This window comes from Pongo abelii, chromosome 20, assembly GCF_028885655.2.
Source record: "Pongo abelii isolate AG06213 chromosome 20, NHGRI_mPonAbe1-v2.0_pri, whole genome shotgun sequence".
NCBI lineage: Eukaryota > Metazoa > Chordata > Mammalia > Primates > Hominidae > Pongo > Pongo abelii.
Window position 1 is genome coordinate 54,036,345 of NC_072005.2, and position 72,089 is coordinate 54,108,433.

The 72,089-nt window shown below is 44.0% G+C and overlaps 2 protein-coding genes and 1 long non-coding RNA gene across 3 annotated transcripts in view; 1 reads left to right on the forward strand and 2 right to left on the reverse strand.

Annotated features, from left to right (window-relative positions):
* Positions 1-10,786: 10,786 nt before the first annotated feature.
* Positions 10,787-21,283, reverse strand: LOC129052006 (uncharacterized). Its single transcript, XR_008516655.1, has 4 exons — positions 21,246-21,283; positions 17,116-17,256; positions 14,485-14,632; positions 10,787-10,920 (listed from the first exon to the last, which is right to left on the reverse strand). It is a non-coding gene; the product is annotated as an uncharacterized LOC129052006 (long non-coding RNA).
* A 29,728-nt stretch (positions 21,284-51,011) lies between these two features.
* BSPH1 (binder of sperm protein homolog 1) lies at positions 51,012-67,255 on the reverse strand. The gene is given in 6 exon segments (XM_003779214.2): positions 51,012-51,154; positions 51,673-51,804; positions 53,882-53,911; positions 55,238-55,258; positions 64,078-64,083; positions 67,189-67,255. Coding segments are annotated over 6 exon segments (399 nt in total).
* Positions 67,256-71,081: 3,826 nt separating this feature from the next.
* ELSPBP1 (epididymal sperm binding protein 1) overlaps positions 71,082-72,089 on the forward strand; it is a 30,755-nt gene continuing 29,747 nt past the window's right edge. The window contains exon 1 of the mRNA XM_024237606.3: positions 71,082-71,261. The gene's annotated coding sequence lies outside the window, so the exon portion shown is untranslated. The remainder of the gene's footprint in view (positions 71,262-72,089) is intronic.

Below are 72,089 nucleotides of genomic sequence, written 5' to 3' on the forward strand. Positions count from 1 at the left end.
TTCCAGGAAAGAATGTTAGCGAAGGAACAAGTGATCCTGGCAACATTTTATAGTACTTAGTTTAGAAATCAATTTTTCAGTATCCTTCAGTTGCAAAATACAGATTGTGAAATTATCAATGTTCTGTTTTCTTTACTGTGCCTAACAAACCACCCCCAAACTTAGTGGCTTAAAATAGAGATTTGGCAAACTTTTTTTTGTTTGTTTGTTTTTGGTGGAGGTAGGGAGTGAGGCGGCTCCCTGACCCAAGGTCTTCCATGGTCCAACCTCCCTCACTGCCATCCCACCTGCAAAGGGAGAGCACAGAACTGTTCTCTGTTCTGTGACTCCATAGGGCAGACTTTTTTTTTTTGAGAAGGGCTAGAGAATGAATATTTTCAGCTGTGAAGATCATATTTCTACTACTCTGTCATTACAGCATGAAAACATTATAGACAATACATCGATGAATGAGTGTGGCCGTGTGCCAATAAAACTTTGCTTACCAAACGAGGTAGTGGGCCCGATTTGGTTTGTATATGGTAGTTTGCTTACTCCTGGCTTAAAACACAATTCGGTGGTTCTAGGACTTTACTGGGCTCAGCTGAGTGGTTCTAATTTGGAGTCCGTCATGACACTGCAGCCAGATAATATCTAGGGCTGGGATTGTTTGAAGACCTCTTCACTCACAGGGCTTGCACCTGGGCTCTGAAGGTTGGAACAGCTTGGGGCTGGTTGGACATCTGTATCTTAAAGATGCCTCTCATACTCCTATTCCAATTTCTTTTATTCCCCACATTCCGATTTCTAAAAATAAAACAAAAAAATTAAAAGATGCCTCTCCATGTGACTAGCTTGGGCTTCCTTACAGCATGGCTGTCTCCCAGTGAGGATGCTCCAAGAGACTTAAGGTGATACTTTCAATGTTTCTTAGGATCTGACTTTAGGAGTCACAGGCATCACTTCTGCTTTCTTCTATTGGTTAAAACCTAGTCATAGGTCCAGTCCTGATTCACAGAGAAGGAATGACACAGGGAATAAATACTGGCTAGATCACTCTTTGGGTACCATCTTTGGCAACAAGCCACTAGTTTGATTTTTCAGAGAACTTGCTGACTTCCAGATGCTAATATTCTTGTGGCCCAATAAAGATCACACAAACCCAAATAACATGGCCAGGATGGAAATACATACCTTTATGTGATAACTGTTCATAGCAGAAGGTTTTATACCCTCCGTCTGGTAGACAGTTTACTGGAGAAATCTGAAAAGAATGCTATTGATAAAAATTCACTTTGTAAGAATAGTGGTTATTTGATAGACTTTTGGATGCTCACTGTTGAAAACCACACAGAGTGGAGAGTTGATATGTAGGTTGAGAAATAAACATTTAGTCTGGACAATGTGTGTGCATTATGGGAGGATGTGTTAAGCCCTGGCCAGGCCTGCTGGCTTCGGACAGCTCATGGGTCAACTTCAGACTCTGGAAGAAGGACTTTCACCCCACTTTCCATCTGTATGCTATGTCAAGTCAGGGGTCCCTGATATCTGTGGTCCAAGCTCTACAAATGCATGTGTTTGCTGTACAGCAAGGGAAGTGTGCCTTTGAGTTTCTGCTAAATAGGGTTAATTCCACCTGCCACAAGCTGACAAAGACCTGGGATCAGGGCTTCATGCTATCTAGTTATCTCCCTGTGTACCTCTGCCCTTTCCGTTTACATATAAATGGCATGCCTTGGCAAGGCACCAGGATCTACTTCCATTAGGTTGATGGAAAAGTAATTGTGGTTTTTGCCATTACATTTATGACGTTGCAATTACTTTTTTTTCTTTTTTTTTTTCTTTTTTTTTGAGATAGAGTCTCACTCTGTTGCCCAGGCTGGAGTGCAGTGGCACGATTTCGGCTCACTGCAACCTCTGCCTCCTGGGTTCAAGCGATTCTCCTGCCTCAACCTCCCGAGTAGCTGGGACTTTGGGCATATGCCACCATGCCCGGGTAATTTTTTTTTTTTTGTATATTTAGTAGAGAGGGGGTTTCACCATGTTGGCCAGGCTCGTCTTGAACTCCTGACCTCAAATGATCTGCCTGCCTCGGCCTCCCAAAATGCTGAGGTTATAGGCATGAGCCACCGCGCCCAGCCATATACTCTTAAGTTTGGTTGAAGTTTGTTTATATATTGTTAAGTTACAGTTTGCCACATAAGGAGGCGGCTTCAGGACAAATTTCACTTAATTTAAACAAATGGTTTTCTCAATGCTGCAGTGAGGTGAGGGCAGAAAGGCCTGAGTGCTTGATGTGTCAGGAGGGAAATGTCTTCACTAACGTAGAACAACCTGAAATTTCAATGGATCACATCTGAGAAATGAATTTGAGGATGAGTTGAAATCAAATATATAAAGTCAGGTAGCAGTGAGGACAAAATGCTGATCCTTGATGTTTCATAAATGCTTTCATACATACCAGGGAACTATTATTATCTCTATTTTAGAGTTAAAAAAGTGGGTGTTCAGAGTGGTTAATCGTTTTACGAAGTCATGTAGCTCCTAAGTGGCAGAGCTGGGATTTGATCCCAGACAGTTTCATTCCAAGTCTATGTTTGTTATCGGTGACTTATGGTCCCCAAAAGATATGTTCACGTCCCAACCTCTGGAACCTACCAATATGACCTTATTTGGAAAAAGAGTCTTTGCAGATGTCATCAAGTGAAGAATCTCAAGATGAGAGTATCATTAATTACCTGGTGGGCCTTAAATCCAATAACAAGTATCCTTATGAGATAAAAAAGAGGAGAAGACACAGACACACAGAGTAGAACGCCACATGAAGATGGAGGCAGAGATTGGAGTGTTGCAGCCATAAGCCACCGAAGGCCTGCAGCCACCAGGCGCTGGAAGAGACCAGGAAGGATCCTTCCCCAGAGCCTCCAGAGGGAATGTGGCCCGACCGATACCTTGATTTTGGACTTCTGGCCTCCAGCACTGTGAGAGAATAACCCAGGAGTGTGTGGTGGTTTGTTCTGGCAGGCACAGGAAGCTAATACAGTGCTCTTTAGTTCTATGTGGCCCCGCTTCCTCCAGAGCTACGTGCGCCTTCCCTATTAGATGATGTTCATCAGTTCTATTGCACAAAGCTGAAGTTGTCCAACAACAGTACTCAAATCCCACACATCCTCAGGGGACCTTGAGGGTTCTAGGCTCTCTAAGGTAAGGTGCCAGTTAGGGAGGACAGAATCCAGAAACAGTGAGTTCGTTTTTTTTCTTTTCTTTTTCTTTTTTTTTTGAGAGGGAGTATCACTCTTATTGCCTGGCTGGAGTGCAATGGCAAGATCTTGGCTCACTGCAACCTCCGCCTCCCGGGTTCAAGCGATTCTCCTGCCTCAGCCTCCCGAGTAGCTGGGATTACAGGCATGTGTCACCACTCCAGGCTAATTTTGGGTTTTTAGTAGAGATGGGGTTTCACCATGTTGGCCAGGATGGTCTCCAACTCCTGACCTCAGGTGATCCGCCTGCCTCGGCCTCCCAAAGTGCTGGGATTACAGGCTTGAGTCACTGCGCCCAGCCAACAATGAATTTTTAATACAGAACCCAGAACTTCTCTCCCATTCTGTACTCTTCTCTAACCATATAAACAAAAATTAATATGCAAAACGTTTGTGGTGGGGCACGGTAGCTCACGCCTGTAATCCCAGCACTTTGGGAGGCCGAGGCAGGTGGATCACGAGGTCAGGAGTTCAAGACCAGCCTGGCCAAGATGGTGAAACCCTGTCTCTACTAAAAATACAAAAAATTAGCAGGGCGTGGTGGCAGGCTCCTGTAATCCAGAGGCTGAGGCTACTCCAGAGGCTACTCCAGAGGCTGAGGCAGGAGAATTGCTTGAACTTGGAGGGCGGAGGTTGAAGTGAGCCGAGATTGCGCCACTGCAATCCATCCTGGGTGACAGAGTGAGACTCTGTTACATACAAAAAAACAAAAAACAAAACAACAAACAAACATTTGCATCTGAAAGAAATCTGCAGACTTTTGTGTCATTTTCATTGATATTTCTCTCAGGTTCATCAATCTTGCCAGAAAATCTGCAGAATCTGCAGATATTCTTACTAGAGAAGCCGCAGTGAGTGTGAACATTTCAGCCAGGGATGGGAGGAAGGAAAAATAGTCCTGGGGACATTCTTCGCCCCAGGGGACCGGTGATGCTCCATTAAGTGGCACTTGCAGATCAAGTTCTGTTTCTGCTTCGAACAGAACGTTCAGGCACCCGAGAGATAGCACAAAGTGCTGAACTCTGTTCTTCACATCATTAACCTTAATGACCTTCAGACAGTTCCCATCCACACACAGAGTCCTACGGATTTCTGAGATCCAAAAGGTTATTTTACTATTGTCTTACCAAATTTATAGGGGTCTTGTCTTCAGCATTAGGTAGCAGCTATGTGAATCTTCCAGGGGTAAAGGTCCTTGCTTCCTCACACAGATTCTCCCACAATCCCTTCCTGGATGCCACAAACACAGCATGTCCCTCTCCCCCTAATCCCTGCACCTTCCAGGCAACATTTAATGCACCTTTTTTTTTTTTGAGACAGAGTCTCACTCAGGCTGGAGTGCAGTGGTGCGATCTCGGCTCACTGCAACCTCCGCCTCCTGGGTACAAGTGATTCTTCTGCCTCAGCCTCTTGAGTAGCTGGGACTATAGGCACATGCCACCACGCCTGGCTAATTTTTGTATTTTTAGTAGAGACGGGGTTTCACCATATTGGCCAGGCTGGTCTTCAACTCCTGACCTCATGATCTGCCCACCTTGGCCTCCCAAAGTGCTGGGATTACAGGCATGAGCCACCGCGCCTGGCCTTTTTTTTGGGGGGGGGACAGAGTGTCACCCAGGCTGGAGTGCAGTGGCATGATCTTGGTTCACTGCAACGTCTGCCTCCCAGGTTCAAGTGATTCTCCCACCTCAGCCTCCTGAGTAGCTGGGACTACAGGCGCCCACCACCATGCCCAGCTAATCTTTGTATTTTTAGTAGAGACGGGGTTTCACCATGTTGTCCAGGCTGGTCTCTAACTCCTGGACTCAAGTGATCCACCTGCCTCGGCCTCCCAACGTGCTGGGATTACAGGTGTGAGCCACCGCGCCTGGCCTAATATTACCACTATCTAATTAATTCCAGAACATTTTCATCATCTCCCCCGAAAAACTCCCCACCCATTAGCAGTCACTCTTCATCTCCCCAGGCCCTGGCAGCCGCGAGTCTCCTTTCTGTCTTTGTAGATGTGTCTGTTCTGGACACTGCATGTGAGCGGAATCATGCACTCTGTGGCTTTCGTATCTGGCTTCCTTCACTCAGCGTGACGTTTTCCAGGCTCATCCATCCAGTGGCAAGCGGCAGAGCTGCATTCCTTTTCATGGCTGAGTGATCCTCTGTTGGATGGATAAGGCCGCACTTTGTTTGGACATCTAGGTTGTTTCTGCTTTGGGGCTGTTATGAATAATACTGCTATGAACATTCATGTACAGATTTTTGTGTGGATGTATCATTTCTCTTGGGTATATACCTAGGAATGGGATAGCTGGGTTATAGAGTAATGCTATGTTTAACTTTCTCAGGAATTGCTGACCTGTTTTCCAAAACATCTGACACTTTTATGACTTAACTGCTTGGTGGCTGAATTTACTGTGATGGGTAAAGAATATTCCTGGCCAGGCATGGTGGCTCATGCCTATAATCCCAGCACTTCGGGAGGCCGAGGCAAGTGGATCACTTGAGGTCAGGAGTTCGAGACCAGCCTGGCCAACATGGTGAAACCCCATCTTTACTAAAAATACAAAAATTAGCTGGGCGGGGTGGTGCGCACCTGTAGTCTCAGCTACTCGGGAGGCTGAGGCAGGAGAATCGCTTGAACCCAGGAGGCAGAGGCTGCAGTGAGCTGAGGGCAATGGAGTGAGACTCTGTCTCAAAAAAGAAAAAAAAAAGAATATTCATGAGAAGGACACTTGGAGAAGTACCCAGCACTGTGTCTGGCTCACATTATGTGCTCTACATTAGCTATGATTATCATCAGTTAGGGCTAGAAAAATTATTATTATGAGTCTGAAAAGCCAGATCAACCATCAAGGGGTACTGTGAAAACTGAATGAGTTGGCTGGGCACAGTGGATTACACACCTGTAATCCCAGAACTTTGGGAGGCCAAGGTGAGAGGACTGCTTGAGCCCAGGAGTTGGAGACGAGACTGGGCAACATAGTGAGACCCCATCTCATTTAAAAAAAATTTTTATATAAAAAAATTAAATTAAAAAAAAACTGAATGAGTTAATGCCAGGAGTTATTAGCATAGTACCTGTTACGCACTGAGCACTTAATAAAATTAGCTGTCATGACTGACAGGCATTTGACCAGCTAAGAGCATACAGTCAAGAGACAGAATGAACCCTGGTACTGCCAGTTACTGGCTGTGTGTCCATGGGCAGGTCACATAACATCTCTGGGCCTCAGCTTCCCTTTCTGTATGATGGTCATAATGACAGTACCTCCCTCACAGGACGACTGCACCAGTTAATAAACATAGACATGTAGGCCAGGCACAGTGGCTCATGCCTGTGATCCCAGCACTTTGGGAGGCCGAGGTAGGCAGATTACTTGAGATCAGGAGTTCGTGTCCAGCCTGGCCAACGTAGAGAAACCCTATCTCTACTAAAAATACCAAAATTAGCTGGGGTTGATTGGCGGTGCCTGTAATCCCAGCTACTTGGGAGGCTGAGGCACAAGAATCACTTGAACCTGGGAGGCAGAGGTTGCAGTAAGCTGAGATTGCGCCACTGCACTCCAGCCTGGGCGACAGCGACTCCTTCTTAAAGAAACAAAAACATTGCGTAGTGACTACTACATACTAAGTGTTATATAAGTACCAGCTCTTAGCAGCATTATATTTTTCGTTATGTGACTTTCAGAAAACCATGGCCCAAGCTTATCCCGTTAGAAGCTATGGGCCTATTTCTGTCTGAGACAGGCATGCTTATGCCCGTTATGCAGATGAAGAAACTGAGATACAGGGAAAGGAAGTCTCACAGCCAGAAAGCGGAGGTGTGAGTCCAAAGGCTTTGTTCTGAACCCCCTGACCCTGACTTGTGGGAGCCTTCTCTGGTAGGAAGGCTCTCTTTCGTCCTCTCTCTATCTCTCTCTCTCTCTTTTTTTTTTTTTTTTTTTTTTGAGATAGAGCAGAGTCTTGCTCTGTTGCCCAGGCTGGAGTACAGCGGCACAATCTTGGCTCACTGCAACCTCTGCCTCCCGGGTTCAAGCGATTCTCCTGCCTCAGCCTCCCAAGTAGCTGGGATTACAGGTGCCCACCACCACGCCCGGCTAATTTTTATATTTTTAGTAGAGATGAGGTTTCGCCATGTTGGCCAGGCTGCTCTAGAAATCCTGGGCTCAAGTGATCCTCCTGCCTTGGCCTCCCAAAGTGCTGGGATTACTGGTGTAAGCCACTGTGCTGGGCCAAGAAGATCACTTCTTGGCATAGCAGAACAACAAGCATTCAGAGAAAGCATGCTTCTCCAAAAAGCTCCGAAGTTGCTTAATAAGCCATCGTGCTTTATCCATAATTCTGGTCTAAACTTTAATTCTTCTTGAAGTTTTCACACTCTTCTTCAAACATGGGTATCTGCTTCCTCATATGAAGTATTATTTGTGTGAAAGATTCCGAGAAGGCTGGGACTTCATGGAGGCGACTCATAGAATTAACATCAGCAATGAGGGAACTTTGTTGTCTCAAATAACCAAACCAAGGAAAAGGTGGAGGTAAAATTCCAGATAACCGGATTCAGAAGCATCTGCTTCATTCTCCTACTGCATGTGGGCTTTTGGCTCATAGCAGGGAATAAGGCTTAAGCATCTTCCTTTGATCTCCTGAAACTTCAGGTAGAAGAAAAGTCTTCCCTTACCTCCATTATCAGTTAGAAGAGTCATGACTCTAGCTGGATCATGAGTCCATACCCAGAGGGACAGGTTCATATGCTATGTCCTGAGTCAACTTCCAGTTCTGTGGTCTGAGCGTCTGTAAGTCACTGCTGAAGTTGAACATGCTTGAGCTGGGGGGCTGGGGTGGGTTTTATAAGCATAGGGTAATGAAGTGTGATCTGATTGGATCTTGCAGTGAGTGATGCCAGGAGGCATGATTTGATTGGATCTTGCAAGAAAGTGATGCCAGGAGGCATGATCTGATTGGATCCTGTGATGGGGTGATAACAGGGCTTGATCTGATTGGATCCTGGATCTTGCCTTGTAGCCTCCAATGTTTAATTCAGTCCCCACTCCTCAGTCTGCTCCTGGGTCTTAGCTACCCCTGAGGTTACACAGTTGGTTCATCTGGGGATGCCCAGGTTATGAGACTTTGAACCTAGGGGCCCATGGCAACGGGAAAACAACTCACAACTTGGTTACATAAAAACTGAGCCAGTCTGGTGTGGTTACATTTAGTTTCGAAAATGAATCTAGCTCTCACAAATGATACACACTTAAAAAATTTAGCTGGGTGCGGTGGCTTACACCTGTAATCCCAGCACTTTGGGAGGCTGAGGCAGGAGAATCTCTTGAGCCCATGAATTTGAGACCAGCCTGGGAAACATAGCGACCTCATCGCTACACAAAAAATTAAAACATTAGCTGGGAGTTGTGGTGCATGTCTGTCATTCCAGCTACTGGGGAGGCTGAGGTGGGAGAATCGCTTGAGCCTGGGAGGCCAAGGTTGTGCTGAACCATGATCACACCATTGCACTCCAGCCTGGGCGACAGAGAGAGACTCTGTCTCAAAAGCATGTATATTAGTGGGTAGACCAGTGGTATATCCATATAATTGCATATTACTCAGACAAACTAAGGAATGAAGCACTGATACATGCTACAATGTGGATGAATCTAAAAAACATGCTGAGTGAAAGAAGTCAGGAACCAAGGGCCGTATGTTGTATAAATCCATTTATTTATTTAGAGACGGAGTCTCGCTCTGTCGCCCAAGCTGGAGTGCAATGGCGTGACCTCAGCTCACTGCAATCTCTGTCTCCTGGGTTCAAGTGATTCTCCTGCCTCAGCCTCCTGAGTAGCTGGGATTATAGGTGCCCGCCACCATGCCTGGCTAATTTTTGTATTTTTAGTAGAGATGGGGTTTCTCCATGTTGGTCAGGCTGGTCTTGAACTCCTGACCTCAGGTGATCCGCCTACCTCAACCTCCCAAAGTGCTGGGATTACAGGCGTGAGCCACTGCGCCCGGCCATATAATTCCATTTATATAAAATATTCAGAATCAGCAAATTTATGGAGACAGAAAGTAGATTAGTTTTTGCCAGGGGCTGGGACGGAAGAAGAATGGGTAGTGATTACTTAATGCGTACAGGGTTTTCTCTCAGGGTGATGAGGTTTGGGAACTAGATAGAAGTGATGGTTGCATAACACTGTGTACTAAGTGCCACTGAATTGTTCATTTAAAAATAGTTAATTGCGGCCGGGCGTGGTGGCTCACGCCTGTAATCCCAGCACTTTGGGAGGCTGAGGTGGGCGGATCAGAGGTCAGGAGATCGAGACCAACCTGGCTAACACGGTGAAACCCAGTCTCTACTAAAAATACAAAAAATTAGCCAGGCGTGGTGGTGGGCACCTGTAATCCCAGCTACTCGGGAGGCTAAGGCAGGAGAATGGCATGAACCCAGGAGCCGGAGCTTGCAGTGAGCCAAGATTGTGCCACTGGACGCCAGCCTGGGTGACAGAGCGAGACTCCATCTCAAAAAAAAAAAAAAAAAAAAGTTAATTGCATCTTATATGAACTTAAAATTAAAAAAAATTCCAAATGCATATTCGACTTCATTTTAAAAAGTTTAAAATCGTCTGAGGGGAAGCTTGAAGCTCTCTGGGAATTTAGTTAACCTACCGAAGATTATACTGTTAGCAATTTATCGGGATCTTGTTTTTAAATGGCAGGAGAGGTGATGAATTTGTTAATTATAACGACTTAATAATACCAGATAGTAAACATATAGCAAAACATCACATTATACCCCACAAATAGATGCAATTACTATTTGTCATCAGGATCTTGATTTGAATGCAAGTTCTTCCCCACAAATGCCCTACTGGCTCCCCACCCCATCACTGTCAGTATTGTCTTAATCACCTTTGAGCTTTGGCTGCACCTCTTTTCTTTTTCTTTTTTTCTCTGAGATGGAGTCTTGCTCTGTGGCCCAGGCAGGAGTGCACTGGCATGATCTCAGCTCACTGCAACCTCCGCCTCCTGGGTTCAAGAGATTCTCCTGCCTCAGCCTCCTGAGTAGCTGGGATTACAGGCGCCCACCACCACACCCAGCTAAATTTTGTATTTTTAGTAGAGACAGTTTCACCATGTTGGCTAGGCTGGTCTCGAACTCCTGACCTCAAGTGATCTGCCCACCTCAGCCTCCCAAAGTGCTGGGATTACAGGCGTGAGCCACCGTGCCTGGCCCCCTTTTTTTTTTTGAGACGGAGTCTTGCTCTGTCGCCCAGGCTGGAGTGTGTAGTTGTGTAATTTCTGCCCACTGCAGTCTCCACCTCTCAGGTTCAAGTGATTCTCCTGCTTCAGCCTCCCAAGTGGCTGGGACTACAGGCACGCACCATCATGTCTGGCTAATTTTTGTATTTTTAATAGAGATGGGATTTCACCATGTTGGCCAGGCTGGTCTCGAACTCCTGACCTCAAATTATCTACCTGCCTCAGTCTCCCAAAGTGCTGGGATTACAGGCATGAGCCACTGCGCCTGGCCATGGCTGTGCCTTTTTTCAATAAAAGGAGTAATCAACGTGGAAAAGAGATCAAATCTTTATTGATCAGAATGGTCAGGATTGGAAAGGATAGAATTATATTTGGAGAGGAAGCTGATGAATGTGTGACTTCTGTCTCTTCAAGAACACCAAGAGGTATCTAAGTACTGTGGAGGAAAAAGAAGCGTTAGAACGATGTCATAGTTTTTCACCCTGCAAGGATCCGTATCACAGTCTGTCTCTCACCCTGATAGACAATTGTTTTTTCCGCCTGATGGGAGATCTGGTCTATTCCCAAGAACAAAATAGCACGGGTAAATGGGTCAGGAGAAGGGCAGAGGAGCTTGAAAGATCAGTGGCCTCAGAAGGGTGTAAGTATTTCTCTTTGACTTTCAAATTAAATATACAATTACGGATTATTTTTATGACCACATTGCTAGTATTTGAAAAAAAAATGTAGCAAATTAATTATTTTCTGCGTTAAGAAAGTTGTTAAAAATGGACAGTCTCAGTTGGGCATGGTGGCTCACGCCTGTAATCCCAGCATTTTGAGAGGCTGAGGCGGGTGGATCATCTGAGGTCAGGAGTTCAAGACCATCCTGGCCAACATGGTGAAACCCCGTCTCTACTAAAAATATAAAATTAGCTGGGCGTGGTGGCATGCGCCTGTAATCCCAGCTACTTTGGAGGCTGAGGCAGGAGAATCACTTGAACCCGGAAGGGGGAGGTTGCAGTGAGCCGAGATCGTGCCATTGCACTGCAGCTGGGGCAACAAGAGTGAAACTCATCTCAAAACAAAACAAAAAAAAAATAAAAATAAAAAAACACAAAAAACCGAAATGCCCCACAGGAATATTTGTCTCCGTGCCACTGATGTTATGAATAATGACTCCAAAGATGTTTCTGAATAAATGGCTCTGAGTTCTGACAAGTGCATCATACTTTTGGGAAGGAATGAAGACTGACTTTAACCACCACTGACCCTGGGTTCTGTCTGGGGCTTCATCTCTTAGAGGCTGATGGGCTAAGACATTCAGGCTTGCCATGTCCATTCCCATATACATAAAATGGCAGTTTTGATGGAGAGAGAGGTCGTGAGTGAGACGCTTATAATAGAGCTTATAGCAGGGGCTCATTGAATGGTGCTTATTCATGAGTGGTCTTTGAATAACATCTTGTTAAGGTGATGGGATTTGACACCTGGGTTTGGACAGAGCCGAAGACTCCCAAGCCTGTTTCCTCATTGGCATATGGGTGTGATGATTCCTATAGTCCCTTCCTGAGGTCATGGTGAAGGTTAAATGAGGTGCTGTGCAGGAATTACTCAGCATGGTGGCCAGAGCTTATTGTGATCAATCAAATCCTTACTAAATAACACAGAGCATGGGGGTGCGTGGACTCTCCCATGTCTTCTCCTGACTGTGCTTTTCTCTCTTTCTCTTGTGTTTTTCTTTTCTTTTCTTTCTTTTCTTTTTTTTTTTTTTTTGAGACGGAGTCTCGCTCTGTCGCCCAGGCTGGGGTGCAGTGGCGCGATCTCGGCCACTGCAAGCTCCACTGCAAGCTCCGCCTCCCGGGTTCACGCCATTCTCCTGCCTCAGCCTCCTGACAGCTGGGACTACAGGCGCCGGCCACCACGCCCAGCTAATTTTTTTGTATTTTTAGTAGAGCTGGGGTTCTTTTCTTTTTTTGAGACAGGGTCTCAGTCTGTCACCCAGGCTGGAGTGCAGTACCATCATGCCCACTCAGCTAATATTTATTTATTATTAATTAATTAATTAATTTATTTATTTAGAGACGGAGTCTTGCTCTGTCATCCAGGCTGGAGTGCAATGGCACGATCTTGGCTCACTGCAACTTCCACCTCCGGAGTTCAAGTGATTCTCCTGTCTCAGCCTCCTGAGTAGCTGGGATTATGGGTGCCCACCACCACGTCTGCCTAATTTTTGTATTTTTAGTAGAGATGGGGTTTCGCCATGTTGGCCAGGTTGGTCTCAAACTCCTGACCTCAGGCAATCCTACTGCCCTGGCCTCCCAAAGTGCTGATATTACAGGCACGAGCCACTGTATCCGGCCTAATTTTTTTTATTTTTTGTAGACATGGGGGTCTCACTATGTTGCCCAGGCTGGTCTCCAACTTCTGGACTCAAGTGATCCTCTCACATTGGCCTCCCAACGTGCTGGGATTGCTGGTGTGAACCCCCCGTGCCTGGCCTCTTTTCAATGGAAACTAAACTTATTTCTTCACCAGCCTGGGATCAAGGACTGATCATCCAAGCCAGAGGTCAGAGGTCAGAGGTCTTTTTAATAGGGCCCAGTGGCCAACTTTAACCCAACCCACTGTCAGTGTTTGTACAGCTCATGCCATGAACTAATGGTTTTCTCATTTTTAAATGGCTGGCCAAAAAAAAAAAAAAGAACAGGAAACTAATACTTTTCCATACCTAAAAATTATATGAGATCCAAATCTCAGGATACAGAAATAAAATATTGTTGGGCCAGGTATAGTGGCTCACACCTGTAATCTCAGCAATTTGGAAGGCTGAGGCGGGAGGATCACTTGAACCCAGAAATTCAAGACTTGCCTGGGCAACACAGTGAAATCCTGGTCTCTAAAAATAAAAAAATTGGCCAAAGATGTTTCCATCTTTGTTGTAAATTTTTGTCGACGAACACAAGCTGTGTGTGTCACGCGACTGTGGTCCCAGCTACTTGGGAGGCTGAGGTGGGAGGATCGCTTGAGCCTGGCAGGTTGAGGCTGCGGTGAGCTGTGATTGCACCACTGCACTCCAGCCTGGGTGACTGAGTGAGTCCCTGTTTTTAAAAAAATATTGGAACACAGCCACATTTATTATTTTTCTTTTTTTTCTTCTGAGATGGAGTCTTGCTCTGTTGCCCATGCTGGAGTGCGGTGGTGCAATCTTGGCTCACTGCAACCTCTGTCTTCTGGGTTCAAGTGATTCCCCTGCCTCAGCCTCCTGAGTAGCTGGGACTACAGGCGCATGCCACCACGCCTGGCTAATTTTTGCATTTTTAGTAGAGATGGGGTTTCACCATGTTGGCCAGGCTGTTCTCCAACTCCTGACCTCAGGCAGTCCTACTGCCTCAGCCTCCCAAAGTGCTGAGATTACAGGCGTGAGCCACTACACCTGGCCTGTTCATTTGTTTTTGTATTGCTTCTGGCTGCTTCTGTGCCGTAATGGCAGAGTTGAGTATTTGTGACAGAGACCACATGACCTGCTCAGCCTAAGGTATTTACTATTGGGCCCTTCACAGGAAATGTTTGCCAACTCCTGGTCTAAGCCATTACCAGTTAATCTGGGCTGCAAGCTCCCCACTCCCTTACTCCAGAGGATTCTCACTTTAAGAGATCTATACGGGGCCAGGTGCGGTGGCTCATGCCTGTAATCCCAGCACTTTGGGAGGCCAAGGTGGGTGGATCACCTGAGGTCAGGAGTTCCAGACCAGTCTGACCAACATGGAGAAACCCCATCTGTACTAAAAAGACAAAATTAGCCAGGTGTGGTGGCACATGCCTGTAATCCCAGCTACTCAGGAGGCTGAGGCAGGAGAATCACTTGAACCCAGGAGGCGGATGTTGCGGTGAGCCAAGATCGCGCCATTGCACTCCAGCCTGGGCAACAAGAGCGAAACTCCATCTCCAAAAAAAAAAAAGAAAGAAAGAAAAAAAGATCTATAGGATCCCCCATTCCACCGTTCCCCAACCAGCTTACTTCTGAGGAGAACATTGCTTCCATTTCCTATCTTTATTGTAATTGTTTGTCAATGAACACCAACTCCGATTCAAAATATAGCCTTCCTTGGTGCAATTGTGAAAGACTTTTTGTCTGAAGAAGAAGGGGAAGACACACTGAGGAGGATCTGCAGGGAAAATGGGGGCAGAGGAAGAATTATGAACATAGACAGTTTCTAAAAAATTGTTTAATTTTTAATTTATGTGGGTACCTAGTAGGCATATATATTTATGGAGTATATGGGATACTTTGATACAGACATACAATGCATAGTAATCACATCAGAGTAAATGGGGTATCCATCATCCCAAGCATTTATCCTTTGTATTACAGACAATTCAGTCATACTCTTTTAGTTATTTCAAAATGTATAAATTGTTATTGACTATAGTCACCCTACTGTGCCATCAAATACTAGATCTTATTTATTCTTTTATTTATTTATGTATTTTTTTTTGGAGACAGAGTTTCGCTCTTGTTGTCCAGGCTGGAGTGCAGTGGCACGATCTTGGCTCACCGCAACCTCTGCCTCCCATGTTCAAGTGATTCTCCTGCCTCAGCTTCCCAAGTAGCTGGGATTACAGGTGCCGCCATGATGCCCGGCTAATTTTTCTATTTTTAGTAGAGATGGGGTTGCACTATGTTGGCCAGGCTGGTTTTGAACTCCCGACCTCAGGTGATCCGCCCGCCTCGGCCTCCCAAAGTGCTGGGATTATAGGTGTGAGCCACCGAGCCCAGCCTACATCTTATTTATTCTTTCTAATTATTTATTTTACCCATTAGTCATTCTCCACTTCCCCACCCCATTCCCTCTTCCCGGCCCCTCATGGCCATCCTTCTACTGTCTGTCTCCATGAATTCAATTGTTTTAATTTTTAGCTCCCACAAATAAGTGAGAACATGAGAAGTTTCTCTTTCTGTGCCTGGCTTATTTCACTTGACAAAATGACCTCCAGCTCCATTCATGTTGTTGCAAATGACAAGATCTCATTCTTTTTTATGGCCGAATAGTACTCTATTGTGCATATATACCACATTTTCTTTATCCATTTGTCTGTTGACGGGCACTTGGGTTGCTTCCAAATCTTGGCTATTGAGAACAGTGCTGCAATAAATATGGGAGTGCAGATGTCTCTTTGACGTTTGAGTTTCCTTTCTTTTGGGAATATACCCAGGAGTGGGATTGCTGGATCGTATTGAGGCTATAGAACAGGGATTTAGGGTAACCAAGGGTTAAGGTATAAGTAAAAGAACAGCAGGTGCAGCCAGTTCTAGGCAAGATTAGGCAGCATCCAGGCTACATCCTCACTCCTATGATAACAAGACAGAAGTCTCCACTCCAGCCTCTGATTGACTGTGGGCCAGGTCTCCACTTCAGCCTCTGATTGGTCGTGGGCAAATCCCTTATAAGGTGTAACCAATTGGAGGCATCTAAAGGGGACCTAGGGGTGTTACCTAATTCTTCCAGCCTAATGAAAACCCTAGAGAACATTGTAATTGGTGTGCTTGAGCCTGTTGCTCAAGCCAGCTCCCACTCTGTGGAGTGTACTTTTGCTTCAATAAATCTGTGCTTTCATTACTCCATGCTTTTGTTGCTTTGTCTTTTGTTGCTTCATTCTTTCGTTGCTTTGTGTGTTTTGTTCAATTCTTTGTTTAACACGCCAAGAACCTGGACAACTGACCGTCAAGACCTTCCATCTGGTAACAGTATGGCAGCTCTGTTTTCAGTTTTTTGAGGAACCTCCAAACTGTTCTCCATAGTGGTTGTACTAACTCACATTTCCTGAGAGGCTTTGTTTGTTTGTTTGTTTGTTTTTGAGATGGAATCTTGCTCTGTCACCAGGCTGGAGTGCAGTGGCACGATCTCGGCTCACTGTAACCTTTGAGTCCCAGGTTCAAGCCATTCTCCTGCCTCAGCCTCCTGAGTAGCTGTGACTACAGGCACCTGCCACCACGCCCAGATAATTTTTGTATTTTTAGTAGAGATGGGGTTTCACCATGTTGGCCAGGATGGTCTCGAACTTGTGATCCACTCGCCTCGGCCTCCCAAAGTGCTGGGATTACAGGCATGAGCCACTGTGCCCAGCCTTCCTGAGAGTTTAGAGTTTAAGTGTAATCACTGCTGAACTAACGGCACACCATGCTACTTTTTATGTTTTTTGAGACCGAATCTCACTCTATCACACAGGTTGGAGTGCAGTGGTGTGATCTTGGCTCACTGCAACCTCCTCCTCTTGGGTTCAAGAGATTCTCCTACCTCAGCCTCCCGAGTAGCTGGGATTACAGGTGTGCACCACCACACCTGGCTAATTTTTGTATTTTTAGTAGAGATGCGGTTTTACCATGTTGGCCAGGCTGGTCTCGAACTCCTGACCTCAGGTGATCCATCCACCTCGGCCTCCCAAAGTGCTGGGATTACAGGTGTGAGCCACACCCGGCCAAACCATGCTTTTTTTGACCACACTGAGCTATTTTCAAAGCAATTAAAATTTTGTAAAAGAGTCAGGATTTGAACTCAAGTCTGTCTGACACCAAAAACCATGTAGCCAGCTGCTATTAAGTACTTCTTGGGTCCTGGGCATCTAGGATAGTCCAACCCAGGATACTCACCCAGCCCCGTGCAGTAGCGCCACCTGCCTTGGAATTCCTTGTCAAGGGAACACCAGTCAAAGTCACTGTGGATGGAGATGCAGCTGTAGTGGGTGACATCATCATAGGTAAATGGGAAGACACAGGGTTCACGGGAGATCACTGGAAAAGAAAAGACACGCTGGGCCGGGCGCAGCGGCTCATGCCTGTAATCCCAGCACTTTGGGAGGCTGAGGCGGGTGGATCATGAGGTCAGGAGTTCAAGACCAGCCTGGCCAAGATGGTGAAACCCCGTCTCTACTAAAAATACAAAAATTAGCTGTGCGTGGTGGTGGGCACCTGTAATCCCAGCTACTCAGGAGGCTGAGGCAGAGAATTCCTTGAACCTGGAAGGCAGAGGTTGCAGTGAGATGAGATCGTACTGCTGTACTCCAGCCTGGGCAACAGAGCAAGGCCGTCTCAAAAAAAAAAAAAAAAAAAAAAAAGAAAAGAAAAAGACAAGACACGCTGAATGTAGGGCCAGCTTACAAAGTGATTTTTTATTTTAATTTTTTATTTTTGAGACAGGATCTAGCTCTGTTGCCCAGGCTGGAGTGCAGTGGTACAATCATGGCTCACTGCAGCCTCAAACTCCTAGGCTCAAGTGATCCTCCTGCCTCAGGCTCCCAAGTAGCTGGGACTACAGATGGGTACCACCATGCCTGGCTAATATTTATATGTTTTGTAGAGACGGGATTTTGCCACGTTGCCCAGGCTGGTCTTGAACTCCTGGACTCAGGGAATCCATCCATCTCAGCAAAGTGCTGGGATGATAGGCATGAGCCACTGCGCCCAGCTGGACAAAGGGAATTGACTTTCAAATGTCCATCTCGATTATCTGCACCGTGCTTCTCATACATCCCCCCATATCTGCATGTATTAGGTGGCAGCAAAAGTAATTGCGGTTTTTGCCACTAAAAGTAATGACAGTGAGCTGGTCTCACTAACTGCCTTTCTTGTGTGTGGTGGAAGATACAAGCGAAGATCAAAGGAAGCCTTAATTCAACCCAGGGCTGGAAGCAGGCTGGAGTTGCTGGCTTCCTTTTCATGGAATTCTTCTAGCAACTACACATCTGATTTCCCTAAGCCAAAACTCTGGAGTCTTTTTTTCTTTTTCTTTTTAGAGATGGGAGAGGAATGGAGATGAGGTAATCATGGGCACATGGAGAAGTCATGATGAGAAAGTGGACAAGCATTTTGTTCTAATCTTTTTTTTTTTATTTTTGAGACGGAGTCTAGCTATTGCCCAGGCTGGAGTGCAGTGGCGTGACCTCAGCTCACTGCAAGCTCCGTCTCCTGGGTTCATGCCATTCTCCTGCCTTAGCCTCCTGAGTAGGTGGGACTACAGGCGCCCGCCACCACGCCTGGCTAATTTTTTGTATTTTTTTAGTAGAGACAGGGTTTCACTGTGTTAGCCAGGATGGTCTCGATCTCCTGACCTCGTGATCCGCCCGCCTCGGACTCCCAAAGTGCTGGGATTACAGGCGTGAGCCACCGTGCCTGGCTATCCCCCCAAATTTTTGTTTTGGCGCCCACATTCTGAATCTTTTTGTATTTGTCACTATGCTGTCAAATTTGCCTCTCGCCCATCACCTGGTCCTATCCTTTTTTTTTTTTTTTTTTTTGAGATAGGGTCTCCCTCTGTCACCCAGGCTCGAGTCCAGTGGCTTGATCATGGTTCACTGCAGCCTTGACCTCCCAGGCTCAAGCGATCCTCCCTCCTCAGCCTCCCAAGTAGCTGGGATTACAGGCGGGTGCCGCCACGCCCAGCTAATTTTTTGTATTTTTAGTACAGATGGGGTTTCCCCATGTTAGCCAGGATGGTCTTGATCTCCTGACCTCATGATCTGCCCACCTCAGCCTCCCAAAGTGCTGGGATTACAGGCATGAGCCACTGCGCCCAACCTCTTTTTTTTTTTTTTTTTTTTTTTTAATTTAAAGAGACAGGATCTCACTCTGTCCCTCAGGCTAGAGTGCAGTGGCATGATCACAGCTCACTGCTGCCTCAGACTCCTGGGATTAAGCAATCCTCCTGTTTCAGCCTTCTGAGTAGCCAGAATTACAGGTGCGTGCCACCACACCCAGCTAATTTTTTTATTTTTTTGTAAAGGGAAGGTCTTGCTATGTTGCCCAGGTTGGTCTTGAACTCCTGGGCTCAACTGTTCCTCCTGCTTCAGTCTCCCAAAGTGCTGGGATTACAGGCATGAGCCACTGCGCCTAGCCTGTAAATTTACTAAAAATTGTTGAATGGTAAACTTTAAAATGGGTGAATTTTATGGAATGTAGATTGTACCTCGATAAGGCTGTTCAATTTATCAAACAAACAAGCAAACAATAAAAACTACCATGCTTTTTTCAGAAGTTTAATTCATAGAAGTAGAGAGTAGAATGGTGGTTACTGGAGGCTGGGGGGATGGCTGGGGACTAGGGAGATGTTAAGGGTGATAGAGTTTCAGTTAGACAGGAGGAATAAGTTTTAGAGATCTATTCCACAGCATGGTGACTATTAAATTTCAAAATTGCTAAAGATTAGATTTTATTTTATTATTTATTTATTTTTAGCTGGAGTCTCGCTCTGTTGTCCAGGCTGGAGTGCAATGGCATGATCTCTGCTCACTGCAACCTCCGCCTCCCAGGTTTCAATGATTCTTCTGTCTGTCTTCCGAGTAGCTGGGATTACAGGTGCACACCACCACACCTGGCTGATTTTTGTATTTTTAGTAGAGACAGAGTTTCACCATGTTGGCCAGGCTGCTCTCGAACTCCTGACCTCAGGTGATCTGCCCACCTCGGCCTCCCAAAGTGCTGGGATTACAGGCGTGAGCCACCGCGCCTGGCCGAAAAATTAGATTTTAAATGTTGTGACCGTAAAAAAATAAGTATATGAGGTGATGGATATGTTACTCAGCATGATTTACTCATTCCTCAGTGTAAATACATCACAATATCCAATTCTACCCCACAAATATATACGATTATTATTTGTTAATTAAAAATAAAACAAAATAATGAACAAACAAAAAGCTGCCACACAAATGCTGATGTTAGTTACAACGGAGAAGAGAGTAGTTTTTGGAGAGGCAAGGGAGGAAATCTTGGATAGCGAACTGAACTGGATCTTTTTGTTTTTTTCCTTGTGATCCGCCCGCCTCAGCCTTCCTAAGTGCTGGGATTACAGGCGTGAGCCACCGCACCCGTCCAGAAGCTTTATTATTATTATTATTTATTATACTTTAAGTTCTAGGGTACATGTGCACAATGTGCAGGTTTGATACATAGGTATACATGCGCCATGTTGGTGTGCTGCACCCATTAACTCGCCATTTACATTAGGTATATCTCCTAATGCTATCCTTCCCCCTCCCCCCACCCCATGACAGGCCCCAGTGTGTGATGTTCCCCCTCCTGTGTCCAAGTGTCCATCAATGATACACTGGATTAAGAAAATGTGGCACATATACACCATGGAATACTATGCAGCCATAAAAAAGGATGAGTTCATGTCCTTTGTAGGGACGCGGATGAAGCTGGAAACCACCATTCTCAGCAAACTATCGCAAGGACAAAAAACCAAACACCGCATGTTCTCACTCATAGGTGGGAATTGAACAATGAACTGTATCTTGAAACATGATTTGGCTGCTGTGACCACGGAGAGCCTTTTTTGTTTGTTTTTTGTTTTTTTTTTTGAGACAGGATCTCACTCCACTGCCCTGGCTGGAGTGCAGAGGCGTGATCACAGCTCACTGCACCTCAACCTCCTGGGCTCAAGTGATGCTCCCACCTCAGCCTCATGAGTAGCTGGGATTACAGGTTCTCACCACAACTCCGCGGCAATTTTTGTGTTTTTAGTAGAGATAGGGTCTTGCTATGTTGCCCAGGCTGGTCTCGAACTCTCGGGCTCAAGTGATTCTCCCGCCTTGGTCTCTCAAATTACTGGAATTACAGGCGTGAGTCCCCATGCCTGGCAATGGAGAGCCTTCCATGCCACAAGAACAGCAGAGGAAAGGGTGAGATGGCAAGAAAGTGCAAGGGACTTTAGGAATATAATATTGCTTAAGGGGTGGGGCTAGCATGTGAGACGCTAACAAACTAAGAGATGGTCTCCTTACCTTGAGTCGGAGGGTGCAAATGTGCAATCAGTTCTGAAAGAGAAAAAAAAGGATAACATTTAGATCACCTCGTAAGTTACTCTATCCCCAGAGTAATGGCTGTGAAAAGTACCTCAACATTCACGCAGCCTACTGTTCTGTTATAAAACGCCTACAATATCATATCCATGAACACTTCTGATTGGGAGATTGTGCGTCTACTCACGAAAGCCCATTTATTTATTTTATTTTATTTTATTTTTTTGAGATGGATCTCGGCTCACTGCAACCTCCGCCTCCCGGGTTCCAGGGACTCTTGTGCCTCAGCCTCCCGAGTAGCTGGGATTATGGGTGCTGACTACCAAACCCGGCTAATATTTGTATTTTTAGTAAAGATGGGGTTTCACCATCTTGGCCAGGCTGGTCTCGAACTCCTGTCCTCAAATGATCCTCCTCCCTCGGCCTCCCAAAGTGCTGGGATTATAGGTGTGAGCCACGGCACCCAGCCCGAAAGCCCATTTATTCAGATAAGGAACTCTGAGCATTCCGAAGGCTTTCTTTTCATTTTTAAAACATTTGCTTGTTTATTTAATTTATTGAGAGGGACAGAGTCTCACTGTGTTGCCCATGCTGGAGGGCAGTGGTACAAAGATGGCTCACTGCAGCCGCAACCCCCTGGGCTCAAACCATTGTCCCCTCTGGGACGGACAGGCATGCACCACCATGCGCAGCTAATTTTTGTCTTTTTATTTGGTAGATATGGGGTTTTGCTCCATTGCCCAGGCTGATCTTGACCTATTGGGCTCAAGAGATCTGCCCTCTGCAGCCTCCTGAGTAGCTCCGACTATAGGCACATGCCCTCACGTCTGGCTCCTCCAAAGGCTTTTCTAGGGTTAGGTGACGGTAAACTCACTCTATCAATGTTATTCAATGTCCACCTATTTGCTGAAATTCTGCAATTCTCCAGGTCAGAGAGAATCTCTAGCTTTCACCCCTATGTCCACGTTTCAGGAAAACAACATGTCGGTTCACTGCATTTTCCCAGAAGCCTCAGTGGGTTTTTCTTTTTTTTCTCCTAGAAAATTGTGCTCTTTTATCATCCTTGAGCCTATTTTAGGGCGTTTTAAGTGTCTGTTGTACCAACACCTCCCACAGAGCCTCTGTCTAATAACAGTGACTCAGGCTGACTTGGCCATCACCACATTCCAGTTGCCGCCTCATTTCATCTTCACAACAGCCTCAGGAGGGAGAGATGCGAATTTATAACTCCCTTCCCTCCCAGCCCCACCTCCCAAGTTTGACAGATACAAAGACGTGCTATAAAGGGACAACTTGCCAGAAAGTCTACGGTCGGCTTGTAGGAATTAGGCGTAAGCTCGAGAAGTCTGACTTCACAGACTGTTCTGCACAGTCGTGCGTTGTCAGGGCACACAGCAGGCATTCCATAGATGTTGATCTGACCTCAGAAGTGCCAGTTTTCTGTGCAAGGGAATAGACTTCCCTTCCCCCTCCCCTCCTCCTCCCCTCCCCCCTCCCCCTTCCCGTTCGTGTCCCTCTTCCCCTCCTCTCCCCCCTCCCCTCCCCTCCTCCCTCCCCCTCCCCCTCCCCTCCCCTTCCCACTTCCCCCTCCCCCACTCCCCTTCCATCTTCCATCCTCCCCCACTCCCCTCTTCCTCCCCTCCCCCTCTCCCCCTCCCCCTTCCCCTTCCTGTCCCCCTCCCCCTCCCCTCCCCCTCCCCTCCTTCCTCCCCCTCCCCACCTCCCCCTCCCCTCCTTCCTCCCCCTCCCCACCTCCCCCTCCCCTCCTTCCTCCCCCTCCCCTCCTCCCCCTCCCCTCCCCGTCCCCTCTCCCCTTCCCCCTTCCCCTTCCCTCACTCCCCTTCCACCTTCCCTCCTCCCCCACTCCCCTCTTCCCCCCTCCCCCTCTCCCCCTCTCCCCCTCTCCCCCTCTCCCCCTCTCCGCCTCTCCTCTCCTCTCCTCTCCTCTATTCTCCTTTCCTTTTTTACTGCTCCTTATGGAGCAGGGCTAACTCATAGGCAGTGTGCCCAGAGTCAGCCTACTTTCTTTATTTTTATTTTATTTTTGAGATCGGAGTCTTGCTGTCACCCAGGCTGGAGTGCATTGGCGTGATCTTGGCTCCCTGCAACCTCTGTCTCCCGGGTTCAAGAGATTCTCATTCCTCAGCCTCCCAAGTAGCTGGGATTACAGGCGCCCAACACCACGTCTGGCTAATTTTGCATTTTTAGTAGAGATGGGGTTTGGCGATGTTGCCAGGCTGGTCTCAAACTCCTGGCCTCAAGTGATCTGCCCACCTCGGCCTCCCAAAGTGCTGTGCCTGGCTGACTTTCTTTATCTTTGATAAAAAGATGCTAATTCATAGGTAGTTGGTATTGTTATATTATATATATATGTATATATGTGGGTATGTGTGTGTGTGTATGTGTGTATATATATGTGTATATATATATATATATTTTAGACAGGGTCTCTCTCTGTCACCCAGGCTGGAGAATGCAGTGATGCAACCATGGCTTACTGCAGCCTTGACCTCCTGGGCTCAAGTGATCCTCTCCCCTTAGCCTCCAGAGTACCTAGGACTACAGTTGTGGGCCACCACACCCCCTAATTTTTGTATTTTTTTGTAGAGATGGGGTTTCATCATGTTGCCCAGACTGGTCTTAAACTCCTGGGCTCAAGTGACCCTCCCACCTCGGCTTCCCCAAATGCTGGAATTACAGGCATGAACCCCACAACACCTGGCCAATAATGCATATTTTCATCTTTAATTTATTTTTATTTATTTTTTTTTGTAGAGACAGGGGTCTTGCTATGTTGGCCAGGCTGGTCTTGAATTCCCGTCCTCAAGCAATCCTCGTTCCTTGGCCTCCCAAAGTGTATAATGATATATATTTTTGATATATGTGTATGATCATGATCTACCATTGTGCCCAGGAGTGGAGGCTTGGAGAGGGAAATTGCTTGTTCAAAGCCACAGAACTAAGAAGTAGCTCAGGTATAACAGAGTCTCTGCAACAGTCTTGCCTCGTGGGGACATTGTCACAAACCTGAACCTCCTCCAAGTGCAGCTGGTAAGTGACTGTCAGTTTAGGTTAAAACCACAGGTGCTAATATTTTGTATTAAACACCGAGATCCGAGGTGGTGCTGGGTGACTTTTCTACTTTGTGCAGTCATGGAGCTCTTGGCTCTGCTGACATGACAGCTAATCTTTATAATCTTTCACTCTTATTGTCTTTAATCTCTATAATCTTCTAGTTTTACAGATGAAAGAGCAGAGAAATACTTTTATGTGTGTTTCGTCCACATAGCCAAAACCAGGTGCAGCCTGGGCTCAGGTTCAGCCCTGTCTGATTTCAGAGACGGGGCTATTTCTTTCAGACTGTGGTGCCCCTGGAAGTAGTCCTTTGCCATTCCATCTACGAATATTGCTGAACACAACCAAGTCCTTACAGTCATTGTGATTTAAGCCTCATGTTCCATCATGTCTCTGGACAAACGTGAGCATTTTTTTTTTTTTGAGATGGAGTCTTGCTCTGTTGCCCAGGCTGGAGTGTAGTGGCATCATCTCGACTCACTGCAACTTCCATCTCCCGGGTTCAAGTGATTCTCCTGCCTCAGCCTCCTGAGTAGCTGGGATGACAGGCACACACCACCACGCCTGGCTAATTTTTGTATTTTTAGTCAAGACAGGGTTTCACCATGTTGCCCAGGCTGGTCTCAATCTCCTGACCTCAGGTGATCCTCCCGCCTCGGCCTCCCGAAGTGCTGGGATTACAGGCGTGAGCCATAGCGCCCAGCCAGCATGAGCATTTTTACCACTTAATCTTCCTTCTTTTCGAACTGATCAAATGATGAAGAGACACCACCACCACCACCACCACCGCCGCCAACAACAACAACATGGAGAATTACTTTCATGTGTGTAAGAACGTAGCCATGTGCCTGCTGTGTTCTGGGAAGGAGAAAACAGAAGGCAGTCCCTGACATTTGAAAGCTGACATGGCACTCAGAGCTGGCCAGCTTGTTCTCCTATCGGACATAATCTCCCAGAATAATAATCTCTACCTTGCCCTGAGATCTTCCTACCATGAGATAAAGGAAGGTCACTTCCGAAGTTTGTGTAAGCACAGGCAAAAATCAGGTCCCTGTGCAACTTACGCAAAACCCAACACCTCCTCCGTCATGGCTGAAGTGACTGCTACTTCTTTACTGATTAAATCTTCTTATTCTAGTCTGTCTTCCCTGTAGACAAGATTTATTGAGAGACCCACTCATAGAATGTCCCTCCTTCACCCTCTTTCTGACAGCATCTAATCTTTTTTTTTTTTGGATGGAGCCTCGCTCTGTCACCCAGGCTGGAGTGCAATGGTGTGATCTTGGCTCACTGCAACCTCTGCCGCCCAGGTTCAAGCAATTCTCCTGCCTCAGCCTCCCAAGCAGCTGGGATTACAGGCGTGCACCACCACGCCTGGCTAATTTTTGTATTTTTAGTAGAAATGGGGTTTTGCCATGTTGGCCAGGCTGGTCTCGAACTCCTGACCTCAGGTGATCTGCTCGCCTCGGCCTCCCAAAGTGCTGGGATGACAGGCGTGATCCACTGTGCCCGGCCAGATCCAATCTTGAGTGAATCTCTGCTTTCTTAAGACTCCCATCCCAAAGCCCCCAACCAAACCCCACATGATAGAACAGGTTCTTTCTAACATCCTGTTACTTACAACCCCTCCTGGTGCATGTTCTCCCTGGCTGCAATGAGTGATAGATCAGTGTCAACTCCAGCGTGCTCCTGGTGGAGGCTGGCTACAGAGCACTGGCAGTTCTTTCCTACTTTAATCCTTACAACGACCATGAGAAACACAGGTCACTTGGTTTTGCTATTAGTAGATTTATTTTCTGGAGAAGTGATTCAAACGGTTGGAATTTCAAGTGAATTATGCAAGGGAGAACATCAAAGTTGTCTGAGCCATGTCTGACCTCAGTCACACTGTCATCTTCCCTGCCAGTTACTGATGTAATTCTTGTGAAATCTTGATAGATTTTTTGAATAGCCAAACAAGCATTTACCACCCCCCCCTTTTTTAAAGCACAAAAGATAGCTTAGTGTATATACTGTTTATTTTGTAACTTACTTTCTTAACAACAGACCTTGAAGAACTTCCCAAAACAATACATCAAAAGCCCTTCCCTTCCCTTCCCTTCCCTTCTTCCCTTCCCTTCCCTTCCCTTCCCTCCTTTCCCTTCCCCTCCCCTCCCCTCCTCTCCCCTCCCCTCCCCTCCCCTCCCTTCCCTTCCCTTCCCTTCTTTCGAGAGTCTTACTCTGTCACCCAGGCTGAAGTGCAGTGGTACAATCTTGGCTCACTGCAGCCTCTACCTCCTGGGTTCAAGCGATTCTCATGCCTCAGCCTTCCGTGTAGCTGGGATTACAGGCGCGCACCACCATTCTTAGCTAACGTTTGTATTTTTAGTAGAGACAGGGTTGCACTATGTTGGCCACGCTGGTGTCGATCTCCTGACCTCAGGTGAGCCACCCACCTCGGCCTCCCAAAGTGCTGGGATTACTGGAGTGAGCCACCACACCCGGCCCAGCTCTTTCTTTCTTAAAGATTATTATTACTATTACATAAATGAGACAGCCACGGCTTAGAGAGAGGCACGATCACCCACGATCTCCCAACTAAGAACAGGAAGAACCAGGGGTGGAACCTGGGTCTCCCCAAGTCCTCTATTCTGCACAGAACACTGTGCTGTGTTCAAAACAGATGGTGGACAATGAACAGAATCTGTTTCCTGTCTGTCTCAACCCCTGCTCTGTCCCCTGCTCCTCCCATCACTCACCCACCTTGCCGCCTCACCTGTGTTGAGCCCACACATGCAGCCAGCCAGCGACACCCATCCCACCAGGTTCTGCATCACCTCCAACTGCTGCAGGTGTCATGCACCTTAGCCAGCGCCACCTGATTTTATACTGTCCTGTTTCTGCCCCTCCTACTCCAGCTGCTCTCACAGATGTACTTGACAGCATTTTCTCCCCTGCTCTCAATCTCAAGGTGCTCAGAAAAACTAGGAGCATCCACCTTGGAATGTCTTTTTTTTTTTTTTTTTTTGAGACCAGAGTCTCACCCTGTCACCCAGGCTGGAGTGCCATGGCGTGATCTCGGCTCACTGCAACCTCCATCTCCAGGGTTCAAGCGATTCTCCTGCCCCAGCCTCCCGAGTAGCTGGGACGACAGGCACCCATCACCATGCCTGGCTAATTTTTGTGTTTTTAGTAGAGAGAGGGTTTCGCCATGCTGGCCAGGCTGGTCTCAAACTCCTGAGCTCAAGTGATCTGCCCACTCGGCCTCCCAAAGTGCTGGGATTACAGGCTTGAGCCACCATGCCCAGACTCTGGCTGATTTAATTTTTTCTTTTTTTTTTTTTTAGTAGAGACAAGATCTCACTATGTTGCCCAGGCTGGTCTTGAACTCCTGGCCTTAAGCAATCCTCCTGTCTCACCCTCCCAAAATGCTGGGATTACAGGCATGAGCCATTGCATCTGGCTGTTAATGCATCTTTGACTTTGATTTCCTTCTTCCCTTTCCTTCCCTTCCCTTCCGTTCCCTTCATTTCCCTTCCCTTCCCTTCCCTTCCCTTCCCTCCCCTCCCCTCCCCTCCGCTCCCCTCCCCTCCCCTTCCCTTTCTTTCTTTTTCTTTTTTCATGAACACTCTTTTAACGCTGTTAATTCTAGACGTAACTTCTCTCAAAGACAATGGGCAGTGATATTCCTGAATATTTGTGAGGTTATAGAGGCTATCTATGATAAATCCATACAGAGCTGGTGAGGAACATTCTGGAGATTCACCCCCCACCACACATTAAAGGCATGTTCAGGACACTGAGCCAGAGCCAGAACACCTTACCCTCTGGAAGGGCTGACGTCAACACAAGAGAGAACTCATTATTCTTTTCCTGCTCAAGGGAAGAGTCACTATACCCCAAGGCACTGGACCAACTGTGATAAAATATTTTTTCAGAACCAAAGTTGGTATCTAGCCAACGGTACGGGGTGGGTAGGCGCGGGGATGAAAGAAAAATCTTACCTGAGGTCATGAAGTGTCAGGATGGTACCTGGATTCTAGAGCTTCCCTAGGATTGCCGCTCATCACAGGCACACAGAAATTCCCGATGATTCTAAGAGAGAGGACATCATTCAGGGATTCCATTGTTATCTTCTGCAGACATGAAGAGGGATGCCATTGGGTTTGGATTCAGAACATCTACCTGCAATGCTGGCTTTAGGACCAATGGAAAATATAAGAGTATTCACATCAGATAGACTCACGTTCAAATCCCGGATTTTCCACTTATTAGTTGAGGATGTTAACTAAATGCCTTACCTCTATCTGCTACAGGGGTTATTGAATGTCTTGTTTCACAGACGCATGACACAAGACCAGTGGCAGGCATTCAAGCTTCACGAGTATTTGTTGCTTTTAAGAGTTGAATAAGGCCGGGTGGCTCACGCCTGTAATCCCAGCACTTTGGGAGGCCGAGGCGGGCAGATCACCTGAGGTCAGGAGTTTGAGACCAGCCTGGCCAACACGGTGAAACCCCCTCTCTACAAAAATACAAAAATTAGCCAGGCGTGGTGGCGGGGGCCTGTAATCCCAGCTACTCGGGAGGGTGAGGGGGGAGAATCGCTTGAACCGGGAGGTGGAGGTTGCAGTGAGCTGGGATTGTGCCATTGCACTCCAGCCTGGGCAACAAAGCGAGACTCTGTCTTGAGAAAAAAAAAAAGAGTTGAATAATTGTAGTAAAGACACACAGATCTTCCTGAACCCTGTGCACCTGCAAGGGCTGCTATAGAATGCCACAGGCTGGGGGTGTTTCCTCACAGTTCTGAAGGCTGGAAATCCATGGTCAAGGTGCTGGCAAACTCCGTTTTGGGTGAGGGCTCTCTTCCTGGCTTCTGCCTTTCCACTGTGTTCTTATGAGGCATTTTCTCTGTGTGCATGGAGAGAGGGGGACAAGAGAAAGAGAGTTTCTGTAATCCCAGATACTCGGGAGGCTGAGATAGGAGAACCGACTGAACCCAGGAGGTGGAGGTTGCAGTGAGCCGAGATTGCGCCACTGCATTCCAGCCTGGGAAACAGAGCGAGACTCCATCTCAAAAAAATTAATTTTAAATTTATATATATATATATTTTTAATAGAGACAAGGTCTGACTATGTTGCTCAGGCTGGTCTCGAACTACTGGGCTCAAAGAATCCTCCTGCCTTGGCCTCCCAAAGTGCTGGGATTACAGGAGTAATTACAGGGGGGAGAGAGAGAGATCTAATATCTCTGTCTCTTCTTATAAGGACACCACCCCTATGGGATTAAGGCCTCGCCTTTGTGATCTCACTTAACCTTTTCCTTCCTTCCTTCCTTCCTTCCTTCTTTCCTCCCTCCCTCCCCTCCCAGAGCATTGGCAGTTTCTTTCTTTCTTTCTTTCTTTCTTTCTTTCTTTCTTTCTTTCTTTCTTTCTTTCTTTCTTTCTCTTCCTTCCTTCTCCCTCCCTCTTTCTTTCTCTCTTTCTTTCTTTCTCTCTTTCTTTCTTTCTTTCTTTTTCTTTCTTTCTTCTCTCTCCTTCCTTCATTCCTCCCTCCGTCTCTCTCTTTCTTTCATTCTTTTTTCTTCTTTCTTTTTCTTTCCTTCTTCTTTCTCTTTCTTTCCTTCTTTCTTTCTCTCTCCTTCCTTCCTCCCTCCCTCCCTCCCTTCTCTCTCTCTCTCTCTTTCTTTCTTTCTTTCTTCCTTCCTTTCACAGTATTCACATTTCACTCCGTCACCCAGGCTGGAGTACAGTGGTACAATCATGGCTCACTGCAACCCCAACCGCCTGTCTCAAGCAATCCTCTAGCCTCAGCCTTCTGAGTAGCTGGGACTACAGGTGAGCGCCACCATGCCTGTCTAATTATTTATTTTTTATTTCATAGAGATGGAGTCTTGCTATGTTGCCTAGGCTGGTCTCAAACTCCTGGTCTCAAGCGATCCTCCCACCTCAGCCTCCCAAAGTGCTGGGGTTACAGGCATGAGCCACCTCACCTGGCCCTCACTTAACTTTTGTTACCTTGTTATAGAACCTGTCTCCAAATATAGCCACATTGGGGGTTAGGGCTTTAACATATAAATTTTAGGAAGACACAATTCAGTCTGTAACACCCTGATGTATCTCTGCAAAATGAGATTGTTGGTCTCAGCCTTGCTTATGTCATTGGAAAATGTGAGATCTTGGGCACGAGAGTAAACATAAAAAGCCAACACAAAAAGTAAAGATGAAACATTAAAAGTGAAGTCAACATAGAAAGTAGAGATGTTTCAATTCACGGGAGAGTTTAACTGTGTCCCCATGTAGATGACTGGCATTAATTTTCACCTATAGCTCTCATGGAATTGAGAGTTTCAGGAGATAAAGTGTGATGGGGCAATCACAGGCACATGGAAAAGCTGGAAAGAGAAAGTGGATGGCTATGTTGTTTTTATCTCTTCTTCTTCTTCTTTTTTTTTTGAGACGGAGTCTTGCTCTGTCGCCCAGGCTCGAGTGCAGTGGCGCGATCTTGGCTCACTGCAACCTCCGCCTCCTGGGTTCATGTGATTCTCTTGCCTCAGCCTCCCGAGTAGCTGGGATTACAGGCGCCCGCCAAGAGATGGGGTTTCGCCATGTTGACCAGGCTGGTCTTGAACACCTGGCCTCCAATGATCCACTCACCTTGTTCTCCCAAAGTGCTAGGATGACAGGCGTGAGCCACTGCGCCCAACCTCTTCTATTCTTTTAGAGACAGGGTCTCACTCTGTTGCCCAGGTTGGAGTGCAGTGGTGTGATGTGTGATCACAGTTCACTGCAGCCTTGACCTTCTGAGCTCAAGCAATCCTTCTTCTGCCTCAGCCTCCTGAGCAGCTGGGGCCGCAGATGTGCACCACTGCACCTGGCTAATTTTTAACATTTTTGTGGAGACAGAGTCTGTATAAAATAAAGTATAAATAGTACCACAAATAAAGTATACATAGTACCTTTTTATAATAGTATAAAATGGACATTAGAAACTCTGAACTTAAAATAAAAATTAAATTAAAAAATACACAAAAGTAGCTCTCGCATTGCAGAGACTTGGAGAATCCAGGAATCAACAATGTCGTGGAACTCCTACTGCATTTTATAAAGAATGGCCCTCGAGGAAAGTGGAAGTTGTCAGTGGGCATCGAACACCATCGGCCCACTCTTGAGTTCTTTTTTTTCGAGGCAAGTTCTCACTCTGTCGCCCAGGCTGGAGTGCAGTGACGCGATCTCGGCTCCCTGCTACCTCCGCCTCCCCGGTTCAAGCGATTCTCCTGCCTCAGCCTCCCGAGTAGCTGGGAGTACAGGCGCGCACCACGCTCAGCTAACTTTTGTTTATTTAGTAGAGACGGGGTTTCACCATGTTGGCCACGCTGGTCTCGAACTCCTGACCTCGTGATCCGCCTGCCTCAGCCTCCCAGAGTGCTGGGATTACAGGCGTGAGCCACTGCGCCCGCCTTCTTGAATTGTTTTCTAGGAGAAGCCAAGAACCCTCCCGGGATAAGCCTCAATTTTGGGGCTTGCCTGTGCTGCATCAGCTTCACACCTAGAGGAGAGAGTAAAAGAGAAGGGAGAGCTGTCCTTTTGGGCTGCCTTGAAATAAAGGTTGACCCATGGGTTCATGTCTTGTCAATCATTCTCATTCTCTCTTCCTCTCTCTCCCCCCGCCCCTTAAGTTAGCTTTTCTAAACCCTACCTGGATAAGGATGAGAAATAGAAGGAGGGGACACTTTAGGATGCTACAAAATAAAATACAGCAACAACAACAACAATAACAGCAGCAGCAACAACAACAACAACAACAACAAAAAGGGAAGAAACAAATCTGGCCGCTGCACATTCCTCCTTGCCAACAAAAAGCCATGCATGCAAAAAGCTGCCCTTCACTGCATAGACAGAAGAGGGCACGCTTGAGCTATGAATCTCGGAAACTACTCAAACCATCAGCCTCTGTGAAAAGCAAAGCGGACGGCCGGGCGCGGTGGCTCACGCCTGTGATCCCAGCACTTTGGGAGGCCGAGGTGGGCGGATCACGAGGTCAGGAAATCGAGACCGTCCTGGCTAAACCAGTGAAACCCCGTCTCTACTAAAAAAATAAGAAAAGCGAAGTGGATCTCCCATTAAACGAGGTACTGCCGGAAGAAAGCAAAAAATGAGACCCAAGTCCACACATGCACGCGCGCGCGCACACACACACACCCCAGAAGAAATGAACCAAGGGGAAATGAAATATTCTCAAATAAGCATTTGGAGATGGGGAAAACACCTGGAAACAGAAATTCATAAAGTACAGAAATGTGTTTTTTTTTAAGTTAAAAAAGGAACAATAATAAACTCAGACAGAAAATGAATAAAAAATAAAATGTCATATCAGAAGTGAAGATAAATTAAAAGTGGTCAAAGGAGAAGAGATCTAAATGCAAACTTAAGAAGAGGCATTTTTTTTTTTTTTTGAGACGTAGCCTCACTCTGTTGCGCAGGCTGGCATGCAGTGGCGTGATCTTGGCTCACTGAAACCTCTGCCTCCTGGATTCAGGCGATTCTCCTGCCTCAGCCTCCCAAGTGGCTGGGATTACAGGCATGAGCCACCATGCCCAGCCCATGATTAAAATCATGGAAATTAAACAACCTGCTTCCGAATGACTTTTGGGTAAAGACTGAAATTAAGGCAGAAATCAAAAAATTATTTGAAACTAATGAAAACAAAGATACAACATCCCAGAATCTCTGGGACACAGCTAGAACAGTGCTCAAAGGAAGTTTATAGTGCTAAATGACTACATTAAGAAGCTAGAAAGATCTCAAATTAACAGCCTAACATCACACCTAGAGGAACTAGAAAAACAAGAGCAAATCAACCCCAAAGCTAGCAGAAGAAAAAAAACCAAAAAACAAAATCAGAGCTGAGCTGAATGAAATTGAGATGTAAAAAACCATACAAAAGATCAAAGAAACCCAAAGTTGATTTTTTAAAAAAATTATTTATTTATTATTTATTCCATAAATTATTGGGGTACAGGTGGTATTTGGTTACATAAGCTCTTTAGTGGTGATTTGTGATTTTGGTGCACCCATCACCTGAGCAGTATACACTACACCCTATTTGTTGTCTTTTATCCCTCGCCCCCCCCAACTCATCCCCATAAGTCCCCAAAGTCCATTGTTTCATTCTTATGCCTTTGCGTCCTCATAGCTTAGCTCCCACATACCAGTGAGAACATACGATGTTTGGTTTTCCATTCCTGAGTTACTTCACTTAGAATAATAGTCTCCAGTCTCATCCAGGTCACTGCAAATGCTGTTAATTCATAAAAAGTTGCTATTTTTGAAAGAATAAATAACATTGAAAGACCACTAGCTAGATTAATAAAGAAAAAAAGACTAGATCCAAATAAACACAATCAGAAATGACAAAGATGACATTACCACTGACCCACAGACATACAAGAAACCCTGAGACTATTCCACATGCCTCTATGCACACACTAGAAAACTAGAGGAAATGGATAAATTCCTGGAAACGTACAACCTCTCAAGATTGAACCGGGAAGAAATGGAAACTCTCAACAAACCAACGATGAGTTCCAAAATTGAATTAATCATACAAAACCTACCAACCAAAACAAAAAGCCTTAGACTAGACGGATTCACATTCGAATTCTACCAGATGTGCAAAGAAAAACCGGCATCAATCCTACTGAAATTATTCCAAAAAATTGAGGAGGAGCAACTGCTCTCTAACTCGTTCTATGAGGCCAGAGTCATTCTGATACCGAAACCTGGCAGAGACACAATGAAAAAAGAAAAATATGTAAAGTAATACATACGTTAATGATATTGATTTAGCCATTCTACGGTATATATATATTTCAAAACAATATGTACATGGTAAATATGTACAATTTGTCAATTAAAAATATATAAAAGGAATAGGAAAAAAATTCAAATGGCACAGAATTTGAAAGGAGTAGATACAGAACAAACTCTAGTGTCTTCTTTATTTAACTAACTTAAGCACTTATTTAAATAATTAACTTGTTTAATTAATTAATTTTAATTAAATAAGTTAATTATTTAAATTATTTAAACAAGTGTTGAATTGCTTTAGTTTCTGCTAATTGTTCTAAATAAACAGACATACAATATAAAAATCACAAAATGTCAGAATAAAATTTCTTTTCACAAATATATAACAAAAACTTAGCAATAATTAATGTAGTAATATAGACTGGGTTTGTGTCTTACATGTGTGAAGAACTTGTGAACAGAATTTGATTCCTCAGTTGAATATTGGTTCTAGAATTTCAGAATCATTATTCATTCTGAACAATCAAAGTTTAACCTAAAATTAAACAGAAAAATATTTAACTTAAAGGTAGTCCCAGAACAGCACAGCTAACATCACACTTAATTGTGAAACCTTTTCCTCTAAGATCAGGAAGAAGACAAAGATGTCCATTTCTGCCACTGCTGTTTAACAGAATAGTGGAAGCCCTTAACAGAGCAATTTTTTTTAGGCAAGAAAAAATAGTAAGAGGCAACCAAACTGGAAAGGAAAAAGTAAATTATCTCTGTTCACAGAAAACATGATCGTGTGTATAGGAAACTCTAAAGATTCTACATACAAAAAATGTGTTAGAACTAATACATGAATTCAGCAAAGTTGCAGGATATGAAATCAACATGTAAAAATCGGTTGCATTTATATACTAACAACGAATAATCCAAAAAAGAAACAATTCCATTTATAATAACACTAACCCCCCCAAAAACTTAGAAATAAATTTAACCAAGGAGGTAAAAGACTTGAAGTTAAATAAGATATAAATAAATGAAAAGACATATGTTCATGGACTGGAAGATTTAATACTATTAAGATGTCAGTATGGACCCAAAGCAATCTACCCATTCAATGCAATTCCTACAAAAGTTATAAAGGTTCTTTGCTTTGTTTTGTTTTTGCAGAAATAGAAAAATCCATCCTAAAATTCATATGGAATCTCAAGAGACTCAGAATAGCCAAAACAGTCCGGGCATGGTAGCTCATACCTGTAATCCCAGCACTTTGGGAGGCTGAGGCGGGCAGATCACCTGAGGTCAGGAGTTCGAAATCAGTCTAGCCAACATGGTGAAACCCTGTCTGTACCAAAAATTCCAAAGTTAGCCAGGCATGGTGGCACATGCCTGTAGTCCCAGCTACTTGGGAGGCTGAGGCAGGAGAATTGCTTGAATCCAGGAGGCGGAGGTTGCAGTGAGCTGAGATGGTGCCACTGCACTCCAACCCGAGTGACAGAGCAAGACTTTGTCTAAAACAAACAAACAAACAAACAAACAAACGAATAGGCAAAACAATCTTGAAAAATAAGAACAAAGTTGGAGGCTTCACATTTCCTACTTTCAAAACTTACTACAAAACCACAGTAACGAAAACAGTGCGGTGTTGGCATAAGGACAGCCACATAAACCAATGGAATAGAATACACTGAAATTTTCTAAAGGACAATTTTTTCAATTTCCAACTTTTATGTGGTTTAACATTCGTAAGCAAGTTTGTGTTCTTTGAATCATTGAGAGCTTTTGAGCATGTAGCAATAGCCTGCACAAATTTTGCATGACTGTGTTTAAGACGGGTAAGTACTAAATGTCTCATGCAGCCGGGCGCAGTGACTCACGCCTATAATCCCAGCACTTTGGGAGGCCAAGGCAGGTGGATCACTTGAGGTCAGGAGTTCAAGACCAGCCTGGCCAACATGGTGAAACCCCATCTCTGTTAAAAATACAAAAATTAACTGGACGTGGTGGTGGGGGCCTGTAATCCCAGGTACTTGGGAGTCTGAGGCAGGGGAATCACTTGAATCCGGGAGGCAGAGGTTGCAGTGAGCCAAGATCGCACCACCGCACTCCAGCTTGGGTGACAGAGCAAGACTCCGACTCAAAAAACAAACAAACAAACAAAAGTCTCATGGAGGAAGTCAGTTCTGCAGAATGACCCCACTGCAAGATGTTATTCCAGTGCCAGGAAGTGGATTATGTTCTAGGAGCCACGAAGGAGAGTTTACAGAAGTCCATTCTCCCCTTCATCATCATTGTAACACAATGGAAGCTGATGACCTGGCTGCCTAGCTACACTGTATCTATCAGCTTCTCCTGCATTTAGACGGGGGGCATGTAACTACACACTCTAAGTAGGTGCTTACCCAGGACCAGAGTCTCCAGGAATAAGATCAATGTAGAAGAGCAGCTACAGAAGGAGTCGGTTGACTTGAATGACATAAAAATAAATCATGGTAATTGTTTAAGCCTCAGCATTTTTTTCTGTAATGTCCCATTTAGATAAATGAATAGAGTTTGACAACAGACTTTCATGTCTTTGTTGGTGCCACCAAGCTCTGAAATTCCCAAGGAACATAATGTTTCTTCACGCGCATCATTCTCGTAGGAGGGTAACTACAATGGCGTGCAGTGTGACTTTTCCCTATCTTAATAGCTGGGCCCAAGGGTCTGGGAACCGATGTGAGTCATACACCTTTCTGAAAATATTTTTTTCAAACTGTATTACTCCTGGGCCCTGCAGAAATAATTGCAGAAAGTATTTGGTATCACACTGAGCTAACACAGAGAAGTGAACTTAACTCAGGACTCTGTCTCATGTTCCTATAATTTTCCACTCTAATCACTGGATATCAGTAGTATTCCAAGGCCTTGAAAACTAATCTTTGCTCAAAACCAGTATACAGTAGGCTCTGGAAAGTTTATGTATTTACCTTTGTAATTTCTTTCTTTTCTTTCTTTCTTTCTTTTTTTTTCTTTTTTTTCTGAGAGACTAGAGTTTCACTCTAGTCTCTCAGGCTGGAGTGCAATGGCATGATCTCAGCTCACTGCAACCTCCGTCTCCTGGGTTCAAGTGATGCTCCTGCCTCAGCCTCCCGAGTAGCTGGGATTACAGGAATGCGCCACCATGCTCAGCTAATTTTTGTATTTTTAGTAGAGATGGGGTTTCACCATGTTGGCCATGGCTGGTCTCGAACTCCTGACCTCAGGGGATCCGCCCCCCTCGGCCTCTCAAAGTGCTGGTATTACAGGTGTGAGCCACCGCGCCCAGTCCCTTTTCATTTTCTTACTGTGTCTACCTATGGCCTTATAGCAGTGCCTGATTACCCAGCCTTGCCTTCACTAAAGGGCATTGAGTTTGTGAACTGTCTTGTGCCTGGAACTGGGAGAAAAGCCATGACTCTAGCGCAATGGTTCCAGTCTGGCTGTTATACTGTGGATCTTCTGTGCAATGAACGTCTTTTTTTTTTTTTTTTTTGAGACAGAGTCTGCTCTGTCACCAGGCTGGAGTGCAGTGGTGCAATCGCAGCTCACTGAAACCGCCCCTTCCCGGGTTCAAGCAATTCCCCTGCCTCAGCCTCCCACGTTGCTGGGGCTACAGGTGTGAGCCACCATGCCCGGCTAATTTTTTGTATTTTAGTAGAGACGGGGTTTCACCATGTTGGCCAGGATGGTCTCGATCTCCTGACCTCGTGATCTGCCCGCCTCGGCCTCCCAAAGTGCTGGGATTACAGGCGTGAACCACTGCATCTGGCCACAATGAATGTCTTCAAGCGAGCTGCCAGTTGAATTCATTTCTGAAAAAAACTATGATTAATTTATCACCACCAGATGTCGCTCTTGCACCAGCCATTCTCTATGATCTGATTAGTAATTATACCCTGTTGCCTGGTATCACTTTGCGTCTTAGGGATTAATTGCCACCACCTGGGCTCAATCACACCAGGCTCTGCCTGTCTCCGCTGGAACCCTGAAGCCCACTTTAAAAAGCGTTGCTTTCTGCTAGCATTCCTAGACCGGAAAAACAAGTCAGCCGTATTCTTTACAAAAGATTTCCTATGCTTTGTGAAAGATTAAGATGAGATCTCTGGGTTCACAAAGACAATGTTTCCATTTTTTTTTTTTAACCATAATCTATAGAAAGAATAGACTTTAAAATATGACCTGACATCTACCTATCTATCATCTATATCTTTCTATTTAGGCATCCCTATCTATCTATACAATCTCCAAAACCTTTTTAGAAATAACTCATGCCATACACATGAAACACTGTGTTTTTCCATCCACATTTGCATTATTTTTAATTTAAACAATGCTGGTTGTGCTTTGATAAATGGAAGATTATGACTCATCATTCGAAAAGAGCTGGCCTAAGTGTTTTTCTTTCTTTTTTTTTTTTTTTTTTTTTTGAGATGGAGTCTCGCTCTGTTACCCAGGCTGGAGTGCAGTGGCACGATCTCGGCTCACTGCAACCTCCGTCTCCTGGGTTCAAGGAATTCTTCTGCCTCAGCCTCCTGAGTAGCTGGGATTACAGGCGCCCGCCACCACACCCGGCTAATTTTTGTATTTTTAGTAGAGACGTGGTTTCACCATGTTGGCCAGGCTGGCCTCGAACTCCTGACCTCAGGTGATCCACCTGTCTCAGCCTCCCAAAGTGCTGGGATTACAGGCATTAGCCACTGTGCCCAGGCATATACTCACTGTTTTCTTGGCCATTCATGAACACGTGAACAGCAGGGAAGAACTGGAATTGTTCAATGCCCTCATGCCCTGCTGAGGTTGAACAAGGTGATGCTCCACCTTCTTGTTTCAGCTTTCAGTGTATACAAGGGTCCTTCAGGCTGGGCGCGGTGGTTCACAACTGTGATCCCAGCACTTTGGGATGCCGACGCGGGCGGATCACCTGAGGTCAGGAGTTCGAGACCAGCCTGACCAACGTGGGGAAACCTCGTCTCTACTAAAAAATACAAAATTAGCTGAGTGTAGTGGCGCATGCCTGTAGTCCCAGCTATTCGGAAGGCTGAGGCAGGAGAATTGCTTGAACCCGGGAGGCGGAGGTTGCAGTGAGCTGATATCTTGCAATTGCACTCCAGCCTGGGCAACAAGAGTGAAACTCTGTCTCAAAACCAACCGACCAACCAACAAAACACACACACACACACACACACACACACAACAAAAAATAAACAAGTGTCCTTGTGATCTATTTAGTCTCATGTTTTTCCCATTTTTGTATTTTTTCTTGGCGATGTCACTGTTTAAATGATCCCCAAGTGTAGTCCTAAAAGCAAGTGGTTATGGCGCACCTTATGGAGAAAATATGTGTATTAGAGAAGCTTCATTCAGCCCCGTGTTCAGCCCTGTTGGTCTTGAGTTCAGTGCTAATGAATCAACATTATGTATTAAATGAAACATCTTTAAACAGAAACACATATAAAAGAAGGTTATGTATTAGTCAGTTAACAAAAATGTTGTGACCAGAGGCTCTCAAGAAGCTAACCTTGTATTTCCCCTAGAAGCACCAGCTCGGTATTCACTAATTCAGTGTACATGGCTACTTTCTAGAACACACTTACCACATACAGCAAGAATCGACTGCATCAGCTTATTTTAGATTCACAAAGACCTATGAGACTTCTATCTCCACTTCACAGATAAGGAAACTGAGCATTAGAGAGAGCAGGAAAATTGCCCATCATCAACGATGCAGCCTGGATAGCAAACACATCCTTTGTCCTGTTGCTCAAAGAATACTTAAGAAAGGCCAGGTGTGGTGGCTCAAGCCTGTAATCCCAGCACTTTGGGAGGCCGAGGGAGGGTGGATCACTTGAGGTAAGGAGTTCGAGACCAGCCTGGCCAAATCCCCATCTCTACTGAAAATACAAAAATTAGCTGGGCGTGGTGGCGTGTGCCTATAGTCCCAGCTACTTGGGAGGCTGAGGCAGAACAATCGCTTGAACCCAGGAGGCGGAGGTTGCAGTGAGCCGAGATCATGCCACAGCACTCCAGCCTGGGCTACAGAATGAGACTCTGTCAAAAAACAAAAACAAAAAACAAAACAAAACAAAACAAAATAAAATAAACAAAAAAACTTAAGGAAGCTCACAAAGCTCATAGGTGTTTAGAAAACAAACGTCCTCTGCCATGTTAAAAAAAAAAGTATACTGGCAGCTGGAGTAGGAGACAACCTGCAGGGGAAGTACCTGAGCATACTGTTATCTTCTTGAGATGTATGAATGGGGTCGATCAAGGGGACTCAAGCTGGGGTGCACACTGAGGTCACCAGGGGAGCTTTAGAAGATGTGATGCCTGGGCACCACCCTAGGACTTTCTGAATGAATTGATATGGGCAGCATACCGGCCATGGAGAATTTTTAAAGTTCTACAGTCGAATGTAACCTAGATCAAAGTTCGGAAGCACTGGGGCCAGGCATGGTGGCTCATGCCTATAATCCCAGCACTTTGGGAGGCCGAGGCGGGCCGATCACTTGAGGTCAGGAGTTTGAGACCAGCCTGGCCAACAACATGGTAAAACTCTGTGCCTACTAAAAATACAAAAAATTAGCCTGGCACAGTGGTGCAGCCCTGTAATCCCAGCTACTTGGGAGGCTGAGGTGGGAGGACTGCTTGAACTTGGGAGTTAGAGGCTGCAGTGACCCGAGATCATGCCACTGCACTCCAGCCTGGGTGAGAGAGTGAGACTCCATCTCAAAAAAAAAAAAAAGCACTGGGATAAGCCTAGGGCTCAAGAGACCAGGCATTTCATTTCTTTCTTTCTTCTTTCTTTTTTTGACTCAATGGATGTTTAATGATTTAAAATTTAATTTAACTTAATTTTAGATTCAGGGGATACACGTGCAGGTTTGTGACATGGATATATTGCATGATGCTGAGATTTGGGCTTCAATGGATGCTGTCACCCAAATAGTGAACATAGCACCCCACAGGTAATTTTTCAATCCTTTCTCCACTCCTTCCCCCCACTTTTGGGGTCCCCTGTGTCTATTGTTTCCATCTTTTATGTTCATGAGGTTTGTTTAGCTCCTACTTATAAGTGAGAACACGCAGTATTTGGTTTTCTGTTTCTGCATTAATTGACTTAGCATCATGGCCTCCAGCTGAAATTTGTTGCTGCAAAGGATACGATTTCATTCTTTGTTATGGGAGACCAGCCATTTCTAGTAAGCTGCATGCTGCTCTCTTCTTTCTCCTTTGTCTTCTGTATTAGTTTGCTGGGGCTGCGATAAAAAAGTAACACAGATGGGGTGGCTTAAACGACAGAGATTTATTTTCTCACTGTTCTGGAGGGTAGAAGTACAGGATCAAGGTGACATCAAGGTTGCTTTCCTCAAAGCGTCTCTCCTTGCCTTGCAGATGGCCACCTCCTTAGTCCTCACAAGGTGTCCCCTCTGTGCACACACATCCCTGGCATCTCTCTGTCTGTCCAAATTTTCTCTTCTTATAAGGACACCAGTCATATTGGATTAGTGCCTACTCTGAATACCTCATCTTAGCTTAATTGCCTCTCTAAACACCCTTTCTCCAAAAACAGTTGCATTCCGAGGTCCTAGGGGTTGGGGCTTCAACATACGAATTTTGGAAAGGACACAGTTCAGCCCATAATGACATCTCTAGCCAATTCTGAGGTATTGTTTGAACATTACAGCCTAGTTCCATCTGTGCTGCTTGGAAAAAGTTATATGTCAACCCACAGAAAGGATATTGAAGGGGAAGTCATTGATTCCTGTGGCCGCCATGTTGGTAGGAACCACAGTGAATGTGAGGTGCCCGAAGGAAGATGCATCTTAGTGGATGGATGCCTTGACTCTGATGTCCACTCATCACTCTCCCTGCAAAGATTTCCCTTTTGCTAGAAATGCTGGAGAAAAAGAGTTTTATTTTATTAAGGAAATTGGGGGTTACTGTATATCAGACCATTCTGACCTGCTGAAGAATCCATGGCTTTCAGGAAGAAGATTATTACTGCTGGATGCATTGATCATGTTTTGTCTGTATCTGATAGCCAGCAGATGCAAGCAAACCTAACCCAAAGAACAGAAGCAGAAGTCAGAAAGCAGACACAGATTGCCCTGACATTTCCTGCTCATTCTCTGCCAGGTACTAAAACATCTGATCTGGAGTCTGTGAAGACACATGTCTTCTCTGCATATAAAATCAGTCTCTCTCTCTTTTTTTTTCTTTTTGAGACAGAGTCTCTGTCTCCCAGGCTGGAACGTAGTGCTGCAATCTCAGCTCATCGCAACCTCTGCTTCCTGGGTTCAAATGATTCTCCTGCCTCAGCCTCCTGAGTAGCTGGGACTGCAGGCACGTGCCACCACACCCAGCTAATTTTTGTGGTCTCAGCTTAGGAGGCTGAGGTGGGAGGATGACTTGAGCTTAGGAGTTTGAGGCTGCAGTGAGCTATGATGGCACCACTGCACTGCAGTGGCATGATCATAACTCACTGCACTCCAGCCTGAGTGACAGAGCAAGACCCTGTCTTAAAAAAAAAAAAAAAAGAAATCACTGATGGGTCAGGCACGGTGGCTCATGCCTATAATCCCAGCACTTTGGGAGGCTGAGGCGGGCAAATTTTCTGAGCTCAGGAGCTCACGACCAGCCTGGGCAACACGGTGAAACTCTGTCTCTACTAAAATACAAAAAATTAGTTGGGTATGGTGGCATGCACCTGTAGTCCCAGCTACTCAAGAGGCTGAGGCAGGAGAATTGCTTGAACCTGGGAGGCAGAGGTTGCAGTGAGCCGAGATCACACCATTGCACTCCAGCTTGGGCGACAGAGCGAGACTCTGTCTCAAATTAAAAAAAAAAAAAAAAAAAAAAAAAGAAATCACTGATGGCTGCCTGGAGGGTGGATTTTAGGAGGGTGTGAGTGGTAACAGTAAAAGTAGCTTGGAGACTATTGTTGTTGAGGCTGGTGCTGGTGACACCAGTGCACCTGCAGATAAGTAGATGGATTTGGCACGTTTTTTGAAGACAGTCTTGGTAAAACTTGTGAATTAGTTGGACGTGGTAGACATGGGAAAGAGAAGAGTAAAAACAGCCTCTTAGGTTTGGGGCTGGGCAAATGGGTGGATAGTCATGAGATGGGAAGATTATCAGAGTTCCTGGCCTGGGGATATGAAGCAGAATTGAGATTCTATTTTGTTTTGCATGATTATTCAACATCCAAGTAAACAGATCCTTTACCCAGTTTGATACATGCTTTTGGGGTTTAGGAGAGAACTCAGGACTGGAAATAGAAATTTGTGCGTCAATGATGTATGGAGGATATTCAAGTCATGAGGCTTTATAAGATTCCTGTGTCATTCAGGATTCAATCAGGAGACGGAAACGACACCTGTAATTCAAATGGAGAAAAATGTAATATAAGGATATATTATAAATGGTTAAAGGGTATTAACTAGAAGGGATAAAGAGAATCTTAAGAACCCTAAGGAATAGCAGATTGTAGGAAGAAGCCACTACCTGTAAGGCAGGGAGAGGGGGAGAGAGAGAGAGAGAGAGACTTTAGAATTTATGTTTGTGTGTGTGAGAGAGAGAGACTTGAGAATTTATGTTTGTGAGAGAGAGACTTTAGAATTTACGTTTGTGAGAGAGGGACTTTAGAATTTATGTTTGTGTGTGTGTGTGAGAGAGACAGACTTTAGAATTTATTTTTGTTTTATTTTATTTTTATTTTATTTTTGAGATGGAGTCTCACTCTGTCACTCAGGCTGGAGTGCAGTGGCACGATCTTGGCTCACTGCAACCTCCGCCTCCTGGGTTCAAGCGGTTCTCCTACCTCAGCCTCTGGAGTAGCTGAGATCACAAGTGCGCACTAACACACCCAGCTAATTTTTGTATTTTTGGTAGAGACTGGGCTTCACCATGTTGTCCAGGCTGGTCTCAAACTCCTGACCTCAAGTGATCCACCTACGTCGGCCTCCCAAAGTGCTGGGATCACAGGCATGAACCACTGCGCCTGGTCAACTTTAGAATTTATGAGACCAGTGTCTTATTCTTCTCTTTTTCAGATATGTGCGTTGGTTGTTGTTATCCTATTTCTGTCCCAACGTTGTATCATTATATGTTGGGGAAAAGGACTAAAATGTGTATTTTTAGTTCACAAGTCTCCAAATAAGGATAGTACAAAGGTTGACTTGATGCGGATCGCAAGATCCTAATGCTGTGACCCGATGAGATTTGGGCACTCTTGGGATGTTGGCTAGATTGACTTGCATGTGGAAGAAACATGAATAATAGTGATGAACAGGTGGGCTGTGATTATTTTGGTTATTGTTTACCAAATACCCTTCTCCTCTTCCTACCATGAGCAGAATTTACTTCCCTGTCCTATTAATAGTGGACCTGTTCTTGTGCTGTGATGTGGCAATGGGGTGTTAGCAGTATGGTATGAGGCTACCACTTCTCCTGTTGTCCTTCTCAGTTTCTCCCCTTTTCCCTAGTTTTCCAACCTCCCCTTTTCCCTAGTTTATAAGACAGGAGAAAAGGGAGAAAGTAAAAAGTTGGAAAGAAACAGAAGTAAGATAAATAGCTAGACGACCTTGGCACCACCACCTGGCCCTGGTGGCTAAAATAATAATAATAATATTAACCCCTGACCAAAACTACTGGTGTTATCTGTAAATTCCAGACATTGTATAAGAAAGCACTGTACAACTTTTTGTTCTGTTAGCTGATGTATGTAGCCCCCAGTCACATTCCTCACGCTTACTTGATCTATTATGACTTTTTCATGTAGACCCCTTAGAGTTGTAAGCCCTTAAAAGGGCTAGGAGTTTCTTTTTCGGAGAGCTCGGCTCTTAAGACACGAGTCTGCCGACGCTCCCGGCCGAATACAAAAAACCTCTTCCTTCTTTAATCTGGTGTCTGAGGAGTTTTGTCTGCAACTTGTCCTGCTACAGCAGGATTGATACAAGCAGTCATTTTAAATGTGTTTCTTCAGTCTTTGTGCTTCTGCCTTTAGTCATGAGAAGAGGATGGCTCAGGTAGTCACTCCTTATGGGAGGATGAAAAATCTACATCTTGGAGCCAAACTAAGCCTAAATCAGACAAATCCTAGCTGACCCATGAATGCATGGTTACAAAAATAATGCTCATTATTTTGAGGGTGGTTTGTTATGCAGCAGCATTGTGAATAGCTAACTGATACAGGGAGAAAAATACGGTGGTGACTCCAGTGGATTCAGCAGTGGCATCTTCCTGACTTCTGAACCACAGCCAAGGTGTTGGGATCCCTAAAGCATTATCACTGGGAGCGTTCTTGCTTTGGCTCTTCCTGCCTCTCCAGTGATTTTGTGAGCCACTAATTCTCTGTATTTTATCTTTTAATTAATTAATTAATTAATTAATTTTGAGATGGGGTCTTGCCCTGTTTTCCAGGCTGGAGTACAGTGACGTGATCTCGGCTCACTGCAACCTCCGCCTCTTGGGTTCAAGCGATTCTCCTGCCTCAGCCTCTGGAGTAGCTGGGATTACAGGCGCATTCCACCACGCCCAGCTAGTTTTTGTATTTTTAGTAGAGATGGGGTTTCACCATGTTGGCCAGGCTGGTTGGGAGCTCCTGAGCTCAGACAATCCACCCGCCTCGGCCTCCCAAAGTGCTGGGATGACAGGCGTGAGGCACCACACCCAGCCTGTATTCTATCTTTTAAAATAAAGAGATTTTATTGTCTGCACTGACTCATCAAAGGTCTTCTTTGACCAAATCCCTCTCATTTTTTATAGTATAGCCGTATTTCTCTTGTTCTAGTCCTCAAATATGCCACACCTGTTCCTGCGTTAGGAACTTTGACTTGATGTTCTCACTGTCCCCAGACAACCTTTCGCTGGATCTTCACATAGCTGGCCTACCAATCTGAAACAGACTGTTTATCACTTAATATTTTATTACCCTAATTTTTAGCATAGCATCCATTCATACTAAATAGCTCCTTTCTTATTAATTGAGAGCACTCCCAAGAACACGCGTCTTGTTTTATTGTGCAAGAAGGAGATTTATAATAACATTAATATCTGTTACCAGTTTGTCTTGTTCATTGTCAAAGCCTTGGAAATATAATTTGAATAAAAAGGTTTTGGAATACTGAAAAGTCTTTAGAAATTTTTGTTCTGTCCTATGTTCATAGTCTTTGAAGAAAAAGTTATCATTCTGACTGTTTTTCATACTTGTTCATCTGCTTCGCTGGTTGTAATTGACGTCTCTGCATTCCTAAACAAGATAAATACCTGGGGTTTGCTCTATGAAATCAGAAGATAATTGGCACTTTCCTCTTCTTCAACATGCGTAAATGGTGAGTGGAATCTAAAATCTGCTAGATTTCACAATTTAACAAGGGGGTGGTGTTAAAAGTCTTACCTCATTTAGGTTGACAGACGGAATACTTGATTCCAGTTGTCCCATGCTAACCTTGATATTCTTTTTTTTTTTAAACTTTTAGGTTCAGGGTACATGTGCGGGTTTATTATACAGGTAAATTGTGTGTCACAGGGCTTTGGTGCACAGATTATTTCATCACCAACGTAATAAACATAGTGCTTTATACGTAATTTTTGTATCATCTCCCTCCTCCCACTCTCCACCATCAAGTGGGCCCTGGTGTCTGTTGTTCTTTTCTTTTCTCCATGTGTTCTCAATGCTCAGCTCCCACTTATAAGTGAGAGTATGCAGTATTTGGTATTCTGTTGCTGCATTAGTTTACTTATAACCTTGATATAGTTACATGAACCAAATATCTTACTGTATTCTTTAAGGTAGTTATATAGAGCTGGATTTTAAATAGAAATTGGAAATAGAAAATTCTTCACCATGGTTACCTCGGATGTGTGGAATTAGAATATTGAAGCTGAGGTGGAGAGAGTGTTTATTTTAATATGTTAAAATAGCATAGTATTTCTTTTTAATGTAATTTTTAAAAAATTAAAAAATTCCCAGTTTTATTTCCTTCCTATATATGCGTGTGTGTGTGTGTGTGACACACACACATCCCCACCCCCACCCCACACATACGTAATTGAGAGCATATCCAGATTTGGTAAATAAGTCTTTCTATAATAATGTAGGCTGCCGGGCGTGGTGGCTCACGCCTGTAATCCCAGCACTTTGGGAGGTCGAGGCGGGCGGATCACGAAGTCAGGAGATCGAGATCATCCTGGCTAACACGGTGAAACCCCATCTCTTCTAAAAATACAAAAAATTAGCCGGGCGTGGTGGCGGGTGCCTGTAGTCCCAGCTACTCGGGAGGCTGAGGCAGGAGAATGGCGTGAACCCAGGAGGCAGAGCTTGCAGGGAGCCGAGATTGCACCACTGCACTCCAGCCTGGGCGACAGAGCGAGACTCCATTGCAAAAAAAAAAAAAAAAAAAAAAAAAAAAAAGGAAGAAAAAAAATGTAGGCAGTAACATGCCAGAGCCAGTAGTTTTTACATGATTCTGTGTTTTTCGTAAAAAATTTGGAATATTTTACTCACTTCTAGGGAACAGTCTCCTGTCATTTTATTGGTACCATCTCATCAATCATCAGCACGCTCAATTCATTTTAGGACAACTCATCCATCTCTACGGTCCTTCCACCTCCATGGGAATCCATATGTGTGCACACAAACACACACACTTCTCATTCATAACCTTGCCTCTTATCTGTTTCACAACGACAATAAAAAGTACAGCTCTCATTTTATTCTGCAAATATTTTGAGGCTAAGAGAAAGGGGAAGCTGGGTGAAATTCTGGTTCAACATTTGAGAGTTGCTGCTTGCTACAACAGTTGGTTGTTGAGAGATTGGACCCTTCAATTCAGCCAAAAAAGAAAGATAATGTTTGCCTGGATATTATTGAATATTACAAGAGAAATAAGCAAGCGAAGTACACGCAGGGAGGGCGCCATCTTGTTCTTGTTCCCGCCACTGCTCTGACGCAGCAAGAAGAAGTCAAAATCAGTTGGGGCTTCCAGTCTACTGAGCCTCTACCTTCTTCTCCTTTTATTCACCGCCATCTTTTCTTTGCTGTTTATTCACTTCTAGCTCCATATTTATCCTTATGATCTTTCTTTTGCACATACTCTATCCTTAGCACTCTGCTCTTCTCCCACACCCACCGAACACCCACTTGGAAATAAACCCAAACATCGCCCTTCTCAGTGTGATCCCATGAGCAGCTATAGCTGTGGTGAAATCTCATAATTTAGTTTGGTGGGATTACAAACTCATGTTCCCCAGCCACGCTGAGTGCTAACTGCATGGACCTCCCGGCTCACTCTCCACCCCTCATTCTGCTCTGAGCTTCTTTCCCTTCGCTTTCTACTTGGGCTTGACCAATGAGATGCACTGGAGGAGATGAAAGGGAAGAAGGTTGAAGTATTAATTCCCTTGGCTCCCATGGATTGGTCACTTCCACAGCCACTTTCTCTCTCTTTTTTTTTTTTTTTTTTTTGAGATGGAGTCTTGCTCTGTCGCCCAGGCTGGAGTGCAATGGCACGATCTGGGCTCAATGCAACCTCCACCTCCCGGGTTCAAGCGATTCTCCTGCCTCAGCCTTCCAAGTAGCTGGGATTATAGGTGCCAGCCACCACGCCTGGCTAATTGTTGTATTTTTAGTAGAGACAGGGTTTCGCCATGTTGGCTGGGCTGGTCTCAAACTCCTTACCTCAGGTGATCCTCCTGCCTCAGCTTCCCAAAGTGCTGGGATTACAGGCGTGAGCCACTGTGCCTGGCTTCTCTCTTTTCTACCTGACCCTCTCTCTTCCCTCCTTTACATTCTCTCCTGTTCTGTCTCTCCCTTTCTCTCCATCTCTGTCCTTTTTCTTCCTCCCTTGCTCTCCCACGCTCTCAATTCCAGGAATTTCTCTTCCCCTCACTGTTTAGGTATTGCTCTTACTATCCCTGAATACTGCATTATCATCTGTAGTTTCCAGTTTCCTCTAACTACCCAATTTGAGCGTGCAGTAAGCTTCCTGACTGACACATTAACCTCAACCAAACCCCCTACACTAGCCAGACGTCTTCCAACATTTCTCTGGTCACCTCACTCTCCACTCTCTTCAATGACCATGATGCATCTACCCCACTATACCCATCCCTCTCATTGTCACAAGATTACTTTTCCTACTACTTTCCTGATAAAATACAATAAAAAACCTCTCTCACATATGAATCCCCTCAAATCTACAAATCTGCTTATATCCTCACGCACTCATGTTTTCTTATACCTTGTAACAATGGAAGACCTGTTTCTACCGAAGGTGACTCCACTTCCTCCTCCTGGGATCATCCCATCTCTTCCTTTTTTCTCTGGGCCTTCTATCAGATATTTCCTCTCTACTATTCTTTGTTATTTTCTTTCATTTTTTTTTTCCCTTTTGAGATGAGGTCTTGCTATGTTGCCCAGGCTAGTCTCGAACTCGAGGGCTCAAGCAATCCTTCTGCCTCTGCCTCCCAAAGTGCTGGGATTACAGGCGTCAGCCACTGCTCCTGGCCTCTATAATCAAATTGGATTGTATCCAGATTCTGCTTACCGAACAATGCTCTGTGGCTTCTCTTTGGACTTAGCCAGCTCTCAAGTGCTGGCTTGCCAACTGCCTGGCTCCCAGGGCACTCACCATGGACCAGCCCCAGTGGCTTTCCCTCACTTTGTACAATGCACCCAGCTTTGTTGCCCTTGTTCGTGTGGTTCATATCTGACCCTTTTTAAACCTCACTCTGATACTTTATCTCCACACCTGTATTCCTACCTCAGGTATCACCTCAGTTATCACTTTTTTTTTCTGTTTTAGAAATATTCTTTATTAAGGTAATGCATTTTTTTTTTTTTTTTTTGAGACGGAGTCTCCCTCTGTCACCCAGGCTGGAGTGCAGTGGCGCAATCTCGGCTCACTGCAAGCTCCGCCTCCCGGGTTCACGCCATTCTCCTGCCTCAGCCTCCTGAGGAGCTGGGACTACAGGTGCCCGCCACCACGCCCGGCTAATTTTTTGTATTTTTAGAAGAGACGGGGTTTCACCATGTTAGCCAGGACGGTCTCGATCTCCTGACCTCGTGATCCGCCCGCCTCGACCTCCCAAAGTGCTGGGATTACAGGCGTGAGCCACCGTGCCCGGCCAAGGTAATGCATTTTTAATACACGTTATTTTTTAGAGCAGTTTTAAGTCACAGAAAAATTGAGTAGTAGGTATAAAAATTTCCATGTACACATAGCCACCGTGTTATCAATATCCTCCACCAGAGTGGAACATTTGTTACAATTGATGAATCTACATTGACACATCACTATCACCCAAAATCCATAAGCTTATTTTACTTCATTTATTTTATTTTAGAGGTGGGTCTCTCTTTCATCACAACTCACTGCAACCTTGAACTCTTGAACTCAGGTGATCCTCCTGCCTCAGCTTCCTAAGTAGCTGAGACTACAAGTGTGTGCCACCATGCCTAGTTACATTTTTAAATTTTTTCTTTTGTAGAAATGGGGTCTTGCTATGTTGGTCCAGACTGGTCTTGAACTCCTGGCCTCAAGCAGTCCTTCCTTTTTGGCCTCCCGAAGAGCTGGGATTATGGGCATAAGCCACCACGCCTACCCCATAGACTTGATTTTTAAAAGGGACTAATTTTACACAGTTAGCAATTAAAGTGCTGAGGCTAAACTACAGATTTCCATATTAAAACCCCATAATCCTTAATCAAAAACCTCTAGTTATTTATAATTAGATCACCTTCAACTCACATCCCAGAAAAAAAAAAAGAAAACCCTCTCTAATGAGAAAGGGTTCTCCTCTGCCAACAAAAACTATAGGTTCTTTCCAAGGAGAATGATTAAACGTCTTCATCCCCCTCCCCTGGTAAATCTCACCATCATTCACAGTATTTCCAAATTCGGTCCTTGTTAAAATTTTTGGTCAGTGAACACCATTTTCTCCCAAATGCTTCCCCATGATCAGTACACTCCCAGTAGATCAAGCGTCTGTACCAGAAGGGAAACACACAGCTTGCAAAATCTGCAGAGGAGGAAGAGGAAGAAGCAGAGTAAGAAACCTTTCTAATTTGCACCCACCTCCACCACACCATGCACACACATGCACACATATGCACACACGTGCATGCACGTGAACAAATGTGCCCACATACAAATGCACACTCACACAGACATACATGTATGCACACTCGTGTGCTCACACACACATGCGCAAATACACACTTTTGCTTCCTATTCAGTATCATCTGCTCTGCCCTATTTCACCAAAGGCACATGGGAACAATATTGTTGGGGGATTCAGATCCCATATTACTTTGATGTTCTACTAAAAAGATTCTTTTCAAAATAATGTGGTTGAAATGCTCATAAAATATCTATGGTGCAATGTGATTTTTATATCGTCAGAAATTGAACATCCTTTATTTTCACAATTTAATCGGCTATGGATTCTATTTTCAGAACCCTCTTGTGTTTCACCTCAGATCCCAGCCTCAGAGACCAAGATTACTGCTCTGAGGTATTTAGAGGCAGGACACTCACCTTCTGCACTGCAAAACTTCCAGTATCCTTCGTAGGTCTTGTTTAACGAGCACCACTTGTGTCTTGCTTTGGACTTGATGCAGTCATAGTATGTTCCATTTTTATAGTGGAATGGAAAGACACACTCCCCATCTAGAGAAAACAAAATTCTTCCTCTGTTTCTGGGTGTGTTAGGAGAGAGGTTATCAAGCGACTGTCTTCCTAGGAGCTGTTGCCCTTTGAAATCAGAGTCATTGGCTGTGGCTGTAGTAAATGTTATTGCGCCACTCAATAGCAGAGCTTTGGCTCTCTAATGACAAAGGTCTTTTGTTTTATATTCCTGCCCCTGCCCTACTTTTTTTCCAGCGTATAAACAGTCTCAAAATTTTGCTTAGCATTTGCCCCAGTTTCAGAAAGCTCTCCTAAGCGTAGAAACATAAATGTGGGCGTTTGTCTACCAAACAATTCTTCCCTGCTGCCCCTGGATCTCTTATTTTTACCTCCTTCCATCATCTCTCTTTCTCTCCCTCTCCCATACAACTATACATGAGTGTATGTGTGTCACCTGGGTATATCTATGTTGTATGGTTTTATATATATACTTATACATGTTATATGGTTTTATATATATACTTATATATGTTATATGGTTTTGTATATATGCTGTATGGTTTATATATATATATATATATATATAGTTATATGTGCATACACACATACAGGCACACATACATAATTTTTTGCTACCCTTCAAAATGAATCATATTTTATACTTGAGTTTCCAACTTAACACATCACAGAAATCTTCTTAAAGTGATCGTGTAGCTCTAACTTCTTCATGGTTCACTGCAGCCTTATCCTCCTGGGCTCAAGCAATCCTCCCACCTCAACCTCTAGAGTAGCTGGGACTGCAGGTGCGTGCTACCATGCTCAGCTAATTTTTAAATTTTTTGTAGAGATGAGATCTCACTATATTGGCCAGGATGGTCTCAAACTCCTGAGCTCAAGCATCCTCCTGCCTGAGCTTCCAAAAATGTTGGGATTGCAGGCGTGAGCCACTGAGTCCAGCCTTAACTTCTTTCTAATGCTGATTCATGTTCTGTGATACAGATTCACCACAATTTATTTGGTATTTCCACATTCAGATTTTTCCTACTGTAAATACAGCTGTAGTAAACATTTCACATATTTAAGTCCTTATGTATTAAAGTATTTGTTTCTATAGAATCCCCAAAGCAAGGTTACAAGGACAAAGTGTATATACAATTTTAACATTGATGAATATTGCTTTGTCAAAGGAAAATGGCAATTAGTCTTTCCCACCAATTGTGCTCCTTTACCTGAATTTTCATTAGCACAAAGCATTTACACACTTTAAAAATGTTTACCTGTATTACAGAAGATTTCTGCCTTGCTTTAAAAGATCTGCTGGTCCTTAGGCCATACATATATTTTCCATTTTCTTCTTAAATTAAACAATTTTGTTCATTTTACATTTAAAATTTGATTAAGCTAGAATTTAGTTTTGTATATGATGCCAAAGGGCAATGCAACTTTCTTTTCTTTCAAACATATTTAGTAATGACGGATTGATGATGAAATAAATCACCTGTACATTTAAACAATCATGTTTAAAACCATGGATTATTCTAATATATCCTGGGATCCATTCTACATTTTCTATAAAGTTTCTTGAAATTATTAGAGAGGTAAGGAAGCATGGTGGTAAAATGAGCAGGCTCTGGAGCCAGCAAGCATCACAAAATATTTCTTCTTTTCTTCTCTCCTCTTCCTCCTCCTCCTTCTTCTTCTTCCTTCCTCCCTACTCCTCCTCCTCCTCTTCCTTCTATTTTTCTAGGCTGATTCCATGTTGTTTATATTACAATATTTTAGTATGTCTGCATATCTGATGAGACAAAATATTTCTCTACTACAGCACTTTGTTCATATTTCTAATTATTATTGGATGTTTTTTCTATATAAATTTTAAAATCTATTATTTCCTGTTAGATTGGCAGAAATTAAAGAGTAGACACATTTATTGCTGATGAAAGTTCAGAGTGACTTCTATACCTCTGTTGTCTTTATCTGTTTACGAGGCACTTATGTTACATTTTATATAAGGAGAAAAAATGATTTTTTTTTACTGGAAAAACATTACTGAGTTCCCCACTTTTACAAAATTAAAAGAAAATATACATTAATAATCAAAGTTTTCTAATCAACTTACCTTTAACTTCTGGAAAATGAGTTATAGTTTCTGAAAAATAAAATTTAGAGCTGACATTTATTTCACTATTATTAGGCTTTAAAATGGGCTCTTACGTAAAATAAAATTAAATAAAAATGTTAGTTTGGGAAAAAGTGATATTGTTATGGCATTATGTTTTCCATTCAAGAACATGGCATTGGCTCTTTTTCAAAACGTATTTTTTTGCTCTTCAATATGATTTTCTTATTTATTCTATATAAATCCTACACATTTCTCACTAATTTAATTCCAAAGTGCTTTTTTTTTGGTCACTGATGTTAAAAAGAATGTTTCCCATTTCCGTCAATGTCCAGTTGTTTCTTACCAGTATAGAGAAAAACTATTGACTGTTGTATGTTTATCTTGTATCCAGCCACATAGCCATATTACTTTATTAAAACTAATAATTTTTATTCATGTTCTTAGGGATTTAAAGTATACAATCATAAAATAATTTTGCCTGTTATTTTATATAGATTTTTCCTTTTTACAATATCACTTATGTTAGAACCTAAAATAGTGTTAATGTAACACCCCTGTGCTTTCCTAGTTTTAATTGGAATGACACTTAGATTAAGAATGTTTATTTCAGCATTATTAATATTAGATTAAAAAATAATAATCAATTAAAAAATATTAATCCCTGAGGGAATTTTAAAATGAAATTGGCTTTATAATATCAAGTAGGCATTAATAAAGATGAGTATATAAATAGATATGGAAAAATTTGTACTTCATTTTTAGGTGGCAAAAGGCATTTTCTATTTCATTCTTTTCCATAATACTTGATTTTTGCTAAAAATCACATTATGAATTTACATGTAATGACATGTTTAATCATCCAAAAATAAAATTAACAGTAAAATTGTGATTTATCTTTTCTTCTTTTTTTTTTTTTTTGAGACGGAGTCTCACTCTGTCACCCAGGCTGGAGTGCAGTGGCGTGATCTCGGCTCACTGCAAGCTCCGCCTCCCGGGTTCACGCCATTCTCCTGCCTCAGCCTTCCGAGTAGGTGGGACTACAGGTGCCTGCCACCACGCCCAGCTAATTTTTTGTAGTTTTTTAGTAGAGGCGGGGTTTCACCGTGTTAGCCAGGATGGTCTCCATCTCCTGACCTCATGATCCCCCCGCCTTGGCCTCCCAAAGTGCTAGGACTCTTCTTCTTTTTTCTTAACATTTTTAACATGAAATTTACTTTATATATAAGTACATAAAATAGTAATCTTTAATGAAAAATATGATTTCTTACCAGGAAAGGGAATATTCAGTGGTTTCACATTTTATTGTAAAAATTTGAAAAGAAAACGCTCATAAAAGTTTTTTGATCAACTCACCCACAGTTGATGATAATTCATCTGAAAGACACAATTTTGAACAAATATTTATGTCACTTTAAAATAAAAGAAATGAAAAGATTTCACCAATTTCTATTCTAGTAAGAATAATACTATTTTGAAAGTTAGGCATCAAAGTTCAATAGAGCTTATTTTTAGCAGTGTGATTGTGGGTGATTTCTTACTTTCCTTTTGCTTTAATTGTATTTTTCAAATATTATTAAACGATAGGAATGATTAAAATTATTCTTAAAAACAAAAAATTCAGCAGGCAAAGGAAATGATTTACTGTCACTTTTTTTTTTATAAAATAAACCACTTCATCATAGGTTTCTGATATGGAACACTATAGGCTTTTATTTCTGTCACCACTTCTCACTCAATACCTGAATTCTACTATTAGACATTCATGTCTTTGGAGTTGCCACTTTCAAAATGGAAACCTCTTCCTCTAGGAGGGAAAAATAAGAATGATACCTCTGAGGTATGTAGGAAATGCAAATAAATGCTCTGAACATCTTCTCTATCCTGGGCACTATATTTTATTTAACTTATCAGAACAATTTTGTGAGGCAGGCATTGTTTCCATCATCTTAGAGACAAAGTTCAGAAATGTTAAGTTCCATTAAATTAAAAAAGTTAAGCATATGGCAATTCAATTCGAATCCCCCCGGAGGAGTTGGTTCAGTAGGAAGTAACGGCCCAAACCCTGGCACAAACACTTACCAACCATCTGCCCTCAGTTTACTCTGCTGTAAAATGGAGAGAGGACATTAGGATGTCAAGTCCTCCCCAGTTTGAATATCCTAATATTCTTGGAATGAAGGAAACTGCCTGATAGCTTTACTTTTTTTTTCTTAAAGCAGCATTTTTCAACCATTGTTCCTTCATGAGCCATTAAACCTGTAATATTTACCTCCCCCTCCTTAGAACTTGAATTTTTTGTTTTGTTACTTTTGCATGGTTCCTGATGAAGTGATTTTATGCAAAGGCTATTTGATTTAAAACTAGCATGTGTTTAGTTAAATATTACGTAACTGTTACAAAGTCCATTTAATTGAGGCTTTAAGAACTGTCATAACTTTAGGATGAAATATAACATAGAATGAATTGTAGAATAAATATAGAGTGAAAAATTTGATTTTTTCCCAAATAGCCCATAATAGATGATGATTAATAACCATTAAAATGATGTCAGATAGAAAACCACAATTTACCAACAAGTAAATTTACAAATGTCATATTTGTTTAAGAGAACATACACATACTATAATGTAATTTGCAGATATCTCTTATATTAAAGCATTAGAACTCAACATAATCTGTGTTCATAACTAGTTCATCAAATTTGTAGATTATACTTAAAAGAGCAATGACTTAATTTTTTTATTTTTTGAAAAGATTTTTGCAAAAGCAATGATTTTAATTCTGAATTTGTTGTGTATATTTCATTTATTACTGACTGTTTTGCTATTTGCTCATGTTTATTCATTCCACAAGTTTGTTTTTCAGCTAAATTGTCCTGGCTGCCATTGTGGCTTGAAATTAAAACGTTTTTCCTTAGGCACATATTATTTAAGAAATAGTCATAATGGACCAGCACAATGGTTCACAAGCTTTGTTGCATATTAGAATCACCAGCTGAGTTTTTAAAAACCCAGATCCCTTCCACTTCTGGGTATATATACAAAATAATTGAAAGCAGAGACTCAAACAAATATTTGTAAACCCACATTCATGGTAGCATTATTCATAATAGCCAAAAGGTGGAAAGAACCCACATGTCCGTGAGCAAATGAATAAATAAATAAAATATGATAGATATATACAATGGAGTACTATTCAGCATTAAAAAGGAACAAAATTTGAATAGATGCCACCACATGGATGCACTTTGAAAATACTAGGTTAAGTAAAATAAACCAGACACAAAAAGACAAATATTATGTGATTCTACTTATATGAGGTAACTAGAATAGTCAAATACATAGAGACAAAAAGCAGAATGGTTGTTGTTAGGAGCTGGAGGGAGGGAGGAATGGGGAGTTATTATTTAATGGGTGCAGAGTTTCAGGTTGGGACAATGAAAAGGCTCTGGAGATAGATTGCACAATTTGAATGCATTAAATGCCACTGAACTGTGCACTGGTTCCAGTATATAGGGAAGATCTCATGATGAAGGGATCTGCATTTATTCAGCCAGTCCCTCAACCCACTCAGGTAGACAACAAATATGGATTGAATGCCTACTATGTGCCCAACATAGTGCTAGGTTCTGGGCTACCCAAAAAGGGAGTGGCTGAAATGGTAGACTCTGGACTACATAAACTATGAGATTCAGGTGGGAATCCAAGATCAATGGACTCATCAGGAGTTACGCTTGTCTTTCTCTGAAATATGGGGATTATAATTGTTTCTACTTCCTGGATTTGTTGGGTTCATTCAGTATGCATTCCATAGTGAAACTATTAGGAAATGGATTTTGGTTCTGAGGATCATCATAGGCCTGATCTCATGAATGGGGAGATACAGACGAATGAGTCCAACATAGCCTGTCTGCTAAGCACTGTGATCTTAGAACAGGTATCACCAGGTAAGCATCAGAATGCAACATCATCATATCATAAACGTAGTGCACCATCCTCGGTGCTATAAAATTATGAGTCCCCACTCAAACGTCTCACTCTGATTAACACCAGAAATTCCGCCCTCCACCTGGTGGATCATTTGTTGTGAATGTTGGGATGTTATGTTTCAAAAAATACCTTGCAAGTACAATGCAATTGCAAAGCAAGTGGACTGCAAAATGAAGCCGCTCACTTTGTGAAAGATGCAAGAATGTATGAATTTAATGATGGTGATACAAAAAAGTTAAAAAGAGCACATATTGTGACTCCATAAGGGCTTTGAAGAGAATTTTTTGTTGTTGTTGTTGTTGACATGGAGCCTCACTCTGTCACCCAGGCTGGAGTGCAGTGGCACGATCTCGGCTCACTGCAACCTCTGCCTCCTGGGTTCCAGCGAGTCTTCTGCCTCTGCCTCCCAAGTAGCTGGGACTACAGGTGTGCACCACTACACCTGGCTAATTCTTGTATTTTTAGTAAAGACAGGGTTTTGCCATGTTGGCCAGGCTGGTCCCAAACTCCTGACCTCAGGTGATCCACCCGCCTCGGCCTCCCAAAGTGCTGGGATTACAGGTGTGAGCCACTGTGCCTGGCTTGAAGAAAAAAAAATATATATGACGTATATTATATATAAAATACATATACGACGTATATTATATATAAAATACATATACGACCTATATTATATATAAAATACATATACGACGTATATTATATATAAAATACATATAGGACGTATATTATATATAAAATAGATATAATACGTATATTATATATAAAATAGATATAATACGTATATTATATATAAAATAGATATAATACGTATATTATATATAAAATACATATAATACGTATATTATATATAAAATACATATAATACGTATATTATATATAAAATACATATAATACGTATATTATATATAAAATACATATAATACGTATATTATATATAAAATATAAATATATAATATATATATTTAATTTCAAAGGATTTTAAGAAGGACCCCTAAAAATTAATATAGTCTGAGGATTAGTCTTAGAATACTTATACAAAACTGGCTTTCTTTATGACCCTTTGAGGAAAGCGTAGAATGGAAGAAGACAAAGCTATGCACTGGAAAATCATAACAATTTTGTCAGGAAAGTCCTGCATCCCTATTCTTTTCATTCTCAAGAATTCACCTTTGGTCATAATTCAAGCTAAATTCTGTTACAATATATAAGGTTTTAAAAATACCCTTATCTGAAATAAAAATGAGTCTCACTTTTTCAGATAAATCCAAATTGAAATTGTTTTATGCAGCCATAACAAAGAACAAAATCATGTCCTTTTTAGCAACATGGATGCAGCTGGAGGCCATTAGCCAAGCAAATTAATGCAGAAGCAGAAAACCAAATACCACATGTTCTCACTTATAAGTGGGAACTAAACATTGGGTGCACAGGGACACAAATATGGGAACAATAGACACTGGGGATTACAAAAGTAGGGAGGTAAGGAGGGGACCCAGGTTTGAAAACTACCTATTGATGGCCGGGCGCAGTGGCTCACGCCTGTAATCCCAGCACTTTGGGAGGTTGAGGTGATGGATCATGAGGTCAGGAGTTCAAGACCAGCCTGGCCAACATGGTGAAATCCTGTCTCTACTAAAAATACAAAAATTAGCCAGGCGTGGTGGTGTGTGCCTGTAATCCCAGCTACTCGGGAGGCTGAGGCAGGAGAATCACTTGAACCTGGGAGGTGGAGGTTGCAGTGAGCTGAGATCACACCACTGCACTCCAGCCTGGGCAATATAAGACTCTGTCTCAAAAAAAAAAAGAAAAAAGAAAAAAAGAAAACTACCTACTGGGCACTACGTTCATTATTTGGGTGATGGCTTCAATTGAATCCCAAACCTCACCATTTATGCAACATACTCATGTAACAAATCTGCACATGTACCCCCTGCATCTAAAATAAAATTTTTTAAAAGAAAAATCTTTTGAAAGAAGCCAGAGGGGGAAAAAATACCTTACCTATAGAGAAGCAAAGATAAGAATTATATCCAACTTCTCTCCAGAAACCATGCAGATAAGAATGAAGCATTTAGAGTGTTGAGAGAAAAAAAATCTTCAATCTAGAATTCTGCACCCTGCAAAATTATTCTTCAGAAGTGAAGGAGAAAGAAAGACAAAGATTCTCCGACAAACAAACGTTGAGGAAATTTGCTACCAGAAAACCTGCCTTGAAAGAAATGTTAAAAGTTCTTCAGAGATATAGAGGAAGCACATTAGAAAAAGAGTAAGTGGGCCCGGCGTGGTGGTTCACACCTGTAATCCCAGCACTTTGGGAGGCCGAGGCGGGCAGATCACCTGAGGTCAGGAGTTCGAGACCAGCCTGGCCAACATGGTGAAACCCCGTCTCTACTAAAAATACAAAAATTAGCCGGGCATGGTGGTGTGTACCTGTAATCCCAGCTACTCAGGAGGCTGAGGCAGGAGAATCGCTTGAACCTGGGACGTGGAGGTTGCAGTGAGCTGAGATCACACCACCGCACGCCAGCCTGAGTGACAGGGCAAGACTTTGTCTAGAAAAAAAAAAGGAAAAGAAAAAGTGAATGTAAATAAAATGAAAGCATGGGAAATGTGTTCAGGAGCTTATGAAGTCCCCCGAACCTGATCACTTTTCCAGAGGATGAGTAGTGAATTTCAGCATCTTCAACAGCAGGTATTGGCATTCTCGCAGTTGCCCACAGGAGGATATAGTTTATCAGACTTTCTTCTTCCAAGCTACGGAGCCCCAGAGGAGGGAGCTTGGGGAAGCTGGTCGAACAGACTAGGGAAAAAAAGCTGCAGTCGCCTCCCTATTGTGGGGAATTGCTGTAGCCTGCTACACCGTAGTCCTACGACCCTAACTTGGCCAAGATTCTTGTTTGGGTTCAAGAGCTGGGTCAGGAGTCTTCCCAAAGTGCTGCACTTGCTGTTCCATTCTGTGTTCAGTGGAATACAGCACAAGATAGAAGTCAAAACTTACGAATCTAGAGAATGTCAGAAGGCCTGGAAGAGCACTGCTGAAGAGCAGTAACAATGGATGGGGAGGAGTTGGGGTCCTTGGGTACCAAACCATGGGAGGCTCATCCCCTAGAGAGGATGAAAGCCACAGTGTGGCCTCTGTGATTGCTTCTTCCTTGATTTTGTGCTGTAGAATTTTACTGGTCAGGCATGGTGATTTACGCTTGTAATCCCAGCACTTTTGGAAGCTGAGCCAGGAGGATCGCTTGAACCCAGGAGTTCGAGACCAGCCTGGGCAACATAGCAAGATCCCATCTCTACAATAAATAAAGATACAAAAATTAGCTGGGCATGGTGACATGTGCCTGTAGTCCCAGCTACTTGGGAGGCTGAGGCAGGAGGATCACTTGAGCCTGGGAGGTCAAGACTGCAGTGAGCCATGATTGTGCCATTGCACTCCAGCCTGGGTGACAGAGTGAGACCCTATCTAAAAAAAAAAAAAAAAATCTAGACAAAGTACCATAGACTGTTTGGTCTAGAGCAATAGACATTTATTGTCTCACAGATCTGGAGGCCAGAAGGCCAAAATGTTAGGATTGGTTCCTTCTTAGGAGCTCAAAGGGAGGAACTTTTCCATGCCTGTCTCCTTGCTTTTGGTGGCTGCTGGCAAGCTGTGGCATTCTGTGGCTTGTGGCAGCATCACTTTAATCTCTGCTTGTGACTATGTGTGATTGTCTTCCCTGTGTGTGTCTGTTTCCTCTTCTTATAAGGATACCAGTCATTGGATTAGGGCCAACCCTTATCCATTATGACTGCATCTTAATTACGTACATCTGCAAAGACCTATTTCAAATACAGTCATATTCACAGATCTCTGGTAAACATGAATTCTCGAAGGACACTATGCAATGCAACCCCAGACAGTGAGGATGAAGATGAAGAATTTGAGTATCACTAGACAATACAGTTTGCGGAGGCTGAAACACCTCTGTCTTGGATGCTAATTCGCCGTGTTGGTTTCTGATTAACCCCATTCTCAGAATGTCCCTAAAATTTCTATTTTATCTACTGTTCTTTGTGTAAGAACATGTACTACATGTACTTTTTTTTTTCTTTTTGAGATGGAGTCTCACTCTGTCACCCAAGTTGGAGTACAGTGGCACTATCGTAGCTCACTGCAGCCTTGATGTCCCAGGCTCAAGAGATTCTCTTGCCTCAGCCTCTCAAGTAGCTGGAACTACAGGCACACACTACCATAGCTGGCTAATTTTCAAAAGTTGCTGTAGAGACTAGGTCCCATTATGTTTCCCAGGCTGATCTCGAATTCCTGGGCTCAAGCAATCCTCGCACCTTCACCTATGCGTGGCCAGAGCATGTCTTTACTATTGATCCTGCCCTTAGGTCAAAACAACCTTGATCAAAGAATCTTTAGGCAGGGCTGGGTGTGGTGGCTCACAGCACTTTGGAAGGCGGAGGTGGGCAGATTGCTTGAGCTCAGGAGTTTGAGACCTGCCTGGGCAACTTGGAGAAATCTTCTCTCTACCAAAATTACAAAAAAATTAGCTGGGCATGGTGGTGTGCTCCTGTGGTCCCAGTACTGGGAGGCTGAGTTGAAGGATTACTTCAGTCCCGGGAGGCGGAGGTTGCAGTGAGCTGAGATCACGCCACTGCACTCCAGCCTGGGTGACAGAGTGAGACCTTGTCTCAAAAACAAATAAAATAAAATAAAATAAAAAATTAAAACATCAGAAAAATTTTAAAAATTAAAAAAAGAGAAAATCCTGCCGTTTTCAGTAACATGGATGAACCTGGAGGACATTATGCTAAGTGAACCAAACCAGTCACAGAAGGACAAATATCGCACGATTCCACTTGTATGAGAAGTTTAAAGTAGTTAAACTCATTCTGTGAGTATCGACTACTAAATCCAAACCCTTATCCTGCCTCTTTAATACTGTAATAGTACTTTTGGTACTGTAATAGTAGTAATAATGACATAATGATAACAGTTCTGTTCTGAGCGTCACGCATGCTAACCCATTTAATCTTCCAGCAACCCTGGGAGGCAGCAAGAATCACGATCCTCCTGTTTCAGATGTGGGAACTCATAGACATCCAGGGCTCAAAGTGTTGCTTGAGGCCACAGGCTAAGCTTGGTTGGAACCCGAAGATGCTGGAGGGAAAACTGGTCTCCTGAGCTTGCCAGGAGCAGAGTCGAGTGGGACAGAGGAGGCGAGAGGAGCCTTCAGTTCTTGGTGAGTGGGGATGTATGAGAGCTCTTAGAGATGGTTCCTCCTCATCCTCTTTAAATAATAACGGCTCTTGCAATGCACGATTCACATTTTAGCACAAACCTTTGTTGACATCAAACGATTGGTTGGTGGGCAGTCCTACCGCATCAAAGCCTGAACTGGCAAAAGTGAAAACCCCAGAGTTCTGGGTTCACGAAGCATGTCCGGGTCTACACACCTGGACAGTTCTTCCCGCAAGGGACCCCACTCCCGTGTAATCCCTTAGACAACCCATCAACTTGGAATAGTAATTACATGTTGGACATGGCAAATTCCTAGCCCTGGAACAAGATCACTGAATCAAGCCCTTTGTGAAGTCTTGCCAATTCAACTACTTTTTCTTTTTCAGGCCAGGGGTATAGCTGATTTAGCACGTGCCACACACATGGTCTGTTTCCTCTTCTGTCTTCCCACTAGATCGTGCACTAGTGGGAAGAGGTGGGGGTGCATACCGCATGCTCATGAGTGGAGATGCTCATGCTATTTAGTGTCTGCATCCTGTGCATCTAGCAAACCTATCATGTCACCGTTTTTTTATTATTATTATTATTTTTTGAGATGGAGTCTTGCTCTTGTTGCCCAGGCTGGAGTGCAATGGCATGATCTCAGGTCACTGCAACCTCCGCCTCTTGGGTTCAAGTGATTCTCCTGCCTCAGCCTCCTGAGTAGCTGGGATTACAGGCACCTGCCACCATGCCCGGCTAATTTTTGTATTTTTAGTAGAGACGGGGTTTCACCATGTTGGCCAGGCTGGTCTTGAACTCCTGACTTTGTGATCCGCCCGCCTCGGCCTCCCAAAGTGCTGGGATTACAGGTGTGAGCCACCGCACCCAGTCTGTCACTGCTTCTAAAACACCAAAATGCAGTGCTCCTCTGATGAGGGTGAGGAGGAACCATAGCTGAGAGCTCTCATACATCGCCACTCATCAAGAACTGAGGACTCCCTTCTTCTCCTCTGTCCCACTTGACTGCTCCTGGCAAGCTCAGGAGTCCAGATTTCCCTCCAGCATCTCTGGGTTCCAACGAAGCTTAGCCTATGGCCTCGAGCAAGACTTTGAGCCTTAGATGTCTATGAGTTCCCACCTTCCCCTTATTTGTGATGATATCTTATTATCTGCAAGGCGGATTGCTGTGGGGACCCAGTTGTTATTGTCTGTATTGAATTCAACCAGCATCAAAAACTTGCAGTTTGCTACTCAGTAGCTCAAAAGAACTCTTAAGAGACAATACGCCGGGTGCGATGGCTCCTCCCTATAATCCCAGCACTTTGGGGGGCTGAGGTAGGTGGGTCACCAAAGGTCAGGAGTTCAAGACCAGCCTGGCCAACATGGTGGAACCTGGTCTGTACTAAAAATACAAAAATTAGCCGGGCATGGTGGCGCGTGCCTTTAGTCCCAGCTACTTGGGAGGCTGAGGCAGGAGAATTGCTCGAATCTGGGAGGCTGAGGTTGCAGTGAGCCGAGATCACACCACTGCACTCAAGTCTGGGTGACAGAGCAATACTCCATCTCAAAAAAAAAAAAAAAAAAAAAAAAAAAGAGAGAGACAATAAGTCCAGGAGGCAGATGCTTGCAAGGGAGAGAGAGGGAGATAGTGAATAGGCAACAGTCCTGCAGATAAAAAGTAGACTAGCACCACATAATTTAAAATACAGGCTAATGAGCCCGGGGCCCACGAGTTTTTATTCTCTGATTCATTATTAAGAGAAATGCTTCATCACTAAGGCTCTGAATAGCACAAGTATTATGTGGAAAAATATGACATCCATAATTCAGGAGACCAGACATTGACAGTGGAGAAGCTTTAGGATCATCTTAATTAGCCTTTTTCCACTTATTTATATTCCTTTTCATGTATCTACAAACATGATGTCTGATTTAAAAAAAAAAAACCTGTGGCCAACTACAGTGTTATTTTTCCATAAGCATAAAATAATTCTAGTGGATAAGAAAGCAGTGGTCGTAGTTACATTGGGAGTGTCTTTTTCTTTTCTATTCTTTTAAAAAAAATTAGCAAGCACAGTGGTTTTTTTTGTTTGTTTTGTTTTGTTTTTAATGCAAAGATGTCCTGAACAATACTTAAAAGAAATATCTGCAAGATCATTCTTGGTCATTCCAAAAAAATTGTTTTTGAAACTATGCTTAGTCCTCATCAAACGTGTCAGATGCATCCATAGTGAATTGCCTTCTTATTTTTCTATTTTCGCTTCATAATTGTTATAGGCAACACGACTTTGGAAAAGGAATAAAATCGACTTTATGAAAATTAGTCTCATTTTCAAAACCTCTGCATGAGGCATTTAAAATCTCCTAGCAGGAAGGGAGGAGACACATGGTTTTCAAGTAACATGTCACTAGGATTTTCCAATTTACATTCTTAGTCTTTCATTATTTTATTAGCCAAACTTTCTTATTTTTAAAAAAATCTTTACCCATGGATTGTGTTTCTGACCTGAAAGGGAGAGTATCTTTTTCTTTCTTAAGGTACCTAAAGCAAGGGAGACTGTTGCCCTCCGTGGCGACTGGGATTTGATTACATACAGCAGGCGATGTGCAGGATTCCATCCCAGCCAGGGTCACCTGTCTCCTCACCTTCTTCTAGAACGTTGAATAGAGTGCCGACCACACCACCGACCACACCGCGAATCAGGCAGACCCAAACCAGCAGGAGCCCCATGTGCCAGGCCATGCTCCTGTCAGACACTTGTGGTTGGCCAGCTGATGTCCAAGATTTTATAGCCCCTGGAACTAACCACAACCACTTCCCCTCCCTGTCCCTCCTCTCTTTCCCTCCTCCCCACTTCTTCCTTGTCCCTCTCCTTTTTTACCTTCTCTTCCTCCTCATTCTTTTTCTCCCTTCTCCTTCTCCTCTCCTCCTCCTTCCTTTCCTCCTCCTTCTTCTTCTCCTCCTTCTCCTCCTCCTCCCCCTCCTCTTCCTCCCCTCCTCCTTTTCTTCTTTCTTCCCCTCCTCCCTGTCATCCTCCTCCTCCCTCTCTTTCCCCTCTGTCTCCCCCTCCTCCTTCTCCCCCTCTTCCTCCTCTTCCCTCCTCCTCTGCCTCTACCTCTTCCTCCTTTTCCCTCCTCCTCCTTCCCTTCCTCCTCCTCCGCCTCTTCCTCCTCTTCCCTCCTCCTCCTTTCCCTCCTCCCCCTCTTCCTCCTCTTCCCTCCTCCTCCTCTTTCCACTCCTCCTCCTTCCCCTCCTCCTCCCCCTCTTCCTCCTCTTCCCTCCTCCTCTTTCCCCTCCTCCCCCCTCCTCCCCCTCTTCCTCCTCTTCCCTCCTCTTCCTCTTTCCCCTCCTCCTCCTTTCCCTCCTTCTCCTTCCCCTCCTCCTCCTCCCCCTCTCCCTCCTCTTTCCCCTTCTCCTCCTTCCCTCCTCCTCCTTCCCCTTCTCCTCCTTCCCCTCCTCCTCCTTCCCCTCCTCCTCCTCTTCCCTCCTCCTCTTCCCTCCTCCTCTTCCCTCCTCCTCCTTCCCCTCCTCCTCCCCCTTTTCCTCCTCTTCCCCCCATCCTCCTTCCCCTCCTCTTCCTCCCCCTTTTCCTCCTCTTCCCCTTCCTCCTCCTTCCCCTCCTCCTCCTCCTTCCCCTCCTCCTCCTCCTTCCCCTCCTCCTCCTTCGTCTGCTCCTCCTCCCCCTCCTCCTCCTCTTCCTCCCCTCCTCCTCTCCTCCTTCCTCTTCCTTCTTCCTCTTCCTTCTTCCTCCTTCCTCCTTCCTCCCTCTCCTCCTCCTTCTTCTTCCTCCTTCCTCCTTCTCCCTTATTCCCCTCCTTCTCTCCCTCCTCCTCCTCTTCCTTCTTCACCTCCTCCCCCTCTTCCTCCCCCTCCTTTCCCTCTTTCTCCCCTTCCTCCTCCTTCCTCTCTTCCTCCTCTTCCCTCTTCCACCTCCTTCCCCGCCTCTTCTCCCTCCTCCTCCTTCCCCTCTTCCCCTTCCTCCTCTTCTTTCATCTTTCATCCCCACCTTCTCCCTCCTTCCTTGCTCTCACTCTGCTCCAAAGTTAAGCTATCTGCCTTGCATAGGAAGAAATATAGAAAAAGAAATACTTAAAATAACAGACAGGGAAGATGCAAGCTGAGGAATTTCATGTCGTTTCCACGAAGAGAAGCATCAGGGAGCCCATGAGCAGTCACAGGTTTCCGGTATCTGAGATTTTCCTGGTCTTTGTCAGCCAGGGCTCAAGAATCCCCTGGAGAGGCCCAGGGAGGCTTCTTGGAAAAGCAGGTTTGCTTCCCTAATATAAGCACCGTTGTTGATGCTCCACAAACCTTCAGTGTGGGCCACTGTTCTCTGGAGGCCCTTGGTGATTAACCTAATGGGCTGCAGATGGCTTTGAAGTTCTGAGGAACAAGCGGTGCAGCATTATGGACACCTACATTTCCAACTATGAAATAAATAAATAAATAAAAATATTAAAAAAAGAGAAATCAGATTAATCATGAATTCTGAAGCGCAGCGTGTTCTTAGTTACTTTTCCTTTTTTTTTTTTTTTTGTTTTGAGACAGAATTTTGCTCTTGTTGCCTAGGTTGTAGTGCAATGGTGCAATCTTGGCTCCCTGCAACCTCTGCCTCCCAGGTTCAAGTGATTCTCCTGCCTCACCCTCCTGAGTAAATGGGATTACAGAAGGCTGCCACCACGTCTGGCTAATTTTTGTATTTTAAGTAGAGACAGGGTTTCACCATGTTGGTCAGGCTGGTCTCAAACAAGGTGATCCACCCGCCTTGGCCTCCCAAAGTGCTGGGATTACAGGCGTGAGCCACCGCGCCCGGCCCTTAGTTACTAGTCTTAGAAGAGGGGCTGGGCACAGTGGCTCACGTCTGCAATCCCAGTGCTTTGGGAGGTTAAGGTAGGGGGATCGTTTGCAACCAGGAGTTTGAGACCAGCCTGGGAAACATAATGAGACCCCCATCTCTACAAAAAAAAAAAATTGACGAATTAGCCGAGCATGGTGGCATGTGCCTGTTGTCCCAGCACTTTGGGAGGTTGAGGTAGGAGGATCGTTTGCAACCAGGAGTTTGAGACCAGCCTGGGAAACATAATGAGACCCCCATCTCTACAAAAAAAAAGAAAATTGACGAATTTAGCCGAGCATGGTGGCATGTGCCTGTTGTCCCAGCACTTTGGGAGGTTGAGGTAGGAGGATTTTTGAGCCCAGGAGTTTGAGGCTGCCGTGAGCTATCATCGCACCAGGGCACTCTAGCCTGGGCAACAGAGTGAGACCCTGTCTCAGAAAAAAATTGTGGAAAACGGGCTATCTTTTCATCTCCATTTTTTTTTTTCTCAGTAGGATGGAATCTCCTTTGGAAAAAAGTGGCAAAAGAAAGCCCTCCCCCCAATTAAACTGTCAAAAATGTCAACTACTGTCAAATTAGAAGCTCTTATGAAATAAAAGCCTATCCAAGACTTTAAAAATAACTTTGAGGAATCCTAGTTTTTAGAAATGACTGTTGCCTTCACTTATTTCTAACATTTCTTTTTTCTTTTCTTAATTTCTTTTTTTTCTTTTTTAATTTTTTTTAGATGGTGTCTTGTTCTGTTTCCCAGGCTGGAGTGCGATAGCGTGATCTCGGCTCACTGAAACCTCCACCTCCTGAGTTCAAGCGATTCTCCTGCCTCAGCCTCCTGAGTAGCTGGGACCACAGGCGTGTGCCAGCAGACCCAGCTAATTTTTGTATTTTTAGTAGAGATGGGGTTTCACCATGTTGGCCAGGCTGGTCTCGAACTCCTGACCTCAGGTGATCCACCAGCCTCGGTCTCCCAAAGTGCTGGGATTACAGGCATGAGCCACTGTGCCCGGCACCTCTTTCCTTCTTGTTTGAACATCTTTTACAGATCTTGACTATATTCTACAACATAATGGGTGGTCTCTGGCACACTGCATTTTTGCTATTATTACTGATACTTTATGAAGACCAAGTGTGCTAAGACATTGCACATTTGTGGAGCCACCCATCCCCCCCTTTAACATCTTTGTTTCATGTCAGTCATCATTGCATTGCATGTCATCAGTTTCCCGTTCTGCAAGTATTTCTTCCATCAGTTTCCCTTTATTATTAGCCATACGAGATCCAAAAATCTCTTAGCAGGTTAATGTGGGCTGGGCACAGTGGCTCATGCCTGTAATCCCAGCACTTTGGGAGGCCGAGGTGAGTAGATCACCTGAGGCCAGGAATTCGACACTAGCCTGGCCAACCTGGTGAAACCCTGTCTCTCCTAAAAAATACAAAAATTAGCTGGGTGTGGTGGCATGTGTCTGTGGTCCCAGCTACTTGGGAGGCTGAGGTAGGAGAATTGCTTGAACCTGGGAGGCAGAGGTTGCTGTGAGCTGAGATCATGCCACTGTACTGTAGCCTGGGTGACAAAGCGAAACTCCATCCTCTGGCTCAAAAAAAAAAAAAAAAAGAAAAAAAAAAAAAAAGAAGCAGCAGCAGCAGCAGGTTGATGGAAGAAGAGAAAGAGAGGAAAGCACACACACATCAATATATAGTGAGACATTCAAACAGAAGGAGAGACACTGAACAAAACCCAAAGACAGAGAAAGAGCTTCAAAGAGGAAGGAAAAGGAGGCAAGGACAGAGGGAGAAAGAGAGACTGAGGAAGAGAGTGACAGGGAGGGCCAGAGAGACAGCCAGCGAAAAGAGGTGAAGGCAGAGACAGACAGAGAAGTCAGGGCAGAGGAGGCTGCCATGTGAGAACCGCCAGCCTGCGAGCCTCTTATTCTGAAAACACTCAAGCCTGGGACATGAGGATGCAGCACAAAGAATCAATAAAACAAAGAGCCCCAGACACGCTGACTCAAGCCCTACTCTCCCCAACAATTTGCTGTATGAGGTTCAGTAAGTCCCTGAGCCTAGCTGTGCCTCGACTCCCTTATCTGTAAAACCAAGGAGTCATACTAGGGTCAGCTGTAACATGTGGCCAACTCTGAAAGATCCCAAGAGAAGGCTTGTGGACTTCTTCACAAAATCCAGGGATGGTGGAGAATCATTTAAAAATGACGGCCTGTACTCCCAGCACTTTGCGGGGCTGAGGCAGGTGGATCACCTGAGGCCAGGGGTTCAAGACAAGCTTGGCCAACATGGTGAAACCCTGTCTCTATTAGAAATACAAAAATTAGCTGGGCATGCTGGTGGGCACCTGTAATCCCAGCTACTCAGGAGGCTGAGGCAGGAGAATCACTTCAACCCAGGAGGTGGAGGTGACAGTGAGCTGAGATCACGGCTTTGTACTCCAGCCTGGATGGCAGAGTGAGACCCTGTCTCAAATAAAATAAAATAAAATAAAATAAAATAAAATAAAATAAATAACATAAAATAATAAAATAAATAAAATAAAATAAAATAAAGATTTTAGAAGGCTAGTTTCAATTATCCCATGCTTGCCTTTTCACTAGAAAATTCTAGGGCTTGGCCGGGCATGGTGGCTCATGCCTGTAATCCTAGCACTTAGGGAGGCTGAGGCAGGCAGATCACCTGAGGACGGGAGTTTGAGACCAGCCTGACCAACATGGAGAAACCCCGTCTCTACTAAAAGTACAAAATTAGCTGGGTGTGGTGGCGCATGCCTGTAATCCCAGCTACTCGGGAGGCTGAGGCAAGAGAAAGGCTTGAACCCGGGAGGCGGAGGTTGTGGTAAGCCAAGATCACACCATTGCACTCCAGCCTGGGCAACAGAGCAAGATTCTATCTTAAAAAAAAAAAAAAAAAAAAAAAGAAAGAAAAAGAAAAGAAAATTGTAAGGCTCTTTCATTGTTCAGCTGGAACCTCTCCAGCTCCTCATAGCTGAATTTCTCGGAACGTTCCCTCCTCTGTTCATTGATATTCTCGTCCCTGACCCCAGCCCCCGCAAGGCCTCGTCCATGTACACTTGACTGAATTTTATGGGATTCGTGGATATGCATGGGCTTATCTCCAGACATCATAAATTAACCACAGCTGATCTCATCCAAACTGTCTTCTGACAGTAACCACTGATGAAGAACCCTCCTTTGAGAAACTGCCGTTGTGTCCTACAGACAGGCTGGGGCCAAAGCCATTCAACCAATCCCCAGATAATCCAGAGCTCTTAGGAGCAGAACCTTAAAGAGAGATCGTGGAGGGAGCTAGGGCCCAGAAGAACGCTCTCAAAGGTACATTTTGACCTGGAAACTTGGGAGGGTGTGAGAAGCGGGGTCTTAGGGCCCCCATAGCAAAGAAGGAAGGTCTAGAGCATGATGGTGCACTAGAAATATAATATGAGCCACATAAATCATCGTAAGTTTTATAACAGAAGCATTTTTAAAAAGTAAGAAAAGATAAGTGCAATTTATTTTAATAATATGTTTTGTGGAATCCATGGATATCTAAACGATTATCATTTCAACACATAATGTATACAAATAATTATTAATGAGATACTTTACATTTTTTTTCTATACTTTGTCTTCAGAATCAATAAGTATTTTACACTTACAACATAGAACAATTTGAACTTTCCCATTTCAAGTGCTCAAGAACCAGAAGTAGCTGGTGGCTGCCATATTGGTTCTGGAAGGGGAAAGCCAGAGAAAATAGGGAAGGGGGTCTTGTGGGTGAGGTCCTTTCTCTGTTAATAAACTCAAAGAAATGGGTTAAACCAGATTATATGAATGATGTAATACTAAGGAAGGTTGCCTGAATCCCAAGTTTAGGGAAGAAACTGAAGAAAAGGGAACAAGTTACCTGTTAAGAGACTGGGTGTATTACTTATTAAATTCTTGGTAGTGGATTAAAATCTTCATGGTTCTATCAATTTTTGCACCATTTCTCCAAGGTAAGGCTTACTCTCCCTATTTTAGGAAAAAGAAAGTTGAGATTCAAAAAGAGCTTACTGAGATCCTGTTGCTTCTCCCTCCAAAGGCAGCCTAAATATGTAATAGAAGAGGTGTGTGTGTGCGCTTAGAGGTGGAGGGAAGGCTTACACTGAAGTTTTGTTTCAG